General features: G+C 41.5%; 1 protein-coding gene and 2 long non-coding RNA genes across 6 annotated transcripts; 1 reads left to right on the top strand and 2 right to left on the bottom strand.

Moving 5' to 3' along the window:
• Nucleotides 1–28742: 28742 nt before the first annotated feature.
• LOC127074224 (uncharacterized) lies at nt 28743–31002 on the bottom strand. The gene is made up of 4 exons (XR_007785955.1): nt 30856–31002; nt 29764–30668; nt 29327–29660; nt 28743–28959 (listed from the first exon to the last, which is right to left on the bottom strand). It is a non-coding gene; the product is annotated as an uncharacterized LOC127074224 (long non-coding RNA).
• A 249-nt stretch (nt 31003–31251) lies between these two features.
• Nucleotides 31252–60598, top strand: LOC127074223 (uncharacterized). Of its 4 annotated transcripts, XM_051015528.1 has the most exons (4): nt 31252–31398; nt 32624–32689; nt 37192–40546; nt 40791–48327. In XM_051015528.1, the coding sequence occupies exons 3-4, from the start codon at nt 37251–37253 to the stop codon at nt 43909–43911; spliced, it is 6417 nt and encodes a 2138-aa protein (XP_050871485.1). In that variant the 5' UTR covers nt 31252–31398; nt 32624–32689; nt 37192–37250; the 3' UTR covers nt 43912–48327. The 4 variants fall into 4 exon arrangements, 1 of the variants encoding a protein (XP_050871485.1); XR_007785953.1 differs by lacking the exons at nt 37192–40546; nt 40791–48327 and adding an exon at nt 60122–60598; XR_007785954.1 differs by lacking the exons at nt 32624–32689; nt 37192–40546; nt 40791–48327 and adding exons at nt 52066–52131; nt 60122–60598.
• LOC127074225 (uncharacterized) lies at nt 48667–50444 on the bottom strand. The gene is made up of 3 exons (XR_007785956.1): nt 50298–50444; nt 49206–50110; nt 48667–49102 (listed from the first exon to the last, which is right to left on the bottom strand). It is a non-coding gene; the product is annotated as an uncharacterized LOC127074225 (long non-coding RNA).
• Nucleotides 60599–60948: the final 350 nt, after the last annotated feature.

Below are 60948 nucleotides of genomic sequence, written 5' to 3' on the forward strand. Positions count from 1 at the left end.
ATCCCCTAGGTTTGCTAGACTCCGCGTAGTCTCGTTTGCATGACAATTAAGGTAGCACGGTTCCTTCGTATAGGACTTCCTTTCTTGCTTGAGCTTTCCTAAAACACAAACAAACATTATCCCCTCTTAAGGATACGTCAACTCCTTCTACTACAGGTGAGTAAGTCTCCAAAGGTCGAGCATCCGGTAGATTGCGTAGTGATGTTGTCCACTTAAAAAACACAAACCAACAGGAATAGTTTAGCCGAACTACGGCAACTCTGATTCTCACGTTCAGGTGAGATACGTAGGCACGAGATGCGATGTCTTGTCGAGTTTGACTAACAACTAACACTAATTCTTTTCTCTCGCCCTCGTTGCGATTGAGACCTTCCCCTTCTCTTGCCCTGGTTGCAATCGAGACCCTTCTTCTTCCTGTTTTGGTTCGGATGCTGATGTAAGCCCAGTGATTGGCATTCAGGCTCCACGTTTGCCTCCTTGTGTGTGTTTTGGTTCGGATGCTGATGTAAGCCCAGTGATTGGCATTCAGGCTCCACGTTTGCCGTTGCCTGTGTTCGTTTGTGTGCGTGTTTGCCGAGCTACGAATGCTCTGATTCTCCTTCGTCCAAAGGAGATACGTATGCATAGGATGCAATATCCTAGCGAGCATGTGTCGTTTCCCCCCGTCCGAACTACTTAGACTCTGATGTCTATACCTGATAGACTAAGTAGGCCCAGGATGCGACATCCTGCCGAGTCAGTTTCAGTCTTGTTTGTTTTCTTGTGTCTCTTTCAGCCAGTGTGTGTGTGTTTGAGCAGTGTTTTAGCAACCATTTCCCTTCCTATTGTGCGTGGATCCCGTCGAGTACGACGGATGCGTAGGGGTGCTAATACCTTCCCTTCGCATAACCGACTCCCGATCCCATTCTCTTTGGTCGCGAGACCATGCTTTTTCCAGGTTTACTCTGAGCGTTTCCTTTCCCTCTTTTGGGATAAATAACGCACGGTGGCGGCTCTGTTGTTTCGTTTTCCCGCCGGTTTTTCGCGTAATGCGACAGCTGGCGACTCTGCTGGGGACCTAAGAAGTTGACCTGTGCTGGTCCATCTTCCCTAAGCGAGTCTCTCCTTGCGCTCTCTAGGTTAGGGCCTTGGTTGCTTTGTGCTGTTATTTATTGCATTCATTGTATATATGTGCATTTATTGTTTGCATTTATTGTTTGCATGTACGTTTGCATGCATCATACTGGCATTGAACTGTCTCCTGTGCAGGTGGTTCTTCTGTCTGGGGTGGGTGTTCTGAGTGGGGCTAGAACCCAGGCCCGAGTATACACCTAGGATTAGTGTGGGTCTCACGTTCCTCATTTGCTAAATCAGCATGATGTTGTAACGTGACATACCACAAGCCGGACGAGGTTCATCTGATAGTGCTTTCCATTGTGGAATATTCCACTTTGGTTGAGTTACTTCATTTGAGCTGTTGACTCTGGTGACCGATCATTTCCCGGATCTTTGGTTTAGACGATCTCAGGAGAGCTACAATGGCACACCCGAAAGGGCAAACCCATTGAGTATCTCTGCCCGATTGTCGAGACTATTATCCGCCTTAGGATGACCTTGTTAGAATTCACCTGTGAGGGGAGGGTTTGATCTCTACAGATACGGTTTCTGTCAGCGGTGCTGTGATGGTGACTTTGGTTCAGCCGAATTTATGGACATTTATTTCTGGGACGCCAGAGTTCTGTCCGTGGTTTATCAGCAGGTTCCGTTTATTTCGGATCCCCGGGTTGAATTTGAAAGTACTTGTTCATAGAATCTGGCTGTCATCCGTTCAGTGGATGTTCCTGTGATAGTGATATAGTCTTCGGTTCCGTTTATTTCGGAACTCCCCAAGTCGGATTTATGGTGACTTAGTTGACTGTGACTGGTCCAGAGATTCGATGGGTCTTCAGATGACTTGGTGGCACAGTGACCTGCATTCATGCATTCGCATTGGTCTCATTTCGCATTCATCTGCATTCAACTCATGTCTGTCCGTACTCAGGGTCCATTATTTTTAACAGAGACTCAGGTTGAGAGACACCAGATGTCAGAATATTGTTCATAAAATTTTATCTGTCTCGATGAAACCGGAATCCAAGGACAGAATATTCCTAGTACGGACAGACATAGCATGTGTGAGTCATACTAACCCATTTGCTGTTTTGTAGGTGTCAACCGGTGCGCGTAGCTCGTCTGCTCAAACATCCTGCTAGGGGGCAACAAATCCGAACTAATGGATCCACTCAACACCGGTAAAGGCAGACATGTTTGGGATCGGTTATCGGCCAGATCAAGAGTCGTCTAGACCAAACAGAGGACATCATCCACCGTACATCTTCGTCGGTGCAGGAATGCTGAATTCTGATCATGCTTGTTCAGTGAGTGAAGGGATCGACCGTGACCGCGAGCTAGAGCTGTGGATAAAATCGTGCGTACCAGGCAATTGGAAGGCCTCCAAAAGCATCACTGTCGCTCATCCGGAAGAGTAGTTTTTCTGTGTTAATTTTGTTTGCATGAAAGCCATACGTTTTGCCCGAAACGTACTGGTCCATTGTAAGGGCCACCTCATGTGTTTCACTTTGCAACATTTTGCATCAGTAATAAACGGATGTTTTTGTGATCAAAAGCGGTGTTCCCTGTTTTTCATTTTTTGCAGTTTTAAAAAATAAAAATGGCAATGTTTTTCGTTTTTCTTTTGAACTTGTCTCGTTCCAACCACAAAAGTGATTACCCTCCTGATCTCATTGATAACAATTTGGTTACACCTCTATATGACTTCGACAATCCGATCTATCATGCCGAAGAAAAAAGGCGAAGAAGATTGTGATCTGCTGGAATCAGCTAGGTTGTTGAAACAAGAGGAGAAGGTGATTCAACCACACGAGGAGCGAGTCAAGATGGTAATCCCAAGTACCACCGAGGTCAGAAGGGAAATGAAAGTTGAGGCCGCTTCAGAGGCAAGTCAAGAACAGAATGGTAGCCCTGTTGAAAGAGCAGGTTGATATCTTCACCTGGTTGCATCAAGGTACACCAGGGTGGAATACCCATGTTGTGGGGCACGAGCTACCATCGAGAGAAGACTATCCTTTAGTGAAGAAGAAGGCCGGTGCCACGAATCAAAGGGCTACGGTGACTTTGTTTCATGATATGACTCATCGTGAAAGCGAATACCATGTTGATGACATGATGACAAAGTCCCAAGTAGAAGATGGGCATCCGGTGGACTTGATCCAGTGGTTTGACAGGTAGAGATAACTCATACCGTTGAGTTCGAATCAGTGCACTTATGGAGTGTTGTCCGGTAAGCTGTCGAGGCTCATTATGAGCGAAAGAGGAGTCGAGGTCGATCCTGCTAAAAAAAAAAAAAAAAAAAAAACAATACCAGAAACGCCTGAAACAAAAAAAAAAGAAGAAATCAAATGGTCAGGTGGAATGATGACTGCCAAGGGGCAGAGAAAAATGAAAAAAGAATGAGCAGCAGGAACCTCTGATTCTGATACCTTTCTTGGAAGAAACGATTGTTAATCTGGTACTTGACAGCCCTCAAGGGGTCTAGGAGGTGTGTGGTGGGTCAGCATGACTAGTCTTGTCGAAAAGAGCATGCAATTTACCTAAGCAAAAAGTTTATCGACTGTGAAACAATACACTCACTGCTCGAGAAAACTTGAGGTACTTTGGCATAGGCTGTTCGCCGACTGAGACAGTGTGCTGGTTCATACCACCTTGTGGATGTCCAAAATGGATCTGACCAAGTATGTGCTTGAGGAGATAGCGTTGAACGGACGGGTTGCGAGAGGGCAAATGGTGTCGACTGAATACGATATTCGGTATACCTCCCAGAAAGCAAACAAGAAGAGGGTATTGTATGGTTATCTCGCCCAACGACCCATCGATGATTCTCAACCAAGGAAGTTTGAAGTCCCTGATGAGGACATCTCGAGGTACTCAAATCGAAAGATTGAGAGTGACCGATCCCGGAGGAGGGGCCTGACCCTGAATCCGAACGGGTTCTGATGTCTGATGGGGAGAGTTTAAAGTGAATGAGCTAGTGCTTCCCCGATGACAGTTGAAAGCACCAACGATGGTGGCTGAGTACGAAGTTGGTATCCTGAGTGTCGTACTTCGATACATGCATCTACTGGGGCAACACCTTCCTCATTCAGTATGAGATGGAAGTGATATTGCCTGCTGGAGGCTAGATCTCATTGTGGAGAGTCCAGGTGGACATAGAATTGAAAAAGGCTGAGCGGATAAGGACTCGGTATGACACGTTGAGCCTGACCGAGAAGAAAAGGGCTGACAGTTACTTGTCAAGGGGCAGTTGTACCCAGTAAATGAAACGTGTTGTTAACTAGGAAGTGCGACCTCGTGCATGCCACGTGAGAGAGTTGGTTTTGAAAAGGATCCTTCCTCTCAAGACGATCATGGGGCAGATGGACAAACAGTTATGAATGTCCATTCGTGGTCAAGAAGGTTTCCTATGACAGAGCCTTGTTGTTGACAACCACGAATGATGAAGATTTTCCATTCCCTGTGAATGCGGACGCAATTAGAAAATACTTCGCGAAAGAGACCCGCTGGACAAAAAGAATAAGAGAGTCCAGGCAAAAAAGGGCATCCCGGCGAACCAAGAAAAAGAGAGAAAAGGTTCGGGCAAAAGTTAGGGATAATAAAAGGAAAAAACTGTACACCCGGCAAGTCGAAAACCCCACAAGGGCGACTTGGGCAAAAAAGGGTCTCCTGGTGGACTGAAACCCGAAAGGGCGGTCCAGGCAAAAGAGGGATTGAAACGAACAACTGCGTCTAGCATGATCGTTTGGGCTTTGAATGACTTGGATAATCTCCGACAGAGACCGATTGGAAGCGTCTTGTTCAGAAGGCCGAAAGTGCGGAAAGTCTTGAGGACATATGAGGTTTAACCGAGTTGGAACCCGATGAGATCACGGTTTCACATTGCCATTAGGATAGATTTTTTCCTTTTGTGCGCAATCACCTCTTTCCAGGGTTTGCCTCCTGTGTATTGCTCAATTCCGAGCCCCTTTTTGTTTCAGTCAATAAAGTGTGTGTTCAGTCAAATAAATTTTGTTTTTGTGTCATTACTGCTTTGATTACGAAAACATCCGTTTATTTTGATAAGAATATTTGCATTTTGAAACATAGAGGTCCCTTCCAATGCATGCTTATAAGATTGAAATCTGGAAATCTTATTCGGAAGTTTGAGTGACCAAGATGTTGAAGTGTTGGCACGCCTGGGGCACGCTTTTATCTAACAATCTCTTGTGCAGGTGCTGTTAGATATCTTCATTCGCTGACAGGTGGTGATATGAAGCCTTTTGACAAAAGATCCCCACAGAGTCCAACCAGGGGCAAGGGATAGACGAACAATGAAAGGACGGTGAAGGATTACGACGACGATCCTGGAGGGTTAATCAAGAAGACTCTTCAAAGTCTAAGGGTTGGAAAGTTTGTATGAATCCCAGGAATTCGATCCTCGTGGGATGAATCAGACAAGTCCAGATGAGCCTGGGAGTTCTCAAAAGTGGAAAGTCAACACTGTGGTAGGACGATGAATGACGTTGTTCGACGACTCGACAGGCGTTCCGTACCCAATAGGTTGTCCCCCCAGCGGGTGTGAGAGGGTCATCTCCCTAACAGATTTGAGATCAGTGTCTCCTCAGCAAGTCTAAAAGTTACTGCTCTCCCTCAGCGAGGTCCCCAAGCGGATCGGGTTCAGCGAAAATTATCCCTGGTAGAGATAAGCATGGGTTGCCTCCTCTAGCAGGGTAATCGCCAAGCAGTTCGGGTTCGATGGAGGTTATCCCCAGCAAGGTTCGTCTTTCCCCAGCAGGGTGGAAATTGACGTGGTGATGAGATCCTCAGCACAGTTCCTGGAGTTCCCCGGTGTTTGTCTCTGGAAGAGACGTGTGTTTATGCATTCATCATGTAGATAAGCATAGCATATCGCATCATTAGTGTGTAGCATTTCCATGATCATGGGGCATTACGCTAAAAAAAAAAACTCATGCATCAACATTGCAAACATGTCCATTAGCCCTAGGCCATGGTGATCATCCGAGAATGGGTCGTTGGAAAGAGTTTAGCATCGCTTGGATCGATTTCAGAACTGGGTTCCCCAACAGGGTAGAAAGGTGTTTTCCCAACAAGTGACTCCTTAGTTGAGGGGGTATCCCCAGCAGTGCTATTCCCCAGAATTGGTAGCATCTTGCAAGCCTGGATCAATTCCCCTAGCAGACGTGGGTGTGTCTGATCTCTCCATGTAGAGTTGACCCCTTAAGCAGAAAGTGTCTGTCATTTCCTTTTGCATTTCCCCAAGAGTTATATCCTCGTGGATGACGGTTGTTTCCGTTCCCTCCCACACATAATGGGACGGGTTTTCCCTAGTGAGTTCTTTCCTCATTAGGATGTCTTGGTTCAGTATGCCTTTTGGGATCGATCCTGAATTGGCCTCTTTGGGCTGTTTCTTGTCCTTCCCTGGGGCATAAATGAATAGTTGCTCACTAACCGGCACTCATTCATCTTATCCTCAGCGGAATTTGTGGGCCTCTACCTACAAACCGGTAGTTGTAAGTCCTATCGTCGTGGTTTTCTACCTACTCCTGGTAGTTGTAAAATTCCACCTTCATCCCCTAGCAGAGGTAACCTTTGTGGTTCATTCTGTTTGTTGGCCTCTACCTGCAAACCGGTAGTTGTAAGTCCTATCTTTGTGGTTTTCTACCTACAAGCTGGTAGTTGTAAAATCCCACGTTCTCCCCTTGGTGGAGTTAACCCTGTGTGCTCATCTTATCGATGACTGGTTACTTTCCCGTGGTTTTCTACCTACAAACCGGTAGATGTAATCCCCTCTTTGCAGTTATCAGTACCCAGTTGGCGGTATTGATATTCTTTTCCCCTCTGGATACTTGCCTTGATCAAGCAGTATTGTCCCCAGTGGGTCTTCCCCTTTCTTTTGGGTATTTGCTCCGAGTCAGCAATTTTATCCTCTTTTGATTGGTCAGCTCTTTGCATACCTATTCCGGGTACCCCGATGCCTTTCTTTTCGGTCGCTTATCCATTCAACCTCAACCCGGTTATGGATAATCTTCCATGCGAGTATGTTATCTACGTTTCGACGGCTATAGATAATATATCTCATGCACTCTCTGGTCAGTCTTTTGATTGTTTTCTCCAGCAGAGTAAGATTCGTATTCCTTGTGGAATCGAATTTCCATCCTTTAACAAGTTTGCTTTCGCTCTCTTCAGGATGATGTCGGTCGTTTATCCATCTAACAACCTCAACCCGGTTATGGATAATCTTCCATGCGAGTATGTTATCTACGTTCTGACGGCTATAGATAATATGTCTCATGCACTCTTGGGTCGAAGTCGTCCTCCCCAGTCGAGTAAGATTCGTATTCCTTGTGGAATCGAATGTCCATCCTTTAACAAGATTGCTTTTTAGCCTTCTTCAGGATGTTGAGTGTTTTGGGACAACAAACCAATTCACGTTTTGGTCGGTCACCGTTTCATACCTACAACCCGGTATCCTTGGTGTTCCTTCCTGTCTACTCTCTGTCGTGACCTTGATCCCCAGTGAGTCCTCCTCTCCGTTGGTGTCGATAAACGTCGAGTTTTTCCTATGCGTCCGTTGGCGTATAGTTGATATCCTTCCCCCACAGGGTTATCCCCAGAAATTCCTCCTCTCCGTTGGTGTCGATAAACGTCGAGTTTTTCCTAGTCGTCCGATGATGTCTAGTTGCTTATTCCCCGCAGATCATTCATTAATGACTGTTGATTCCCCTCAGAGTTTTCTCCTCTCCGTTGGTGTCGATAAACGTCGAGTTTTTCCTATTCGTCCTATGGCGTATAGTTGTACCCTTCCCCAAGTGGATCTACCTCCCCGTTGGTTTCGATAAACGTTGTGTTTTTCTCATTCGTCCGAGAACATTTGATTGTGTACCCTATTCCCATTCATTCATTAATGTCTGGTTGATTTCCCAACCAGAATTCCCAGTAGACGTCCTATTCGGTTTCCGGTTGTGGTGCCTTTCCCTCGTGAAGTGGCTTTCTCCTTCTCCCTTTCGTCCTATGACGTCTGGCTGAGTTTTCTCCTTCTCCCTTTCGTCCGATGACGTCTGATTGAGTCTCCCTTTCGTCCTATGACGTCTGGCTGAGTTTTCTCCTTCTCCCTTTCGTCCTATGACGTCTGGCTGAGTTTTCTCCTTCTCCCTTTCGTCCTATGACGTCTGGCTGAGTTTTCTCCTTCTCCCTTTCGTCCGATGACGTCTGTTTGAGTCTCCCTTTCGTCCTATGGCGTCTGGCTGAGTTTTCTCCTTCTCCCTTTCGTCCTATGACGTCTGGCTGAGTTTTCTCCTTCTCCCTTTCGTCCTATGGCGTCTGGCTGAGTTTTCTCCTTCTCCCTTTCGTCCTATGACGTCTGGCTGAGTTTTCTCCTTCTCCCTTTCGTCCTATGACGTCTGGCTGAGTTTTCTCCTTCTCCCTTTCGTCCGATGACGTCTGTTTGAGTCTCCCTTTCGTCCTATGACGTCTGGCTGAGTTTTCTCCTTCTCCCTTTCGTCCTATGACGTCTGGCTGAGTTTTCTCCTTCTCCCTTTCGTCCTATGACGTCTGGCTGAGTTTTTTACCTCTCCGTTGGTTTTGGTAAACGTTGAGTTTTTCCCCATTACGTCCGCTGACGTATGGTTGTATCTCTCTTTCCATTCATCCTATGATGTCTGGTTACCTCTCTGTTGGTCTTGGTAAACGTTGAGTTTTTCCCCATTACGTCCGCTGACGTATGGTTGTATCTCTCTTTCCATTCATCCTATGATGCTTGGTTACCTCTCCGTTGGTCTTGGTAAACGTTGAGTTTTTCCCCATTACGTCCGCTGACGTATGGTTGTATCTTTTCCCGGTTATCCCCAGTAGAGTTGAGTTACCTCTCCGTTGGTTTTGGTAAACGTTGAGTGTTTCCTAGTTGTCCGTTGGCATCTAGTTGAGATGATTTCTGTTCCCATTCATCGTGTGTCGATGTCTGGATGTGCTGTACCCCTGAAAAGAAAGAAGAAAACAAAAAAGATTATTCCCAGCAGTGTGCAAATTTCTACGGTACTTGGTATTCAATCCCTGTTTACCCTGAAAGTCTGACAGCCGTTGCTCTCATCCATTCGGGTTCCTAGTTGATTGAATAGGGGCAGCTGTAGCACCTCAAATTTTCACCCTACCTTTTGTACATTCATTTCATATTAGGTCATTAACATAACTCATTGCATAACATTGCATGGCCATTTGCCCAAGTGCAAGTTCCTCAGACAAATTAGGTCAAACTGGTTAGGAGGATCAGTCAATCAGTCAAGCAAGTCATCGAGCAATGGAGGGTGGTCATTCTTGAAGAATTTGGGCACCATGATCATTAATCAAGAGTTCACTTGAGTTGTGACATCATTTTGAATCAAAATCTCAAGGGGTAGAGGCTTGAATCTCATCAAGGCATTCATCAGTCAACTGAAGCCCTAGCCAGTCAACTGCAAAGTCAATTGTGGATTTGGAGGTGGGAAGTGATTAGGAATACTCCATTCATGTTCAAACAAGTCTCATTTGACATTTCAAATACTCACATTGAAGGATTTGAGATCATACCAAAAGTTTCCAAAAGGGAAAAATGACTTATGGTTTCAAGTTTCCAAAAAATGGCAAGTTTTTGGAACGACTTCAACTCAACTTTCCATTGTCAAAAAGTCTTCAAATGGAATTTTGTTCAACATGAAAGTTGTAGATCTTTCTCTCCCATTTCCAAAAAGTCCAAGATCGTGAGAATCGGATGAACGGTTGAGGAGATATGATCAAATTACCACCGAGCGTGCATGGCAAAATTTTCCATGTATCGATACATACGAGTTTCGCATCGATGCATGCAAGGCAAAAAGGGCTATGTATCGATGCATACGAGTTATGTGTCGATGCATACTGTTAAAAAGTGCTATGTATCGATACATACAAGTTACGCATCGATGCATACTGTTATAAAATGCTATGCATTGATGCAGAAGCTTTGGTATCAACACACAACTCTGTTTTGATCTTGCATTTGCCTCTAAACATCAAATGTGACTTGCTTGAGCTGTCATGAGCTGTCATATGGCAATAGTTGGCAAGGGCGTTTTGGAGCTTTCACAATTAAATCACATTATGCTAATTACATTTGGTTTGGTTAATTAAGGTGATTAAGTGTGGATTAAGCTGAAGTATATATTCCTAATCCTAACAAACTCATGACGAGAAAATCACTTCCCAAAAAATCAGATCTGAAAACTCTTCATTCTCTGAATTTCCTCAAGAACACTCCAAAACCAAAATTCATCAAACTTCATCAATTGTGGATCAATCTTCGAAATTCTTGTGGCATTGATCTTGCATCACCATATGCTCCATCTGTTTTTGCCTTTCAACATCCAAAACCGTGTGAAGCTCAACTGTACAAGATGGCATCATCAATGGTGAATCGTGAATTCAAGCATTAGGAGCGAAATCGAGTGAATCTTAGCTTTGCATCTCACTTCCACCAGCATATACTACATCTGTTTGAAGTTGAAGCACGCAAAGAACAGCTAGAACACCACTGCCATTCCAGGTATGTGATTTTTCGAGTGTCACGATTTTTCAAGTGCTTAGGTGCGTTTTGTAGAGCTTAGAACGTAGGTTATGGTGATGTGCTTGGTTTGTGAAATGATGCACTGTAGGCTAAGAAATCTTAGTTTGAAGTTTCGATCCAAAACCCTAGGTTGATCGATCTGAGAGATAGAGGAACAGTTAGGTTAAAATAAGTTGATATTTGTGATCCTTGTGCTTAGACGAGTCCAACGGTTATACGCTTGCTCATTTTGGTGTTAGTTCATGGATCTTGATGTTCTTGAGTTTCTGGTAATTTTTGAGATGAAAACGATGATGGAAGTGAGTTTGATCCACAAATCCGTTTGAAAATTCAAATAACTTGTTTCCCTCCCCCGCGCTCATAATTACCACTTTGCCACTGCTAATTTTAATTAATTAAATTAATTCATAAAAATTGTAAAAAATTCATAATGACCTTAGAAAATTCGCCAAAAATCATAGAAAATTCAGAAAAATATGAGAATTGTTTCTTTGACTTCCTTGTTGACTGTAGATGTTCTTGACCTATTGGTCAAAGTTGTGCATGGTAGAAATTATGTTTGACTTAGGGTTCTTTCACATGTATGTAAATTTGATACACTTTGCCATTTTGTTCATGAAATTATCATAGTTGCAAATGAATTCTTGAAAATTTTTGTGATGATTGTTGACTGGCTGATGTTTATTTCCATGTAAATTTCATGAATTTTTGATACCTGGTCATTGAGATACAAATTTTTGAACTTAGGTGTGACAATGTGTGTCACACCTCATTATGTCAACTTGCTGGATTTTTTTTGAGTGACCTATACTTGTTAGAATAATATGAAATTTTGCATGATGTTTCATTAACATGTTAAGATGCTATGTGAATTTTTGTGGAATTTTATGTGGCATTTTCAAATTGATTGCTATTTTTCATCTCTGTTGGTCAAATGTGCAAGCTTGTGTGACATAGGTTGGTAGATTTAATGTGAAATGCTCATATGGTATTGAATGATCATGAAATTTGGTATGATAGTTGTAGACACATGATGTGACATCCCTGTTTTGGTCTCACTCATTTCTTTACTGTTTTCATTGAGTTATGAATTTTTGAAGTGGAAGCATGTGTTGATGTTGTGATTTGGAGCATGTAATTGTGTCTGTTTTTGTTGGTTTTCATTGACATAGCTCCACTAGTCCAAATGGCATAAAAATTGACATGTAGCTTGTTAAATGTACTCTGTTTAGGATATAATTTTTATGGAATTTTCCATGCTGTTTTGATATTTTTTTGGATGTGATCTTGCTGGTTGCTCATATGTGGTTTACATTTGCTTCCTTTGCCTTACATGTTGCATAAATTGAAATAGGTGTATAGTTTGGATATGGGACCAATTGGAGTCCCTTTGTAATTGAAATATCTTGGTTTTGATCATGATTGGCTTGCTGTTTTAATATTTTTCCCTCCTTTGGACCCTAGGCTTGGCCTAGTGGTCTAGTTACTTATGTTTGAGCTTGACTTTGACTTTTCAGGTTAAAAAGCTAATGCCTTATGGAGGTTGATACATGATTGAGTTGAATTCATTTGACTAATTGTTTGTTTTGTAGGGCTTGGTTCACTTGACCTTTGTGCTATGCACATGATGTACATCATTGTTTGATTGTTGATTGATTCTTAATGTTGTTGTTTTGTTTATGTCGGGATGCTGATTCTGTTTGACTGTTTCCAGGTACCCCTAGTTGCTCAGTTCTCTTGAGAACTTGCATTGCTTTGCTTATAAGCAATTGGCATTGAGGTATAGAACCTTCTTCTTCATGTAGTCTGGAGACCCGGCTGTTATTTGGCCGGGCAAACTGTCTGAAGTCCTCCTTAAGAGGCAATGCTTGTGTATGTTTATATTTGTCCCAAGCAGGAAAAGTCCTCATTTGAGGCAATTGGTGGAAGGTAGGGATAAGCAATCTATCCCCCACTATTCTGTGAGTCTTCTCCTTGCTCCCATTACATGGTTGTAGCATTGAGATCCAAACCCAAGATCTATCGAGTCTAATTGGGGAAAGAGTTCCATCTTTCTGAACTCCCCCACATTCTTATATTTACATGCTCTCTCGGACCTGAGATAGAAGCAATGAGGCACACCCCTCATCACCTTTCATCTGGCTTCACCTTAGCCCCTCAATGGCAAGGTTAAGAGCTAACCTGACCCCGATACAGAGGCTTGTTTGTTGAGGTTGATATGACCCCTCGACTAAAGCCTAACCCTGATGTTTGAGCCCCTTGTTGGTGTGTTTATTTCATGCTGTATATGTTTGTGTGATGTGATTGTATCCCCTAGGTTTGCTAGACTCCGCGTAGTCTCGTTTGCATGACAATTAAGGTAGCACGGTTCCTTCGTATAGGACTTCCTTTCTTGCTTGAGCTTTCCTAAAACACAAACAAACATTATCCCCTCTTAAGGATACGTCAACTCCTTCTACTACAGGTGAGTAAGTCTCCAAAGGTCGAGCATCCGGTAGATTGCGTAGTGACGTTGTCCACTTAAAAAACACAAACCAACAGGAATAGTTTAGCCGAACTACGGCAACTCTGATTCTCACGTTCAGGTGAGATACGTAGGCACGAGATGCGATGTCTTGTCGAGTTTGACTAACAACTAACACTAATTCTTTTCTCTCGCCCTCGTTGCGATTGAGACCTTCCCCTTCTCTTGCCCTGGTTGCAATCGAGACCCTTCTTCTTCCTGTTTTGGTTCGGATGCTGATGTAAGCCCAGTGATTGGCATTCAGGCTCCACGTTTGCCTCCTTGTGTGTGTTTTGGTTCGGATGCTGATGTAAGCCCAGTGATTGGCATTCAGGCTCCACGTTTGCCGTTGCCTGTGTTCGTTTGTGTGCGTGTTTGCCGAGCTACGAATGCTCTGATTCTCCTTCGTCCAAAGGAGATACGTATGCATAGGATGCAATATCCTAGCGAGCATGTGTCGTTTCCCCCCGTCCGAACTACTTAGACTCTGATGTCTATACCTGATAGACTAAGTAGGCCCAGGATGCGACATCCTGCCGAGTCAGTTTCAGTCTTGTTTGTTTTCTTGTGTCTCTTTCAGCCAGTGTGTGTGTGTTTGAGCAGTGTTTTAGCAACCATTTCCCTTCCTATTGTGCGTGGATCCCGTCGAGTACGACGGATGCGTAGGGGTGCTAATACCTTCCCTTCGCATAACCGACTCCCGATCCCATTCTCTTTGGTCGCGAGACCATGCTTTTTCCAGGTTTACTCTGAGCGTTTCCTTTCCCTCTTTTGGGATAAATAACGCACGGTGGCGGCTCTGTTGTTTCGTTTTCCCGCCGGTTTTTCGCGTAATGCGACAGAACCATTCTGCTCGCCTAGCGAGCATGACAAATCAGATACCAGTACTATAAGTAGCAGGGGCTACGTTTTGGAAAGGATCTTCATTTTTTCTTGGGATAATCTTTTTACTTGTTTTTGGCTTAAAGGTGATTTTTGTGCCCTAGAAACCCCATTTTTCTCATTCTTCTTCTTCTCTTGACAATATTTTACAAAAAGAAGGTGGATTCCCATCCAATCTCGATTCTTCGACTCGGATGTTGATCAACCTTCTTCCGAAACTTGTTGTTCAAGCTACCATGAAAATGAGTAGCTAAGTCCTTCATTTTGTCAAGGGTAGATGTAGATGATCATAAGCTTTGTATGTATATGGGTTGATCTTCATTTGTAAACTCTTTGATGATGAATGTATGGTGAAAACCTTGTTTTATTGATAACTCTTTGTGTTGGTTTATGATTGAAAGGTTTTTTCCAACTCTTGACCTAGGTTTTCATCCATCCTTGTTCTTTAGCTAGAGATAGTAATGAATGAGTTTGTTCACTAAAAAAGTTAAACCTAAAAGTTGTCATTTTGATAGATTGTGTGAGAGATCAACAATGGATCAAAATGGGAAAAACCACAATGTGTGTTAGAAATAAACACATTGGGAGGACTTTGTGAATGTGTTTATCATCTAATGGAGTTTATGAGTTTTGTTTGATCGAACATATGCATGCAAAGTGATCGTCGAACCCTAACTTTGACAATCTTTCTCAAATCGTAAAACCAAAACTTTTACCGCAATTTCTTACTTTTTATGCAAGCTACCGTAACCAAAAACTAAAACCCCCTTGTTACTATAAGTTAAGAACTTAACAACTGATTGAACGGCGACAATATCACATAATCCCTGTGGAGACGATAATAAATCCCGATACTCTATCCTTACACCAACACGTATAACCCATGTTTTACAAACCAATTATTATATCCTTGCATACCAAATTATTTGGATGATCCATGTGAATATGAGCTACTCTCATATTACATAGACATGATTCATCCTCTTTAATCAAAAGACATGCATCATTTGAAAGAATTTTTTTACGGTTTACCATGAAAATATTCCCACCTCTTGAACTAGTAAAAAAAGTTTGTTTCGATTTCGATTTTATAACTTGCATCCAAAAGAATCAAAAGTTACATTATTAACTTTATCACATAAATAGATAATAATTAAAGGATTATGCTTTAATCCATTAACTAGAAGAACTTCCTCAATTGTTGAATTGGGGAACTTCCCATTAATACATGTACCAATGAAACTCTCTTACTTGTTATCACCATTAGAGACAAATCCCCCATTTTTAGGAGTAAAGGAAGATAAAAGTGTTTTATCTCCACTCATATGCTTTAAATACCCTCTAACAAGGCACCACTTAGCGTTTAACACTGTAAATCATTTCTTCATTATTAACTCATATCTTAATTTTAGTTAACCAAATCATTTTGGATCCTCCAATGTTAGTGTAATAAACATTTTCTATAAAAATTTCATTAGGATCGTAATTGCAGAAGTAAGATGAAGCATCTATGTTTCTCATTTTACATTCACGGTATTATTTATAAAAGTGAGTAGGAGGATAACCATTTTTACTTTCATGATTTTTCTTAACAAAGAAAAATAAAGCAACATGGCCATTTTATTACAATAATTGCATTTTGAGCTCTTACTAGAATGACATGTTACTAAAATATTTAATATTTTTGGTAGATTCATAACCTAGACCGACTTTATTATGCAAGGATCTTTAATTTACTAAAAGAAGATTCAAGTTGTCTCTTTCTCTGATAAATTATTCAAGTGTAATATGCCGGTAATCAATTTTATGTTTCAAAATATGACATTTTTCACACTTGGTATGTTAAACTGGGTATTCAAGAGAAGAGTAAAAATTTATGAAAATACTATGTTTCTCTTTAAGACTGTATATTGTTCCAACAAGTTTTTATTTTCTATTTCAAGGTAAGAAATAGTATTCCTGACGCAGAGACAATGTATTTTAATTGACTTGATTCTTTATTTAATTTTTTACATATGTGAAATAATTGATCGTATGTAAAATATGAAGTTACTTTATCATCTTCATGATTCTCCCTGAGATAAATGTTTGCTTCTTGTTTATCATTTTCATCCCAAGATTTGTATGCTTTTTCACTTATTTTTCTGGTTTTCTAAATTTTTTCTTATTCTGATTTTGATTTTGTTTTTTAATTTAGTTTTGAGGGAAATTTGTTTATATGCCCTTTCTTTCCATATTGATAACATGTTGGAAGAAATGAAGACCTTCCTTCATTCTCGTGTTAAAAGTTTTGTTGCTTGTCATGTTTAATGAATCTTAAGAACTTTCAAACAAGCTATGTCATATCTTCATCAGAGTCTCAATATTTTGCTTCCTCAACTTTAAGATATACTGTGTTTTTTTCTTCTTTTCTCCTTCTTCAACTTCAACTAACATTTTAAGCTCCATCTCGTATTCCTGCAATTTTATAAACAAAGTAGCCAAATTTATGGAAGAGAAGTCCCTAGATTCAGAAAACTTTGTGACTTTCGATTTCTAACTGCGGTTTAGGCGTCTTTGGACTTCGATAAATAAATCCTCATTTTAAGTACTTTACCTAGAGTTATCACATGGTTCATAATGAGAATGAGTCTTGTTAACCAAGTGGCTCCAAACAAAATAGGGGATATGATGAATTGTGATATTCGAAATTTGAGATTAATTTATAAAAAGTTTTATTTTAGAAAATATTTATATTAGAAGATATAAATAAACATAGATATAACAACATAAAGGTAGAAATAAAATGGAGAAGAAGAGAGATATGCAACAAAAAGAATATAAATAATAAAAAATAAAGTGAGAATGGATAGCGAGATTGCAATAGAGATTTATTTAGCTTTGGCCTAACTACCTTCCCTTTTCCTATTCCTAAGAAGTTCCTCATGAGCATTTCACTTAAAATAGACTTGAGCTTACATAGGATCAACCCAAACAACCTTTACAAATACTAGGAGCTTTTACCAAGAATCATCACACGAATCTTCAACAAAAAAAACATAGCTTTTACACATGCTTAGCTCAAAAATCTCCACCTAAGTTTTTTTTCAGGTTTCTCTTGCGACCATTAAGTCCTTTAGAAAAGATATTACACAAGCGAATCAAACTATTGAATAAAATAAATTAAGCACAACACTAGTTACTACACAACTCTTAAAAGGGATTTTCCGTCTTTCAACACTACGATAATTCTAGTGAAAACAAAATTTCAAAATAAGAGAGAGTAGAAAAGTTGTAGAGTTTTCGATACATAAAATTGGTGTAAAATGAAACAAGGAGAACCCTCCTTTAAATAGAAAAAAAAACTCAACTCAAAAATGAAAATGATCCAAGGGCCGAATAAATGATTTAGTCCATTAAATAATCTTTTAATCGATTAAAACACTTCAAGAAATAGAAACTCTAATTTAGAAAAGGAAACCCTTAAAAAATATGTGATTTATTTGATTAATAGATTTTCTAATAGATTAGAAGGTGTTTCTCATTGATTTAATCAGTTGGAACAAGTCGTAAATCAATTAGGCAGTCTTTTTTAAATAATTAGAAACACTTCTTAATCGATTTTATACATGCCTTGATAAGTTTTAAGTAGTTTAATGAAATCTGAGAAGGTTTGAAAAGATTTTGTGTGTGTGCGTCTTAATACTTCCCTATTTACTTTTGTCCTTTAACTATTTAAACTAATCAAACTTATACGCTAAGCGCAGGACCAAGCGAACTTTCACACTATCTGCTTTTTCAGACTCCATGTTTCCTTATTTGATTCAAAGATTGTGTAGGTGTTTAATTGGCTGCATTGTATGGTAAAACACTAGCTGGATTCTAATGTCTTGACTGATGTGATGACATGCTGTGGAGATGTTTGTTTGACTGCATTATATGTTAGAATATCTAGCTGTACTCTGATGTCTTGGCTGATGTCATGACATTCTGAGTAGTGTACTGCAGGATTAGCTAATACAGGATTTATTGAATGTCAAACTGGATGTTATGACATTCATCCCTGTCAGCAGATACTGAGGAATAGAACAGGTGATGTTCTACTATAACTCAGTATTTATTGTCAGTCTGCTTATCAAGAGGATAACAGACCTGATGTAAGTCTCTATGTGTGAATGTCAAAATTGGATGTTTTGACATTTATTAATGTACGCTGATACTGAAGCATGGACAGATTGATTCTGTACAGTACAACAAATTGTACAGTCTGTTTTCAGGAAAAACAGACTTAGCATATGGTCCTTGATTTGGATGTCAAACTGAATGTTGTGACATTCATTCCTGACAGCAAATGCTATATTGTAGGTTGTTTAGTTTTTCTGTTTCAGCATTTTTCTCAGGCTATTCTTCAGAGATTCAACAGCTGAGAGAAAATCCAGGAAACCAACAACCAAGCTACATTTAATGAACCTAACAAATAGCCTATTTGTTAGTAACCTAGATATGGAATTTAGGGGAACTCGCGTGACCTAAAATTCAGGAGAATACAAGTACAAGGCCCAAGTGCTGCAATATAAAAGGATGGCAATCCTTCATTCAGGACTGGGGATTTTGATGCGTGAAGATTTAGTGTGTTCATCATACTTCACTGCTGTATTTTTGTGAGTCTTGTATTAGACATATCTTGTAAGCCAAGCTATTATCACATAGATGATTGCATTGGTATAGGGTGTTCATTGAGTTGTAAGTGTTGTGTCACTCTAAGCTTTTAAGCGTGCGTGTTGTGTATCTTGATTAAAGCTGTTAAGCACAATCAAGAGTTGTTTGAATTGTGTCTTCATAATTGTCTTTAATATTGATTAAATGTAGTAATCACTGAGGTGATTGAGGGGGAGTGAGTAGGAACTCTGATCTTAGTGTAAGATTGAAATTGCATTGGGTAGGGATTAAGTGAAGAGTTGTAAACGGGGGAGTTTAGCTTTGAATTAATACTACTAATAGTGGATTTCCTTCCTGGCTTGGTAGCCCCCAGACGTAGGTCATGTTGGACTGAACTGGGTAAACAATTACTTGTGTTATTTACTGCACTTACTTTTAAGTTCTGCATAATTCTTGTCTGTGCAGAATTGGATGTCATAACAACCCGTGTGACATTGAAAGTCTGATAACTAGAATTTCAATTGGCATCAGAGCAGGCACCCTGCCTGTTAGTTTTGGGTGAGATCTAGGGAAGTTACTTTCTAGTACCATGGACAAGGATATAGGACACTCAAATAGACCACCCATGCTGGATGGTTCTAACTATGATGACTGGAAGCCTCGTATGATAGCCTTCTTAAGGTCTCTAGATAGCAAAGTCTGGAGAGCTGTCAACAAAGGATAGGAACATCCAACGAAGACAGGTGAAGATGGAGGCAGTGTGCAGATTCCTGAAGAAGAGCGGGACAAGGAGCAAGAGGCATTAGCCCTTGGAAATTCTAAGGCCTTGAATGCATTGTTCAATGGAATCAGTAAGAACATCTTCAGGCTGGTGCACCACTGTGAGCTAGCTAAGGAAGTTTGGGATACCCTTAAGATAACTCATGAAGGTACCTCCAAGGTGAAGATGTCCAAACTTCAGATGCTGACCACCAAGTTTGAAAATCTGAGGATGAAAGAGGATGAGACCATTCATGACTTTCACATGAATATTCTTGAAATTGCAAACACCTCTGGTGGACTAGGTGAGAAAATGGCTGAAGAGAAACTTGTAAGAAAGATTCTCAGGTCCTTGCCTAAGAGATTTTCTATGAAGGTCACAGCCATAGAGGAGGCTCAAGACATCTGCAATATGAAGGTGGATGAGCTCATTGGTTCTCTCCAAACCTTTGAAATGGGCTTGTGTGAGAATGCTGAAAAGAAGAACAAAAGCGTAGCCTTTGTATCAAATACTGAAGAGGAGTCAGAAGCAGGATATACTGGAGGTGATGAAAGCATATCAGAAGCCATAGCCATGCTTGGGAGACAGTTCAACAAGTTCGTGAAGAAGATTGATCAAAGAGGTAGACCTAATGTCAAGAACATCTCGTCTGACATCAGGAAAAGATCAACTTCTGAAGAAAAGTTCAACCAAGGCAAGGGAATCTAGTGTCATGGTTGTGAAGGTTATGGACACATTAGAGCTGAATGCCCTACTTACCTCAAGATGCAAAAGAAGGGGCTAGCTATCACATGGTCTGAGGGAGATTCTGAAAGTGAATCTGAAGGAGAATCTGCTAAACATGTCACTGCACTGACGAGTGTTTGTGCCACTGATGATGACTCAACTGCAGATGAACTGACCTTTGATGAACTTGTTGCAGCTTATAAGAAGCTATGTGTCACCAGTGCAGAAGTGCGTGTACAAGGAGAAAAGCAGAAGAAGCTCATCAAGGAGCTGGAAGATGAGAGACAGAAGCATCTGACAATCATAGAGGGTCTAAATGGTGAGATAACCCTGCTGACCTCCAAGCTGGATCAAATGACTAAATCCATCATAATGTTGAATAAAGGAACTGACACCTTGGAAGAGATCCTAAAGGTGGGACAAAAGTCTGGAACCATATCTGGTTTAGGCTTTGTGAAAAAATCCTCAGCTGAACTCAAACGCCCAAAGGCTAAAGTTTAGAAATTCAAGCGGAGGTCACATCCAATGTCTAAACATCAGGGAACCAGGATGAATAATCATCAGAAGAGGAAATTCCAGAAATGGAGATGTCACCACTGTGGTAGGCTCGGCCATATAAAAGCCTTCTGCTACAGGCTTCATGGTTACCCTAACCAAGCCCCTCATGTCAGGCCTAATCATAAGACATATAGGCACTATGTCCCCATCAAGAAGCGACAATGGTATGCTAGGTTAGCTCACACAGCTCTAAGGGCATCTACCAGAAAAGACTGGTACTTTGACAGTGGTTGTTCAAGACATATGACTGGTATGGAGAATATATTGGTGGATATACAACCTCACACTACCAGTTATGTGACCTTTGGTGATGGTGCTAAAGGAAAACTAAAAGGTATGGGTAAGTTGGACTGCTCTGGAGTCCCAGAACTGAATAATGTACTGTTAGTAAAAGGACTGACGGCCAACCTCATCAGCATAAGCCAGCTGTGTGATCAAGGATAATATGTTCAGTTCACTAAGGAGCTATGTGTTGTGACAAACGGAGATAATCAAGAAGTTATGAGAGGATCCAGATCCAAAGATAACTGTTATCTATGGGAACCTAAGCTCTCAAACTTCTCCACAATGTGCTCCTCTGCCAAGGAAGAACAAGAGGTGAAGTTGTGGCATAGACGCCTTGGTCATCTACACTTAAGGGGAGTGAAAAAGATCATATCCAAGGAAGCAGTTAGAGGAATCCCAAAGCTTCTTATTGATGAAGGAAGAGTCTGTGGAGAATGCTAGGTGGGCAAGCAAACCAAGATGTCACATCCGAAGCTGGGACATCCTACAACTTCCAGAGTTCTGGAACTGTTGCACATGGACTTAATGGGACCTATGCAGGTTGAAAGTCTGGGTGGAAAGAGATATGCATATGTGGTGGTTGATGACCATTCCAGATACACGTGGATAAGCTTCATCAGAGAGAAGTCAGATACATTTGATGTCTTCAAAGACCCGTGCATCAGACTTCAAAGGGAAAAGGACAGTTGTGTTGTCCGAATTAGGAGTGATCATGGTACGGAGTTCAAAAATTCCAAGTTTGATGAGTTTTGCTCGTCTGAAGGAATAAGTCATGAGTTCTCCTCTCCTATAACTCCTCAGCAGAATGGGATAGTTGAAAGGAAAAATAGAACTATTCAAGAATCTGCCAAAGCTATGATTCATGCAAAGAATCTCCCTGCGCACTTTTGGGCTGAAGCTATGAATACCGCTTGCTATGTTCACAATAGAGTCACCTTGAGAAAAGGAACCTCCTCCACTCTGTATGAAATATGGAAAGGCAGAAAACCCACTGTGAAGTACTTTCATATCTTTGGAAGTAAATGCTACATTCTCACAGATCGTGAACAGAGAAGGAAAATGGATCCCAAAAGTGATGAGGGTATATTCCTAGGATACTCAACTAACAACAGAGCTTACAGAGTGTTCAACTACAGGACCAATGTCCTGATAGAATCCATAAATGTTATTGTGGATGATAAAGAGGAAGGAATCGATGTCATAGATGATGTTGGAACATTCCTTGATACTTCAACAAACATACCAGTCAAGTCTGAAGAAGTATAGGAGACTCCTACTGAATGTGAGGTAGATGCACCCACCAAAATGCCATCTATCAGAATTCAGAAAGACCACCCTAAGGATCTTATCATAGGAGATCCCAATAGTGGTATGACTACCCGATAAAGGGAAATTAGCTCAAATTCCTGCTTTGTATCCAAGGTTGAACCAAAAAATGTGAAAGAAGCCCTGATTGATGAATATTGGATCAATGCCATGCAAGATGAACTGGAGCAGTTTAAAAGGAATGAAGTATGGGAGCTAGTTCCTCGACCTGAAGGGACTAACATCATTGGTACCAAGTGGATCTACAAAAACAAGTCTGATGAGAAAGGAGTAATTACTAGGAATAAAGCAAGACTAGTAGCTCAAGGATATACTCAAGTTGAAGGGGTTGATTTTGATGAGACGTTTGCACCCGTTGCTAGGCTTGAGTCAATCAGATTGTTGTTAGGTGTAGCATGCATTCTGAAATTCAAATTATTCCAAATGGATGTGAAGAGTGCATTCTTAAACGGCTACTTAAATGAAGAAGTCTATGTGGAACAACCGAAAGGGTTCTGTGATCCTAACCAACCTAAACATGTGTACAAGTTGAGGAAAGCCTTGTATGGGTTGAAGCAAGCACCTAGAGCTTGGTATGAAAGGTTGACTAAATTTCTGACCTCAAATGGATACAGAAAAGGTGGGATAGATAAGACCTTGTTTGTGAAGGATGAAGATGGAAAAATCATGATTGCTCAAATCTATGTGGATGATATAGTGTTTGGTGGAATGTCAGAGCAAATGGTAAAACATTTTGTTCACCAGATGCAATCTGAGTTTGAAATGAGTCTGGTTGGGGAACTGACTTATTTTCTTGGAATGCAAGTCAACCAAATGGAGGATTCTATGTTTCTCTCCCAAAGCAAGTATGCCAAAAACATAGTTAAGAAGTTTGGTATGGATAATGCTAGGCACAAGAGAACTCCTGCACCTACTCATCTAAAGTTAACCAAAGATGATGGAGGGCCCAGTGTCGATAAATGTTTGTATAGAAGCATGATAGGTAGTCTTCTATACCTAACTGCAAGTAGACCTGACATTTCCTATGTAGTTGGAATGTGTGCTAGATACCAAGCAGAGCCCAAAGTGAGCCACTTGAATCAAGTCAAGAGGATTCTCAAGTACATCAATGGGACTTGTGATTATGGGATGATGTACTCACATGGTTCTGAGCCTGTCCTATCTGGGTACTGTGATGCTGACTGGGCTGGGAGTGCTGATGACAGAAAAAGCACACCAGGAGGATGTTTCTTCTTGGGAAACAATCTCATATCATGGTTCAGCAAGAAGCAGAATTGTGTATCCCTGTCCACTGTAGAGGCTGAATACATAGCAACTGGAAGCAGTTGTTCCCAACTGGTTTGGATGAAACAGATGCTCACTGAGTACAATGTCTCTCAAAATGTCATGACATTGTTCTGTGATAATCTCAGTGCCATCAATATTTCCAAGAATCCCGTCCAACACAGCAGGACCAAACATATTGACATTAGACATCACTTCATCAGAGATCTGGTGGAAGACAAAGTGATTACCTTGGAACATGTAGCCACTGAACTCCAACTGGCTGACATATTTACAAAGGCTCTGGATGCTACTCATTTTGAAAACTTAAGGGGCAAACTGGGAATATGTCTCTTTGAGAACTTATAGCAACCAATGATGTTTGGGATGTATTGTTTAATATCTCTGCCTATTAAACAATTGGAAGTGTGCTCTGATTGGTCAACAGATCATAACTATGTCACCTGCAACAAGTATGACAACAAGAGGTTAAGGAGATATCCTACCTTGAGGCAGCCTATGCTCCTGCAGGAGTTCAAGGACAATGTTCATGCAGGAGTGGTTCTGGATGTCAGACACAAAGTCATGGCATCTGATATGGTGGTACCTACTGTAAAGCAAGAGTGTGTGACTACTTGATCAAAGTTGTGAAGCAAGATCAAGTGGGTGTTGACTTGGTTGAAACTGTGAAGTAAAACCAAGACTGTAATTCTGTCATGTTTGTGTAATTCTAGTTATGTGGATCTGTAATTTAAAGTGTTGCTTTGGCAACATTTTTGACAAAAAGGGGGAGTAACACCTGTGATAACCCCAGGACAACAGATTGTTTTGCTTATTGCTAAACAGCTAAATAGATATTCAGGACAGATCTTCAGTATGTGTGTGCTGCAATTAGAAGTTTTTATTTAACTTCTGTATGTGTGCTGATATGTGAAGTTTTTATTTAACTTCCATGTGTGTGAGTGTGCTGCCACTCTGAGTGTATTAGCTAGGTTAATTTCCTGCTAGATGTGAGATTTCCGCTCCTATGGACTCTGTTGTGAGACCAAAGTGTTTTAGCCAAAAATTTGCCAAAGGGGGAGTTTGTAGGTGTTTAATTGGCTGCATTGTATGGTAAAACACTAGCTGGATTCTAATGTCTTGACCGATGTCATGACATGCTGTGGAGATGTTTGTTTGACTGCATTGTATGTTAGAATATCTAGCTGTACTCTGATGTCTTGGCTGATGTCATGACATTCTGAGTAGTGTACTGCAGGATTGGCTAATACAAGATTTATTGAATGTCAAACTAGATGTTATGACATTCATCCCTGTCAGCAGATACTGAGGAATAGAACAGGTGATGTTCTACTATAACTCAGTATTTATTGTCAGTCTGCTTATCAAGAGGATAACAGACCTGATGTAAGTCTCTATGTGTGAATGTCAAAATTGGATATTTTGACATTTATTAATGTACGCTGATACTGAAGCATGGACAGATTGATTCTGTACAGTACAGCAAATTGTACAGTCTGTTTTCAGGAAAAACAGACTTAGCATATGGTCCTTGATTTGGATGTCAAACTGAATGTTGTGACATTCATTCCTGACAGCATATGCTATATTGTAGGTTGTTTAGTTTTTCTGTTTCAACATTTTTCTCAGGCTATTCTTCAGAGATTCAACAGCTGAGAGAAAATCCAGGAAACCAACAACCAAGCTACATTTAATGAACCTAACAAATAGCCTATTTGTTAGTAACCTAGATATGGAATTTAGGGGAACTCGCGTGACATAAAATTCAGGAGAATACAAGTACAAGGCCCAAGTGCTGCAATATAAAAGGATGGCAATCCTTCATTCAGGACTGGGGATTTTGAGGCGTGAAGATTTAGTGTGTTTATCATACTTCACTGCTGTATTTTTGTGAGTCTTGTATTAGACATATCTTGTAAGCCAAGCTATTATCACATAGATGATTGCATTGGTATAGGGTGTTCATTGAGTTGTAAGTGTTGTGTCACTCTAAGCTTTTAAGCGTGCGTGCTGTGTATCTTGATTAAAGCTGTTAAGCACAATCAAGAGTTGTTTGAAGTGTGACTTCATAATTGTCTTTAATATTGATTAAAGGTAGTAATCACTGAGGTGATTGAGGGGGAGTGAGTAGGAACTCTGATCTTAGTGTAAGATTGAAATTGCATTGGGTAAGGATTAAGTGAAGAGTTGTAAACGGGGGAGTTTAGCTTTGAATTAATACTACTAATAGTGGATTTCCTCCCTGGCTTGGTAGCCCCCAGACGTAGGTCATGTTGGACTGAACTGGGTAAACAATTACTTGTGTTATTTATTGCACTTACTTTTAAGTTCTGCATAATTCTTGTCTGTGCAGAATTGGATGTCATAACAACCCGTGTGACATCGAAAGTCTGATAACTAGAATTTCAGATTGATTTACATTTCAGCTGAAACTTTGAATAATTTATCAAATAAGGCTTCAGATATCTTCTTTTTGATCAAATATCATCTTAAAAAATTACTAGACAATTATCAATTACCCCATTGAAAAATGTCACAAAGAATTATTGAAAAGCGCTGTCAACATCCAAAAACCACTTGACTTTTAGAGTTGTCATATTTTAAAGCTGCTTGAAAATTTTTAGTAGTTGTCATTATTAGAAGTAATTCATATTTATTAGTTGTACTATTTTCTTAGCCCCTAAGTTTGTTAGAGGGTATTTTAGTATTTTCTCCTATTCTAGTAACCCTAGTTTTAGCTTATAAATAGGGTGGCAATCATTGTAACTTTTATCATGTTTTTAGCCGTCATTCTCTTAATAGAATATTTCCGTTCATCATTTATTCTACCTTTGCACCAACAATTGGTATCTAGAGCCCCGGTTCGGATTCATTGGGAAACACGGGAAACACGAGGGAACGTGAGGTCTTGTGTGTTTGATTTTGATTCTTAGATACGTGTTGAATCTTGAACAAAATCTAATCAGAATTTTTAATTCTGTGGGTTGGGAAACACTGTGAGAAATTCGAGTGTACTGTGCAAGGTAGAAAGATGAACGGAAACGGCAACATGAACACCAAACTTCCAGTATTTGACGGTAAAAACTGGAATCGTTGGATGATCCAAATGCGCATATTGTTCGGTGCTCAAGATGTTTTAGATCTTGTCACTGATGGTTATGTTCCGGTAGCAGCAGATGCGACGGATGAACAGAAAAACGCGCAGAAGGAAGTAAGGAAGAAGGATCAGAAAGCATTGTTCTTCATTCATCAATGTGTTGATGTAAATGTGTTTGAAAAGATTGCAGATTCAACGACAGCAAAGGTTGCGTGGGACACACTGGTTAGATGTTATGGTGGTGACGCATCAGTGAAGAAGGTGAAGCTTCAGTCCTTGAGAAAGCAATATGAGAATCTCAACATGAAGAATAATGAGAAAGTTTCTGAATATATCTCCAGAGTGTTTCTGATCACTAATGAGATGAAAGCGTGTGGAGAAACTCTTTCTGAAGAAACAATCATGGAGAAGGTATTGAGATCCCTTACCTCTCAATTTGATTACATTGTAGTAGCAATAGAACATTCCAAAGATTTGAGCACCATGAGAATTGAAGAGCTGCAGAGCAGTCTAGAAGCGCAAGAGTTGCGTTTGACTGAGAGAACTTCTGAAAGGGAAGTAGAGCAGCAGGCTCTGAAAGCAACTTCTGATAGGAGGTATCAGAAGCCAGAAGAAGATCTGATGGTGGTCAGAAGTCAGAAAGCTCAACCTCTGATAGACAAAAGAATGCTCAAAAGGGAAAAGAGAAGTATGACAAGAAGAAGATCCAATGTTACTGTTGTAAGAAGTTTGGTCACGTTGCTAGAGACTGTTGGTCAAACAAGGAGAGAAAATCAGAAGAAGTAAATATATCCAAAAGTTCTGATGACGAATCTGTGCTATTGATGGCCTCTGAATCTGATGATCTGGATCGGATAGACTGGTGGTATATGGACACTGGCTGTTCAAATCATCTTACTGAAAACAAGAAATGGCTGGTTGACTTTGACTCTGAAAAGAGGACAAAGATCAGATATGTTGATGACAAATATCTTAATGCAGAAGGTATGGGAAATGTCAGAGTGATTCTGAACAATGGGAAAACAACATTGATTCAGAATGCGTGGTATGTACCTAGCATCAGAAGCAATCTGATGAGTGTGGAACAATTAATTGAGAAAGGTTTTTCAGTTACCATGAAGGACAATCTTCTGAAGCTGTATGACTGCAATCAGAAGTTGATTATGGAGTCAGAACAGGGAAGGAATAGAACATTCAAGGTGAATGTCAGAATTGTAGACTCAGAATGTCTTAGTGCAACAAGTGCTGAGAAGGAGAGTGAGTTGTGGCACAGAAGATTTGGTCATTTGAATTTCAGAAGCTTAAAACATCTGAATTCAAAGAAGTTGGTACATGGAATTCCTGCAATTAAGAAGCCTGAAAAGTCATGCAAAGTTTGCATGGAAGGAAAACAACCACGATTGCCATTTGCGTCAGAAACTGCTCCAAGAGCAAAACATGCCTTGGGAGTTGTACATTCTGATGTGTGTGGTCCATTTCCAGTAGCATCGATTGGAGGGAATAAATACTTTGTGTTATTTGTTGATGAATTCACAAGAATGACATGGGTATTGTAGCACCTCAAATTTGCACCTCCCATTTGTACATTCATTTCATTTTTTTAGGTCGTTAACATCACATTAACATTGCCTTAGCATTGCATAGCATATTGCATTTTATCATGCGAGACTGATCAGAAGAAGTCATCTGTGCAAGAGAGCAAGGGATTTTCACGTTGGAAAAGGTCCTATGGTCGTTCTAGAAAGCTCATGTGAATTAAGGCTCATGTTGTAGCAAGTTGGCCAAAGTTGGGGGTTCAGGAGTCCACAATGCATAACCAAGTCGGCTGAGGCCCATAAAAGTCAACTGTCTGACCAAATGTCCATATACAACCCGTATCCATTTTTAAACCAAATCCAATTAATCCATAACCAATTGTCCATAAACCAGTTTTGTTATCCAATTAAATCCAATTTAACAGTTTAACAATGATCCAGTTCCAAACTAACTACCATCTAATTTTAAGCCCATTATCCAATTTCATATCCATTTTAACCCTTCCATTTATCCAATTCAATTTTAATGAGTACAATGTTACATGTCCAATAAGACAAAATGAAAATGGAAAAAAATAAAACAATGGAATTGGCAAATGAAGCTGCTAACGGAAGAGCACGAACGGAAGCGCTTTGTTATACTAGTTGCCAACACCGAGCCAGCTGCGGCAAACTCATAGTAGCATTGCATAGTAGTAGCTGCATAATTCATAAAAAAATTCTGCATTTGCATCATAAAAATTCTGCATAATTCATAAAAAAAATTCTGCATTTGCATCATAAAAATTCTGCATAATTCACATAAAAAATTTCTGCATAATTCATAAAAAAAATTCTGCATTTGCATCATAAAAATTCTGCATAATTCATCATAAAAATTCTGCATAATTCACATAAAAAATTCTGCATAATTCATCATAAAAATTCTGCATAATTCACATAAAAAATTCTGCATAATTCATCATAAAAATTCTGCATTGCATCATAAAAAATTCTGCATTGCATCATAAAAATTCTACATAATTCACAAACAAAATTTTGCATTTACTGCATAAAAAAAATTCACCATTTGCATTCACGGCCTACAAGGGAGACCAGATCCATTTGACAGCTTCACATAAGGCTTGGCATCCACAGTTCTTAAGCAATGTAGAAGGTTGAGGTGAATCCAACAGTGAGGCTAGGCTACAGTCAGTTGCAGAATGGCAAGAAGTGTTACCTGCTGCAGACCTGCTACACCATTTGTCTCAATCACCGTTTGACCCTTCAAACACCATCGTGATCCTTGAATCAATTGTGTGAGCGCCAAGCTGCCTGCAAGCCGGCAGTACAGGGTATCAATAGTTGGCAAGGTGCAACAATGTGATGGGAATGCATGTGCGAAGCGCGAAACATGAGACCTGGACAATCAAAATGCAGATGGCAAATTACGAGCTCGCAAACAATTAAGCACATTCCAAATAACGGTGGATCACTTAAAATAACCTGCAAATGCTAACTTACTGGTTCAGCTCTTTCTCTTGATGCAATCAAGAATGATTCAACAACCAAAAGGGAATTATTAGCATTGTTGCTCAGTCACCCTCTATCCCCGTTACAAACTGGAAGGCTACTTCTCCGAAAGTTGCAAGCGATGGATTTGCTCGTGCTAACTCATCTAGTGGTGTGTCTGAATAGTTAGTTTATGCAAAAGCCAGGCAGATAGCTCCATCCGGCCATTTGGGCTCACCCGGCAATGCTGGTGTGGCTGGAAACTCCAGTGACATGACAGTGCAGCAGTTCAGTCTTCATAGTAGAGGTGCTCGAGGATTTTCGAAGCAATCTGTTGTAGCTGGTGATGGAACGCCTTATATGCGTCCATATCAGTCTTCTGCAAACATGAGCTTAGGTGCTGTTAGCCTTTGAATGCGAAAGCTTCATCATGTGGTTCTGGTTCGGAACATGAAAAAATACAGTACAACCAACAATTAACCCAACCTGCTTCCCAGGTTACCATAACTGACACTGCACAAATTGATAAACCTGCAATGTATCAGAATTTAGAGCAATATTTCAACACAAGCCAGCTGAGTGAAAAAGTGATGCTCTCTCTGAATTTTCTTTAGGCGAGTTTGCAACTGAAACTTGTCAAAGATCACATAAAGAACAAGGCAGTATACATGCTGAATGCGCCACGTAACCAAGTTGCGAGATAGCTTTGCCATGAACCTGTGAAACTATAAGGAATACCAACTCAAAGCATGTGTGCGCCACACCAGTTGTATCTTTAAGCCACCAATCAAAAATGCAGGGAATTTGAACTGAGACTATTTCATGAATCAATGTATCATGCTGCCAAGCTCTATTGAAACACAAGTCAGAGTAACCTAACTAAATGCTGCTGCAATACCAAGCATACCAACACAGGCCTACAATCCAAAAAAACAGTTCAATTCAAATCAATGAGCATCAAGATAATAAACAGTTCAGGGAGTTAAGGGATCCAAACCAGTTCGGTTCAAAACAAGTACCCACAGTTGGGTCTTCAGTGAATAAATCATGAGTGAAGCGTGCCATTCAGTTTCTAAAACACACGTGACTTAATTCAAGACTCACCTTCACTTAAGTGCCAGCTGGACGAATGAGATTGAGCCACCCAAATCTGTTTCTCCAACTTGCCCCTTGGATCAAGCCTATATAAGTGGCAATCATTGCCAATCATGGGGTTCGAACGATTTTTCCCTGATTCCCAGAAGCTTCTGCACTCAGTCCTCACCTTCAGTACACGCTCATTCTCCATTGTTGTGGGAGCTTCATCATTCGAAGCTCCACACGGCAGAGCTAGGCCACCACTTCAGCCTCCTCTTCCACCACATTCACCGTACCAACCTTCGATCATCCTCACAGAGTCTTCAACCACTGTAACGAATTCTCAAAACCTTTGCCACCAACGATCAACGTCTCACCAGAATCACTCCAAGAAAGGTAGAAGAAGAAGAGCATTGAATACAAGTGGAGGCGAAGCTCGCGGCAAGGAGAAATTCTAACCGAATTCAAGAAGATTGCAAGCACTGAAACAGAAGGAAGAAGAACGCGGCGACACATCAAAACCGATCCATTCGTAGCCGACGCCGATCCGTCCTCCCGTCGTCATTGCCGGTGAGTTATTGTTCTTCTTTTTCGTCGTGCTCGAGTAATTTGTTGATGCCGTTGCGATTCGGCTCCGTAGATTAGGATAGCTGATGTTGTTGATTTCGTAAGTTTGAGTAGTTGATTGTTGATGGTGGATGGACGCGAATCGCGTTAGACTGTTGAACGATCCGAGATGGTGAAGTGTCCGCGAACAACGATGTTTGCTGGTGAAGGTCAGGGTGATGACGAATGTGATGTTCGCACGGAGTTTTCTTTAAGCACTTTGTCAACGGCAAGCGCTTCATTTGCTTGTGTAGCTTTTGCGAAAAGCGCGTTTGGTGAATTCTTCTTGGACTTCACCTATACGCTTCCTCACATGTGTATTTCTATGTTCCAGATGGTTAGATGCTGATTAGAAGAATTAGGATTATGTAGAAGCATTAGATCTCAGATTAATAGGCTAGTTAATTAGTTCTTAGGACTTTAATTAGGTATTAAAATTTGGTCTTAGAGCTAATTAGTCACTAGAACTAAACAGAGTTTTAGGAATTATCAAACTTAGATTTTCCATAAAGAAAAACATTTGAAGGAGTATTAAAGATTAATTTTAGGATTAATTGTGGACCATTAGAAATACTGTTGATTTAGAATTAATTCTAGGATTAGTTTAAATAGATTTTAGAAGCTACTTAGAATTTTAGTGGTTGATAGAAGTCATTTGAAACATTAATTTTAGGATTAGAATTAGATAATCTCTTGGAATTTTTAGAATGTTAAATCTAGTGTAGATTTTAATTGATTTTAGTTAGGAGTTTCATTCGATTAATCCCTAATTGTGAAATGACTATTCTACCCCTAGGCTTAGAAATAATTCAATCTTGCATGCTCCCTTAATTTTAGGACATGTTGTCACTTGAGTAAATGAATTTTATGTGGAGTATCAGCTTCTGTTCTGGATTTTTTCCCTCTTTTGACCCTAGGCTTTGACCTAGTGGTTTGGACTCACTGTTTGGATTATGGATTTCAGGTTCAAAGGCACATTGCCATGATTGGAGTGCCTCATTCATTTAAGCCTGATTATTGGTTGATGTCGGCTAACATTGTGTTGTTTTGTAGGCTTTGAGAACAAATTCACTTGTGCTTGTGCCTGGCTCATTGTCTGATGATGCTTTGTCTGTCTGTTTAATGTTGACTGTTGGTTGTTTGTCTATACAGTATACAGTTTAACTGATTGTTTTAGATTTTTTCACAGGTACCTAAGTGGCTTTGAGTTCATTTTGAACTTTGCTTTGCTAGCTTGTGGTTGCTTACCACTGAGGTATAATCTTCTGACTTCATGTAGTCTGGAGACCCGGCTGTTATCGGGCCGGGCACATTGTCTGAAGTCCTCCTTAAGAGGCAATGCTTGTGTATGTTTATATTTGTCCTAAGCAGGGAAAGTCCTCATTTGAGGCAATTGGTGGAAGGTAGGGATAAGCAATCTATCCCCCACTATTCTGTGAGTCTTCTCCTTGCTCCCATTACATGGTTGTAGCATTGAGATCCAAGCCCAAGATCTTGTACATTGTACAGTCGAGTCTATGTCCTGAGCGTAGAAGGGTCCCCCCATTCTGGACCCACGCTCCCTTGTCTGATGCTCTCTCTGACTTGAGATAGAAGCAATGAGGCACACCCCTCATCACCTTTCATCTAGCTTCACCTTAGCCCCTCAATGGCAAGGTTAAGAGCTAACCTGACCCCGATACAGAGGCTTGTTTGTTGAGGTTGATATGACCCCTCGACTAAAGCCTAACCCTGATGTTTGAGCCCCCTTGTTGGTGTGTTTATTTCATGCTGTATATGTTTGTGTGGTGTGATTGTATCCCCTAGGTTTGCTAGACTCCGCGTAGTCTCGTTGGCATGACAATTAAGGTAGCACGGTTCCTTCGTATAGGACTTCCTTTCTTGCTTGAGCTTTCCTAAAACACAAACAAACATTATCCCCTCTTAAGGATACGTCCACACCTTCTACTACAGGTGAGTAAGTCTCCAAAGGTCGAGCATCCGGTAGATTGCGTAGTGACGTTGTCCACCTAAAAAACACAAACCAACAGGAATAGTTTAGCCGAACTACGGCAACTCTGATTCTCACGTTCAGGTGAGATACGTAGGCACGAGATGCGATGTCTTGTCGAGTTTGACTAACAACTAACACTAATTCTTTTCTCTCGCCCTCGTTGCGATTGAGACCTTCCCCTTCTCTTGCCCTAGTTGCAATCGAGACCCTTCTTCTTGTTGCATGCTGTTGTGTGTTTTGGGTTCGGATGCTGACATAATTCCATCAATTGGTTGTCGGGCTCCATGTTTGCCCTTTTGAGTGTGTTTTGGTTCGGATGCCGACATAATCCCATCAATTGGTTGTCGGGCTCCATGTTTGCCCTTGTGTGTGTTTTGGTTCGGATGCTGATGTAAGTCCAGTGATTGGCATTCAGGCTCCACGTTTGCCTTTGCCTGTGTTTGTTTGTGTGCGTGTTAGCCGAGCTACGAATGCTCTGATTCTCCTTCGTCCAAAGGAGATACGTATGCATAGGATGCGACATCCTAGCGAGCATGTGTCGTTTCCCCAGTCCGAACTACTTTGACTCTGATGTCTATGCTTGATAGACTAAGTAGGCCCAGGATGCGATATCCTGCCGAGTCAGTCTCAGTCTTGTTTGTTTCCTCGTGTCTCTTTCAGCCTGTATAGATGTTTATTTGAGCAGTGTTTTAGCAACCATTTTCCTTCCTATTGTGCGTGGATCCCGTCGAGTACGACGGATGCGTAGGGGTGCTAATACCTTCCCTTCGCATAACCGACTCCCGATCCCATTCTCTCTGGTCGCGAGACCATGTTCTTTCCAGGTTTACTCTGAGCGTTTCCTTTCCCTCTTTTGGGATAAATAACGCACGGTGGCGGCTCTGTTGTTCTTGTTTTCCCGCCGGTTTTTCGCGTAATGCGACAGCTGGCGACTCTGCTGGGGACTCAGAGAAGTTGACCTGTGCTGGTCCTTCTTCCCTAAGCGAGTCTCTCCTAGCGTTCTCTAGGTTAGGGCTTTGGTTGCTATTTACTGTTATTTATTGCATTCATTTGTATATATGTGCATTTATTATTTGCATTTATTGTGTGCATTAATGTTTGCATTCATTCATATTCATCTGCTGTGTTGGCTGTGTGTTCTCTGTTTGGGATGGGTGATACTCGAGGTAAAAGGCCCAATACCCAGGCTATGAGTGCAATCTAGGAAACCTAGGAATAGAGTGATTCATGGGAAGCGGGTGGTGTACGCCACTTAGCGGAACATTGATATCACGAGCAGTTCAGACTCTGATGGGGTATTATCGGTGCATACATCTGGTGTGCACAGGATGATATTCTTGAAAGGGTTGTTTATCCTGCGTTTCTCTCGACCTTACCCTGGCCTAGATGACACCCGTGAGTGGGGAGGGAATGATCATTTTAACAGGTACAGATGGTGACTGTTGGTGACTGATGGTGACCGTTGGTGACTCAGTATGTTCCTGTTGGTGACTCAGTTCCTCAGATTGGGTTCAGACGACAGTTGACCAGTTGACTTTGGGTTTTAGATGATTGTTATCAGAATTCAAGCCGAAGTTTTGATCCTGTGTTCAGAGATGCACAGCTTGCCAGTCGTGTCTGCATCATGTGCATCATAGCATGTTTATTTTTCAAAAGAAATGCAATGAAAAAAATTATTAAAAAAAAAAAAAAAAAAAAAAAAAAAAAAAAAAAGAAGAAACTAATCCTTGCATGCATATCATTTCTCAGGTACATTCCAGAGCTTGATTCATTGATAGAGATGGCAACAGTTCCCGAGCCGAAGCGGAAGACTTGTTCCTACATTTTCCACCGTGAGCCTTTGACATCTCTGATTGAGTTGAGTAGTCTTGTGACCAGTGATCGTCTGAGGGGGTTCGTGGATCAGTATGGGGATATTATGACTCTGTTGAAGATGGTAGTCGACCCGGTGCCGTTACAGACACTTCTTCAGTTCTATGACCCAGAGCTTAGATGTTTCACTTTCCAGGACTATCAGTTGGCGCCTACTCTCGAGGAGTACTCCATTCTGTTGGGTGTCCCTGTTCGGCATCAGGTTCCTTTCCTGGACGTACCGAAGGAGGTTGACTTCAGGGTTATTGCTAGGGCTTTGCATCTAAGTATCCGAGATATCAGTGATAGTTGGAAGACCAATGGGGACGTTGTGGGTCTACCCTTGAAGTTTCTGCTGAGAGTTGCTAGAGGAGAAGCAGAGAAGGGGAATTGGGGAGCTTTTCATGCCCAGCTTGCTGTGATGATCTATGGGATCGTCCTGTTTCCTAGTATGCCCAACTTTATTGACTATGCTGCAGTCTGCATCTTCATTGGAAGGAATCCAGTTCCTACTCTGTTAGCTGACACTTACTATGCTATCCACAGTAGGCATGGTAAGGGTGGGGCCATCAGGTGTTGTCTCCCACTGTTGCTCAGATGGTTCATGTCTCTCCTACCAGTCAGTGGGCCGTTTGTCGATGCTCAGAGCACTTATAGGTGGACTCAGAGGGTGATGTCTCTCACTTCATATGATATCAGATGGCAGTCATACCGGATGGATGTGCGAGATGTTATTATGAGTTGTGGAGAATTCCGGAACGTGCCACTTGTGGGGACCAAGGGTTGCATCAATTACAACCCAGTTCTTTCCCTTCGCCAGTTGGGATTCATTATGAGTAGAAGGCCACTTGAAGCTGAGATAGCTGAGAGTGTGTATTTTGAGAAGAAAAATGACCCTGTTAGATTGGAGCAGATTGGAAGAGCCTGGAAGTCCATTGGTGTCAGAGATGGATCCATTTTGGGGAAGAAGTTTGCCATTGCTATGCCTGATTACACAGATTGGGTGAAGAAAAGAGTGGAAACTTTATTGCTACCCTATGATAGGATGAGTCCGTTGCAAGTGCAACCACCCTTGATTCTTGCTAGTACTGTGCCTGCTGAACAGTATAAGCAAGCTCTGATGGAGAATCGTCGCCTGAAGGAGAAAGAGCAGGATGCCCAGATGGAGTTGTACCAAGCCAAAGCTGAAAAGCTGAACATGTCTCATCAACTCAGAGACGTCCAGAGTGCAGATGTTGGGGGAGTCGGGAGTAAGAAGAGATCTTATTCAGAGATGGAGACCTTGTTAAATGCAGAGCACAGAGAGTGTTTGAGATTGCAGAGAGCTGAAGCCGGTTATCTGAAGAAGATCAGAGACTTGGAGAAGCAACTCAAAGCCAAAGATATCCAGATGAAGAAAGAAGTCGACCAGAGACTTGCATCAGAAACCCAGCTAGGGGCCGAAGTTATTGAGCTTAGAAGACAGTTGAAGGAGAAGATCACTCCCTTGCCAGAATGTTCAGAGTGTGAACTGTTGATAGACCAGTGTCACTACTTGAAGACGCTCATTCCTGGAAGTAACTTGTCGTAGCTTGTATTTCCCGATGTTTATGTTGTGAATCACCCCCAGGCTTGTTGGATGGGATTCATTTGTTGTACTTTTTGGATATTTGGATCTTTGTTGTATGATCCAGCTGCTCAATTATAGATGAGATTTTGGTTTCACTCTGTATTCATTGCTCAGTTGTATGATGTCTCTATATCTCCCTGTTGCTTTTGCGTTGTTGCAGGTTGTCATTTCTTGAGATGAATCAGGCTCTTTGAATGCCTGAGAAATGATCATTTCATGTGCATCATATGCATTGGCATCATACACATAACATTTGCATAACAGGTGTTCTTAAGCCGACTTCTCACTCTGGTTCCTGTGTCAGGCAGGATAGCTGATCAACGACCTCACCGGTATTCTACGAGACTCAATCAGCGAAGAAGCATGGATCAGGTTCAGGCTGAGATGGCTGAGATGAGGGCGAACATGGCCCAATTTTTGACGATGATGCAAGGGGTTGCTCAGGGTCAGGAGGAGCTCCGTGCTTTGGTTCAGAGACAGGAAACGGTTATTCAGGCGTCTAACCACGGTTCACCTATTGCTCCACCTGGTTTCGAAAATGCCAACGTTGCTGCTGCTCCTGTTTATGGTTATGCCACGGGAGAAGAACTCAGGGGTATAAGGGTTGATGGTCAGCCTCTTGCTGCAGAGGTTAATGCCAGAGCTACCAGGGCTCCGGCGCGTCATCCAGCTCCTTTTGTTGATAGACAAGAGGACATGTTCACAATGATGGGAGAAGACGATGGTGATGTTGCTAGAAATGAAGATAGGGATCGTAAAGTCGATGCCCTGGCTGAAAAAATTAGGGCGATGGAATGCCAGAATTCTCTTGGGTTCGATGTCACGAACATGGGGTTGGTCGAAGGTCTGAGGATTCCCCACAAATTCAAAGCGCCCACCTTTGACAAGTACAACGGTACTTCTTGCCCTCGCACCCACGTGCAGGCTTACTATCGGAAGATCTCGGCATATACAGATGACGAGAAAATGTGGATGTACTTCTTTCAAGATAGCCTATCTGGGGCATCTTTAGATTGGTACATGGAACTCAAACGAGACTCTATCCGATGCTGGAGAGATCTGGGAGAAGCTTTTCTCAGACAATATAAACACAATATGGATATGGCACCGAGCAGGACTCAGCTGCAGAGTCTGTGCCAGAAAAGTAATGAGAGCTTCAAAGAATACGCCCAGAGGTGGCGTGAGCTTGCTGCCAGGGTCCAACCCCCTATGCTGGAGAGGGAGTTGACTGATATGTTCATTGGCACACTGCAGGGAGTGTTCATGGACCGAATGGGGAGTTGCCCATTCGGAAGCTTCTCTGATGTGGTAATCTGCGGTGAGAGAACCGAGAGTTTGATCAAAGCTGGAAGGATCAACGATGCGGGTTCCTCTTCATCAAAGAAACCTTTCTCTGGGGCACCTCGCCGTAGAGAAGGTGAAACCAGTGCTGTTCAGCATCGCCGGGGGCCGAACAGAAATCAGCATCAATATAGACAGGTTGCTGCAGTGACCATCCCTGCACCGCAACAACGTCCACCTCCTCAACAACCAAGACAACAACAACAACAGCAACAACGTCCTTATCAGCCGAGGCAGAGGCTGCAACCGGATAGAAGGTTTGACCCGTTACCTATGTCATATGCTGAGCTTCTGCCCGAATTGCTCAGATTGGGTTTTGTGGAACTAAGAACCATGGCTCCACCAACCGTTTTGCCACCTGGGTACGATGCAAATGTCCGGTGCGATTTCCATTCTGGGGCACCAGGACATCATATAGAGAAATGTCGGGCTTTCCAGCACAAAGTCCAAGATTTGATCGATTCTAAGACGATCAATTTCTCCCCTGTGCCGAATGTTGTGAACAACCCTATGCCTGCGCATGGTGCTCATAGGGTAAATTATATTGAAGGGGATGAATCTGAAGATATGGTGATCAGTGTGGATGAGATTCAGACTTCTCTATTGGTTATTAAAGACCGTCTACTGAATAGCGGTGTTCATCCGGGCTGTGATGGAGATTGCCTGGGCTGTGCAGAGGCTGAGAACGGTTGTGAACTACTGCGGGCTGGTATCCAGGGTTTGATGGATCAGGGCCATGTTCAATTTGGTAGGGCTGATAACAGAGGTCATGGGGCAGTGTCTACTGTCACTATCTTCTTCAAGCCAGCTGAAAGGCGTGCGCCTACAACCAGTGGTAATCCAGTTACCATCTCCACACCAGTTTCCACCAATATTCCGACAACAATCGTCGCTCCGGTTAGAAGGGCCGAGAATAATAATGCTGTGCCTTGGAGGTATGACAATGCCTACCGAAGCAACAGGAGGGCTGAGAACAGGGTCAAGCCTTCAAATCAAGCGCCCGTGACGATTTTTGCACCTGCTAGTAAAGCTCCGGTCGTTGTGGGTCCTGCTGTGGACAATGTGGGTGGACCCGGAGGCTTTACCCGTAGTGGTCGGCTGTTTGCGCCTCAACAGTTGAGGGATGCCAATGCTGAGGCATCTGCTAAAGCTAAGGGCAAACAGGCCGTTGTTGATGAAGTTCCTGCTCAAACAAATGTGCCTGGTGGCTCGTTTGAGAAGGACGTGGAGGAATTCATGAGGATAATAAAGAAGAGTGACTACAAGATTGTAGATCAGCTCAATCAAACTCCCTCTAAAATCTCTATCCTTTCTCTGCTGTTGTGCTCTGAGGCACATAGAGACGCCTTGCTGAAGATGTTAAACATGGCGTATGTACCTCAGGAGATTTCGGTCAATCAACTGGAAGGTGTAATTGCTAATGTGACTACCCGACACGGTGTAGGGTTCACAGATCTTGATTTGACACCTGAGGGGCGGAATCACAACAAGGCCTTGCACATCACCATGGAGTGTAAGGGGGCTGTGCTGTCACATGTCTTGGTGGACACCGGGTCTTCGTTGAACGTGCTGCCTAAGCAAATATTGAAGAAGATACCGATTGAAGGGGTTGTGCTGACGCCGAGTGACCTGGTTGTGCGTGCATTCGATGGATCCAAGCGTTCTGTCTTTGGTGAAATCACTTTGCCTATAAGGATAGGTCCGGAGGAGTTTGACATTGTCTTCTATGTCATGGACATCCAGCCTGCTTACAGTTGTCTTCTGGGACGTCCATGGATCCATGCAGCAGGAGCAGTCTCATCGACTCTCCACCAGAAGCTCAAATATGTCTGGAACGGTCAGATTGTGACCGTGTGCGGTGAAGAGGATATCTTGGTGAGTCATCTGTCCTCGTTTAAATATGTCGAGGTGGACGGCGAGATCCACGAGACTTTGTGCCAGGCGTTCGAGACCGTGGCTCTGGAGAAGGTAGCCTACGCTGAGCAGAGGAAACCAGGTGCTTCGATCACTTCTTACAAGCAAGCTAAGGAGGTGGTTAACTCTGGTAGAGCTGAGGGCTGGGGCAAGATGGTGGACTTGCCTGTCAAAGAAGATAAGTTTGGCATCGGTTATGAGCCTCTCCGAGCAGAGCAGGGGGCAGCAGGTCCAAGTACCTTCACCAGCGCTGGGCTGATGAATCATGGTGATGTCTTTGCTACTGAGGGTGAAGATGTCGACAGCGACTGTGATCTCGACTGCTGGGTCCGCCCAAGTGCGCCAGGGGAAGTGATCAACAACTGGACTGCCGAGGATATAGTCCAAGTTACTCTCCAGACAGAGTAATTTTCTTTTGTTTTTCTCATTCTGCACAAAACCCTACGTTCTGCCCAAGACGTAGTGGTTCATTGTAGGGCCACATGTTTTCATTGTTTATCATTAATAAAGGACGTTTTGCAAACAATTTTGTGATCCCTGTCTTTCTATTTTGTTTTTCATTTTTCAAAAATAAAAATAAAAATGGCAATGTTTTTGTTTTTGTGACTTTCTTGAACTCTTTTTCTAAAATCAAGCATCAACATGCAGAAATGATATTATGGCATCCACTATGAACAAATCTGTTATGGCTCAATGTGATTTCGACAATCCCATCTACCAAGCTGAAGAGGAGAGTGATGAAGACCGTGAACTCCCGAAAGAATTGGCTAGATTGTTGAAGCAGGAGGAAAGGGTCATCCAACCTCATCAGGAGGAATTGGAGATTGTGAATCTTGGTACTGAGGACGCCAGAAGAGAGATCAAAATTGGGGCTGCTTTGAAACCTGAGGTCAAGAGCAGGTTGATTGAGATGCTGAGAGAGTATATGGAGATATTCGCCTGGTCTTATCAAGATATGCCTGGGCTGAATACTGATATTGTGGTTCACAGACTACCTCTCAGAGATGATTGTCCTTCAGTCAAACAGAAGCTTCGTAGAACGAGTCCTGATATGGCAGTGAAAATCAAGGAAGAGGTTCAGAAGCAGTTCGATGCCGGGTTCTTGTCAGTAACAACTTACCCGCCGTGGGTAGCCAACATCGTTCCGGTGCCGAAGAAGGATGGCAAAGTCAGGATGTGTGTCGATTACCGGGATTTGAATAGGGCGAGTCCGAAAGATGATTTCCCATTACCTCACATCGATGTATTGGTGGATAACACGGCTCAATCCTCGGTATTCTCTTTCATGGATGGTTTCTCGGGCTATAATCAGATCAAGATGGCGCCAGAGGATATGGAAAAGACGACATTCATTACACCTTGGGGCACGTTCTGCTATAAGGTGATGCCATTTGGGCTGAAGAATGCCGGTGCTACCTATCAGAGGGCCATGACGACTCTCTTTCATGACATGATGCACAAAGAGATTGAAGTGTACGTGGATGATATGATTGCGAAGTCGCAGACAGAAGAGGAGCACCTGGTAAATTTGCAGAAGTTGTTTGACAGGTTGGTCAAGTTCAAACTGAGGCTGAATCCAAACAAGTGTACGTTTGGTGTGAGATCAGGGAAGCTGTTAGGCTTCATTGTCAGTGAGAAAGGGATTGAGGTTGATCCAGCAAAAGTCAAAGCTATTCAGGAGATGCCTGAACCGAGAACAGAGAAGCAGGTTCGTGGATTTTTAGGAAGACTGAACTACATTGCAAGGTTCGTATCTCACCTAACTGCCACGTGTGAACCGATATTCAAATTGCTTAGAAAGAATCAGGCAATCAAGTGGAATGATGATTGTCAGAAAGCTTTTGACAAGATAAAAGAGTATCTACAGAAACCTCCAATCCTGATCCCTCCAGTTCCAGGGAGACCGCTGATAATGTACCTGTCAGTTACCGAGAATTCAATGGGGTGTGTATTGGGACAGCATGACGAGTCTGGTCGAAAAGAGCATGCCATATACTACCTTAGCAAAAAGTTTACCGACTGTGAAACAAGATATTCACTGCTCGAGAAAACTTGCTGTGCTTTGGCCTGGGCTGCTCGCCGACTGAGGCAGTATATGTTGAACCATACTACCTTGTTGATTTCTAAGATGGATCCAGTCAAATACATCTTTGAGAAGCCGGCTCTCACCGGACGTGTCGCCCGTTGGCAGATGATCTTAACTGAGTATGATATCCAGTACACGTCTCAAAAGGCTATCAAAGGTAGTGTTTTGTCAGACTATCTCGCCGAACAACCGATCGACGACTATCAGCCTATGATATTTGAATTCCCTGATGAAGACATCATGTATCTAAAGATGAAAGATTGTGACGAGCCTCTTGTCGAGGAAGGACCGGATCCTGATGACAAGTGGACCTTGATGTTTGATGGGGCTGTAAATGTGAATGGTAATGGTGTTGGTGCGGTGCTGATCAATCCTAAAGGTGCTCATATACCTTTTTCTGCCAGATTGACGTTTGATGTCACCAACAACGAAGCTGAGTATGAGGCTTGTATCATGGGGATAGAAGAAGCCATTGATCTGAGGATCAAAACACTTGACATATTTGGAGATTCAGCTCTAGTGATCAATCAGGTCAATGGAGATTGGAATACGAACCAGCCGCATCTGATTCCGTATAGAGATTATACCAGAAGAATACTGACGTTCTTCAAGAAGGTGAAATTGTACCATGTCCCCCGGGACGAGAATCAGATGGCTGATGCTTTGGCTACTTTATCGTCCATGATAAAAGTTCATTGGTGGAATCATGTGCCACATATTGAGGTGAGTCGACTCGAGAGGCCTGCGTATGTGTTTGCAGCCGAGTCTGTTAATGCTATTGATGATAAGCCATGGTATTATGACATCAAGAACTTCCTCAAGACTCAGGAGTATCCTGAAGGTGCATCAAAGAATGATAAGAAAACCCTGAGAAGGCTAGCTGGAAGCTTTTATCTGAATCAGGATGACGTGTTGTACAAGAGGAACTTTGACATGGTCTTGCTCAGATGCGTGGATAGACACGAAGCAGACATGTTGACGCAAGAAGTGCACGAGGGTTCGTTTGGTACCCATGCTGGTGGTCATGCAATGTCAAAGAAATTATTGAGAGCCGGCTATTACTGGATGACTATGGAATCCGATTGCTTCAAGTACGCTCGGAAATGCCATAAGTGCCAGATATATGCTGATAAGGTGCATGTACCACCAAGCCTGTTGAATGTCATGAACTCGCCTTGGCCGTTTGCCATGTGGGGCATTGACATGATTGGGAAGATTGAGCCTACTGCTTCGAATGGACATCGCTTCATTTTGGTTGCGATTGATTACTTCACCAAATGGGTGGAAGCAGCTTCCTACGCTAATGTTACCAAACAAGTGGTTGCCCGGTTCATCAAGAAGGAAATCATCTGTCGTTATGGAGTCCCTGAGATTATCATCACTGACAATGGTTCAAATCTCAATAACAAGATGATGAAAGACCTGTGCAGAGATTTCAAGATTGAACATCACAACTCTTCTCCTTACAGACCAAAGATGAATGGTGCTGTAGAGGCGGCAAACAAGAATATCAAGAAGATTGTGCAAAAGATGGTTGTAACGTACAAGGATTGGCATGAGATGTTGCCTTTCGCTTTGCATGGGTACCGTACCTCAGTGCGTACGTCGACCGGGGCAACCCCTACTCCCTTGTGTATGGTATGGAAGCAGTCCTGCCTGTTGAAGTGGAGATCCCTTCTCTGAGGGTATTATTGGATGTCAAGCTGGACGAAGCCGAGTGGATTCGTACAAGGTTTAATGAGTTAAGCCTTATCGAAGAGAGACGGCTAGCAGCTGTGTGCCATGGGCAGTTGTATCAGAGAAGGATGAAGCGGGCCTTTGATCAGAAAGTGCGTCCTCGGACAGTTCAAACTGGTGATCTAGTTTTGAAGAGGATCCTTCCTCCCGGTACAGATAACAGGGGCAAGTGGACTCCTAATTATGAAGGTCCATATGTTGTGAAGAAGGTTTTCTCCGGTGGAGCCTTGATGCTTACAACAATGGATGGTGAAGATTTTCCGTCCCCTGTTAACTCAGATGTAGTCAAAAAATACTTCGCGTAAATTGACCCGCTGGACAAAAAGAACAAAAGAGTCCAGGCAAAAAAGGGCATCCCGGCGAACCAAAAACAGAAAGAAAAGGTTCGGGCAAAAATTAGGGATATAAATGAAAAGAATTTGTACACCCGGTAAGTCGAAAACCCGCAATGGGCGGCTTAGGCAAAAATGGGTATCCCGGTGGATTGAAAACCCGAAAGGGCGGTCCAGCCAAAAGAGGGATTAAAGCGAAGACTACAGTCTGAGTTATCTGTATTTCATTGCGCTTCGTCAGCTGCCATCTTGAAAGATGTGATCGGTCCAGTCATTCTTCTCAGAAAGCAAGGAGTTGGGAGGAAAACTGATGATCTGTGGGTTATAACAGAATTGGGAAATAGTGGATGCCGTATTCACATTGCCATTAGGATAGTTTATTTTCCTTTTGTGTGCAATTACCTCTTTCTAGGAATTGCTTCCCAATGTATTCGCCTTTTCAGGCACATTTTCAATCAATAAAAGTTGTTATTCAGATAAATAGCTCTCTTGTTTTTATTTTTACTGTTTTGTTTGCAAAAACGTCCGAATTTTTGATAAACATTGCATATAATAAAACATGGAGGCTTAACAATAACTTGCAGAAGGATAAAACAGTTGAAAATCATTTTGAATGTTGAGGACACTTGAGCATATCTTGTCCATGTACCCCTGGGGCATTGTGTTGTGCTGTTTTACAGGTCGTCTTCTGTGATCATCTCCCCAGCAGGTTTTTCTCCGAGCAAGTTTGAGATCTGTAAGAGCTGTGTTCCCTTGCTGAGGTGCCTGTGGATAGTATCTTCTTTCCCCAGCAGACCTAAGGATTGTCTACCTCCAGCAGGCTTGTGTTGGCAGGTTCCCCAGCTAAGATCCCCGCTGAGTGCCTGGCGGACGTTTCCCCAGGAATTCCCCCGGCGGAGTTTGTCATGAGAATGTTGTTCCCCAGCAGTTGGGTTTGTGATACGTTATCCCCAGCACGGTCGTGAGTGCTTCTCCCCAGCAGGGTTGTGAAGGTCTATCTCCAGTATGATATGATGTGCTATCATCCCCACCAGAGTTGTTCTCCTCAGCAGAGTGGTGTGGGTTTGTTCTTCAGCAAGTTCCCCGAGTGGAGCGGGTTTCACGAAATATTCTCCAGCAGAGTTCATCCTACTTGTGGATTGGACGGGTTCCCGTGGCAGATCAGTATTGGCATCCCCAGCGGAGTTTAGTCTACCTGTGGATTGGGTGGGTCGTCCCCAGTGGAGTAGTGGTTATTCCCCGAAGCAGAGCTGTTCTACCTAAGGTTTGGTGGAATCTTCCCCAGTGAAGTCGCTTTATCAATCTCTGGTAAAGATGTCTTGTTATTCCCTGGCGAGTACCATCCCCGAAGAGTTGCTTGGTCTACTTCCCCAGCGGAGTATTGTTTATTTGCTTCCCAAGTGGAGTCCCCGAGTGGATTGGATCCTGTGAAGGACATCCCCAGCGAAGTCTATCTTATTCCCGGCAACAGTTTTGTTTCTCCAGCATGAGTGAGAAGTCGGTGCTTTCTCCGCAAAGCATTCCCAGATGAAGGCTCTCCCTGCAGAGTATTCCTCAGTCAGAGTCTCCCCGCCAAGTTGGAGTACCTGATCTTTTGGCTCCGTAGCCAGGGTGCATTTGCATTTTGCATGTAGTAACCATTGCATCCTCAAAAAGCGTAGCATTTCCATTCAAGGTGGAGCATTACGCCATAGAAAAATTCAAACATATGCATTCATGTGTTCGAAACCAATCAGACAGTATCCCCGGCAGAGGCGGATGTTTGTTCAACCTGTACAGCACATTTGCTACAGTTGCTCCTGATGGCGTTCAGGGTTAACCCCCACCGAGGTTTATTTCCTCATCCGTTGGTGAAAGGAAAAATTGTTTCTCCCCAGTGAGACCCCCCCTGCAAGTGTCAAGCCTTGCCCTGTCATCTTGTAGATGTCAGTATCTCGTCAGCACCCGCGAGGGTTGTTTCTTTGGTGTCGGTAAACACCATCTTTCGGTGATTTCCAGTCATGCGTAAGTGTCTGGTCTTCTTTGGTGTCGGTAAACACCATCTTTCGGTGATTTCCAGTCATGCGTAAGTGTCTGGTCTTCTTTTGATGTCTGTAAACATCATCTTTCGATGTTCGTAACGTCGTCCCCCTTCCCTAATGAAGTTTACTCCTCTCCGTTGGTGTCGATAAACGTCGAGTTTTTCCTATGCGTCCGATGATGTATAGTTGATATCTTTCCCCACAGGGTCGTCCCCAGAAAATTACTCCTCTCCGTTGGTGTCGATAAACGTCGAGTTTTTCCTATGTGTCCTATGACGTATAGTTGCTTATTCCCCGCAGATCATTTGGTAGTACCAGATGATTCCCCTCAGAATATCCTCCTCTCCGTTGGTGTCGATAAACGTCGAGTTTTTCCTATTCGTCCTATGACGTCTAGTTGTACCCTTCCCCAAGTGGATTTACCTCTCCGTTGGTTTCGATAAACGTCGAGTTTTTCTCATTCGTCCATGAACGTCTGATTGTATACCCTATTCCCAGTTCATTCATTAATGTCTGGTTGATTTCCCAGCCAGAATCCCCAGTAGATGTCCTATTTGGTGTCCGGTTGAGTCTCCCTTTCGTCCTATGACGTCTGGTTGAGTTTTCTCCTTCTCCGTTGGTGTCGATAAACGTTGAGTCTCCCTTTCGTCCTATGACGTCTGGTTGAGTTTTCTCCTTCTCCGTTGGTGTCGATAAACGTCGAGCTTCTCCCTTTCGTCCTATGACGTCTGGTCGAGTCTTCCCATTCATCCTATGATGTTTGGTCTCCTTCTCCGTTGGTGTCGATAAACGTCGAGCTTCTCCCTTTCGTCCTATGACGTCTGGTCGAGTCTTCCCATTCATCCTATGATGGTTGGTTACCTCTCCGTTGGTCTTGGTAAACGTCGAGTTTTTCTTGGTCGTCCCAGCTGATTCACCTCTCCGTTGGTTTTGGTAAACGTCGAGTTTTTCCCATTACGTCCGCTGACGTATGGTTGTATCCTTTCCTGGTTATCCCCAGTAGAGTTTACCTCTCCGTTGGTCTTGGTAAACGCTGAGTTTTTCCCTATTCGTCCTATGACGTCTAGTTGTACCTATCCCCATGTGGATTTACCTCTCCGTTGGTCTTGGTAAACGTTGAGTGTTTCCTAGTTGTCCGTTGACATCTAGCTGAAGATTTCTGATCTCATTCATCGTGTGTCGATGTCTGGATGTGGTTGTGCTTTGAAAAGAAGAAAAACAACAAGAAAAAAGACAAATCCCAGCAGGGTGCAAATTTCTACGGTTCTTGGTATTCAATCCCTGTTTACCCTGAAAGTCTGACAGCCGTTGCTCTCATCCGTTCGGGTTCCCAGTTGATTGAATAGGGGCAGCTGTAGCACCTCAAATTTGCACCTCCCATTTGTACATTCATTTCATTTTTTTAGGTCGTTAACATCACATTAACATTGCCTTAGCATTGCATAGCATATTGCATTTTATCATGCGAGACTGATCAGAAGAAGTCATCTGTGCAAGAGAGCAAGGGATTTTCACGTTGGAAAAGGTCCTATGGTCGTTCTAGAAAGCTCATGTGAATTAAGGCTCATGTTGTAGCAAGTTGGCCAAAGTTGGGGGTTCAGGAGTCCACAATGCATAACCAAGTCGGCTGAGGCCCATAAAAGTCAACTGTCTGACCAAATGTCCATATACAACCCGTATCCATTTTTAAACCAAATCCAATTAATCCATAACCAATTGTCCATAAACCAGTTTTGTTATCCAATTAAATCCAATTTAACAGTTTAACAATGATCCAGTTCCAAACTAACTACCATCTAATTTTAAGCCCATTATCCAATTTCATATCCATTTTAACCCTTCCATTTATCCAATTCAATTTTAATGAGTACAATGTTACATGTCCAATAAGACAAAATGAAAATGGAAAAAAATAAAACAATGGAATTGGCAAATGAAGCTGCTAACGGAAGAGCACGAACGGAAGCGCTTTGTTATACTAGTTGCCAACACCGAGCCAGCTGCGGCAAACTCATAGTAGCATTGCATAGTAGTAGCTGCATAATTCATAAAAAAAATTCTGCATTTGCATCATAAAAATTCTGCATAATTCATAAAAAAAATTCTGCATTTGCATCATAAAAATTCTGCATAATTCACATAAAAAATTTCTGCATAATTCATAAAAAAAATTCTGCATTTGCATCATAAAAATTCTGCATAATTCATCATAAAAATTCTGCATAATTCACATAAAAAATTCTGCATAATTCATCATAAAAATTCTGCATAATTCACATAAAAAATTCTGCATAATTCATCATAAAAATTCTGCATAATTCACATAAAAAATTCTGCATAATTCATCATAAAAATTCTGCATTGCATCATAAAAAATTCTGCATTGCATCATAAAAATTCTACATAATTCACAAACAAAATTTTGCATTTACTGCATAAAAAAAATTCGCCATTTGCATTCACGGCCTACAAGGGAGACCAGATCCATTTGACAGCTTCACATAAGGCTTGGCATCCACAGTTCTTAAGCAATGTAGAAGGTTGAGGTGAATCCAACAGTGAGGCTAGGCTACAGTCAGTTGCAGAATGGCAAGAAGTGTTACCTGCTGCAGACCTGCTACACCATTTGTCTCAATCACCGTTTGACCCTTCAAACACCATCGTGATCCTTGAATCAATTGTGTGAGCGCCAAGCTGCCTGCAAGCCGGCAGTACAGGGTATCAATAGTTGGCAAGGTGCAACAATGTGATGGGAATGCATGTGCGAAGCGCGAAACATGAGACCTGGACAATCAAAATGCAGATGGCAAATTACGAGCTCGCAAACAATTAAGCACATTCCAAATAACGGTGGATCACTTAAAATAACCTGCAAATGCTAACTTACTGGTTCAGCTCTTTCTCTTGATGCAATCAAGAATGATTCAACAACCAAAAGGGAATTATTAGCATTGTTGCTCAGTCACCCTCTATCCCCGTTACAAACTGGAAGGCTACTTCTCCGAAAGTTGCAAGCGATGGATTTGCTCGTGCTAACTCATCTAGTGGTGTGTCTGAATAGTTAGTTTATGCAAAAGCCAGGCAGATAGCTCCATCCGGCCATTTGGGCTCACCCGGCAATGCTGGTGTGGCTGGAAACTCCAGTGACATGACAGTGCAGCAGTTCAGTCTTCATAGTAGAGGTGCTCGAGGATTTTCGAAGCAATCTGTTGTAGCTGGTGATGGAACGCCTTATATGCGTCCATATCAGCCTTCTGCAAACATGAGCTTAGGTGCTGTTAGCCTTTGAATGCGAAAGCTTCATCATGTGGTTCTGGTTCGGAACATGAAAAAATACAGTACAACCAACAATTAACCCAACCTGCTTCCCAGGTTACCATAACTGACACTGCACAAATTGATAAACCTGCAATGTATCAGAATTTAGAGCAATATTTCAACACAAGCCAGCTGAGTGAAAAAGTGATGCTCTCTCTGAATTTTCTTTAGGCGAGTTTGCAACTGAAACTTGTCAAAGATCACATAAAGAACAAGGCAGTATACATGCTGAATGCGCCACGTAACCAAGTTGCGAGATAGCTTTGCCATGAACCTGTGAAACTATAAGGAATACCAACTCAAAGCATGTGTGCGCCACACCAGTTGTATCTTTAAGCCACCAATCAAAAATGCAGGGAATTTGAACTGAGACTATTTCATGAATCAATGTATCATGCTGCCAAGCTCTATTGAAACACAAGTCAGAGTAACCTAACTAAATGCTGCTGCAATACCAAGCATACCAACACAGGCCTACAATCCAAAAAAACAGTTCAATTCAAATCAATGAGCATCAAGATAATAAACAGTTCAGGGAGTTAAGGGATCCAAACCAGTTCGGTTCAAAACAAGTACCCACAGTTGGGTCTTCAGTGAATAAATCATGAGTGAAGCGTGCCATTCAGTTTCTAAAACACACGTGACTTAATTCAAGACTCACCTTCACTTAAGTGCCAGCTGGACGAATGAGATTGAGCCACCCAAATCTGATTCTCCAACTTGCCCCTTGGATCAAGCCTATATAAGTGGCAATCATTGCCAATCATGGGGTTCGAACGATTTTTCCCTGATTCCCAGAAGCTTCTGCACTCAGTCCTCACCTTCAGTACACGCTCATTCTCCATTGTTGTGGGAGCTTCATCATTCGAAGCTCCACACGGCAGAGCTAGGCCACCACTTCAGCCTCCTCTTCCACCACATTCACCGTACCAACCTTCGATCATCCTCACAGAGTCTTCAACCACTGTAACGAATTCTCAAAACCTTTGCCACCAACGATCAACGTCTCACCAGAATCACTCCAAGAAAGGTAGAAGAAGAAGAGCATTGAATACAAGTGGAGGCGAAGCTCGCGGCAAGGAGAAATTCTAACCGAATTCAAGAAGATTGCAAGCACTGAAACAGAAGGAAGAAGAACGCGGCGACACATCAAAACCGATCCATTCGTAGCCGACGCCGATCCGTCCTCCCGTCGTCATTGCCGGTGAGTTATTGTTCTTCTTTTTCGTCGTGCTCGAGTAATTTGTTGATGCCGTTGCGATTCGGCTCCGTAGATTAGGATAGCTGATGTTGTTGATTTCGTAAGTTTGAGTAGTTGATTGTTGATGGTGGATGGACGCGAATCGCGTTAGACTGTTGAACGATCCGAGATGGTGAAGTGTCCGCGAACAACGATGTTTGCTGGTGAAGGTCAGGGTGATGACGAATGTGATGTTCGCACGGAGTTTTCTTTAAGCACTTTGTCAACGGCAAGCGCTTCATTTGCCTGTGTAGCTTTTGCGAAAAGCGCGTTTGGTGAATTCTTCTTGGACTTCACCTATACGCTTCCTCACATGTGTATTTCTATGTTCCAGATGGTTAGATGCTGATTAGAAGAATTAGGATTATGTAGAAGCATTAGATCTCAGATTAATAGGCTAGTTAATTAGTTCTTAGGACTTTAATTAGGTATTAAAATTTGGTCTTAGAGCTAATTAGTCACTAGAACTAAACAGAGTTTTAGGAATTATCAAACTTAGATTTTCCATAAAGAAAAACATTTGAAGGAGTATTAAAGATTAATTTTAGGATTAATTGTGGACCATTAGAAATACTGTTGATTTAGAATTAATTCTAGGATTAGTTTAAATAGATTTTAGAAGCTACTTAGAATTTTAGTGGTTGATAGAAGTCATTTGAAACATTAATTTTAGGATTAGAATTAGATAATCTCTTGGAATTTTTAGAATGTTAAATCTAGTGTAGATTTTAATTGATTTTAGTTAGGAGTTTCATTCGATTAATCCCTAATTGTGAAATGACTATTCTACCCCTAGGCTTAGAAATAATTCAATCTTGCATGCTCCCTTAATTTTAGGACATGTTGTCACTTGAGTAAATGAATTTTATGTGGAGTATCAGCTTCTGTTCTGGATTTTTTCCCTCTTTTGACCCTAGGCTTTGACCTAGTGGTTTGGACTCACTGTTTGGATTATGGATTTCAGGTTCAAAGGCACATTGCCATGATTGGAGTGCCTCATTCATTTAAGCCTGATTATTGGTTGATGTCGGCTAACATTGTGTTGTTTTGTAGGCTTTGAGAACAAATTCACTTGTGCTTGTGCCTGGCTCATTGTCTGATGATGCTTTGTCTGTCTGTTTAATGTTGACTGTTGGTTGTTTGTCTATACAGTATACAGTTTAACTGATTGTTTTAGATTTTTTCACAGGTACCTAAGTGGCTTTGAGTTCATTTTGAACTTTGCTTTGCTAGCTTGTGGTTGCTTACCACTGAGGTATAATCTTCTGACTTCATGTAGTCTGGAGACCCGGCTGTTATCGGGCCGGGCACATTGTCTGAAGTCCTCCTTAAGAGGCAATGCTTGTGTATGTTTATATTTGTCCTAAGCAGGGAAAGTCCTCATTTGAGGCAATTGGTGGAAGGTAGGGATAAGCAATCTATCCCCCACTATTCTGTGAGTCTTCTCCTTGCTCCCATTACATGGTTGTAGCATTGAGATCCAAGCCCAAGATCTTGTACATTGTACAGTCGAGTCTATGTCCTGAGCGTAGAAGGGTCCCCCCATTCTGGACCCACGCTCCCTTGTCTGATGCTCTCTCTGACTTGAGATAGAAGCAATGAGGCACACCCCTCATCACCTTTCATCTAGCTTCACCTTAGCCCCTCAATGGCAAGGTTAAGAGCTAACCTGACCCCGATACAGAGGCTTGTTTGTTGAGGTTGATATGACCCCTCGACTAAAGCCTAACCCTGATGTTTGAGCCCCCTTGTTGGTGTGTTTATTTCATGCTGTATATGTTTGTGTGGTGTGATTGTATCCCCTAGGTTTGCTAGACTCCGCGTAGTCTCGTTGGCATGACAATTAAGGTAGCACGGTTCCTTCGTATAGGACTTCCTTTCTTGCTTGAGCTTTCCTAAAACACAAACAAACATTATCCCCTCTTAAGGATACGTCCACACCTTCTACTACAGGTGAGTAAGTCTCCAAAGGTCGAGCATCCGGTAGATTGCGTAGTGACGTTGTCCACCTAAAAAACACAAACCAACAGGAATAGTTTAGCCGAACTACGGCAACTCTGATTCTCACGTTCAGGTGAGATACGTAGGCACGAGATGCGATGTCTTGTCGAGTTTGACTAACAACTAACACTAATTCTTTTCTCTCGCCCTCGTTGCGATTGAGACCTTCCCCTTCTCTTGCCCTAGTTGCAATCGAGACCCTTCTTCTTGTTGCATGCTGTTGTGTGTTTTGGGTTCGGATGCTGACATAATTCCATCAATTGGTTGTCGGGCTCCATGTTTGCCCTTTTGAGTGTGTTTTGGTTCGGATGCCGACATAATCCCATCAATTGGTTGTCGGGCTCCATGTTTGCCCTTGTGTGTGTTTTGGTTCGGATGCTGATGTAAGTCCAGTGATTGGCATTCAGGCTCCACGTTTGCCTTTGCCTGTGTTTGTTTGTGTGCGTGTTAGCCGAGCTACGAATGCTCTGATTCTCCTTCGTCCAAAGGAGATACGTATGCATAGGATGCGACATCCTAGCGAGCATGTGTCGTTTCCCCAGTCCGAACTACTTTGACTCTGATGTCTATGCTTGATAGACTAAGTAGGCCCAGGATGCGATATCCTGCCGAGTCAGTCTCAGTCTTGTTTGTTTCCTCGTGTCTCTTTCAGCCTGTATAGATGTTTATTTGAGCAGTGTTTTAGCAACCATTTTCCTTCCTATTGTGCGTGGATCCCGTCGAGTACGACGGATGCGTAGGGGTGCTAATACCTTCCCTTCGCATAACCGACTCCCGATCCCATTCTCTCTGGTCGCGAGACCATGTTCTTTCCAGGTTTACTCTGAGCGTTTCCTTTCCCTCTTTTGGGATAAATAACGCACGGTGGCGGCTCTGTTGTTCTTGTTTTCCCGCCGGTTTTTCGCGTAATGCGACAGGTATCCCTTATTAAGTTTAAACACGAGGTGTTTGATGAATTCAAGAAGTTCAGAATGAAGGCTGAGAATCAGAGTGGTCAGAAGTTGAAGATTCTTAGAACTGACGGTGGAGGTGAGTATAACTCCAAAGAGTTCCAGAAGTTCTGTGATGAGAATGGAATTGAGCATGAGGTTACTGCTCCTTATACCCCTCAACACAATGGTCTTACTAAAAGAAGAAACCGCACTTTGCTTGATATGGTGAGAAGCATGCTAAAGGAGAAGAAACTTCCTTAGAAGCTTTGGGGAGAAGCTGTTGCCACTGCAACGTATGTACTCAACCGATGTCCTATGAAGAAGTTGAAGGAAATAGTTCCAATACAGAAGTGGACTGGAGATAAGCAAAGTGTTAGTCATCTGAAGGTGTTTGGTTCTGTTTCCTATAAACATGTTCCAGAAGCCAGAAGACAAAAGCTGGATGATAGAAGCAAAGTGATGATTCTGATAGGGTACCACAGTACAGGTGCATACAAGCTCTATTGTCCAGAAACCAACAAAATTGAATTCAGTAGAGATGTGATTGTGAAGGAATCATAATTTTGGAATTGGGATAAGTCTCAATCTGATTCTGATGTTAGAACTTCTGAAGAAAGGTCAGAGTTAAGAATTTCTGAAGTTAGAGTAAACTCTGACATTGATTCTGATTCTGATAGTGATTCTGACTCTGGAGAAGACTCAGAAGATGAAGGTGACTCTGATGATCCAGACTCTGATGACCCAGACTCTGATGGTAATCCAGATTCTGGTGGCAATTCAGACTCTAGAAATATGCCAGCCCCTGAAGATGGTCAAAGCTCTGGAGGAAGTCAACCATCTGAAGCTAGAAACTCTGAAGCTCAAGACTCTGAACAAGTTCAGAGACCACAAAGAATCAGAAACATCCCCAGAAGATATACAGAATTTGACATGCTGCAAGACACTGAAGTAGACTCTGAAGGAGAAGTTATTCAGTGTGCCATGTTAGTAGACTTTGAACCCATAAGTACAGAAGAGGCTCTTAAGTAGAAGCTCTGGCTGAAGGCCATGAAAGAAGAACTTGATGCTTTAGAGAGAAATAATACTTGGAAGCTGACAAAACTTCCAAAAGACAAGAAAGCCATCAGCGTCAGATGGGTTTTCAAGCAGAAGTTAAAGCCAGATGGTTCAATTGGCAAACATAAAGCAAGGTTGGTAGCCAGAGGATTTCTACAGAAACCTGGGCTGGATTACTCTGATGTGTTTGCACCTGTAGCAAGACATGAAACAATCAGAATGGTGATTGCAATAACTGCTAACAGGAATTGGCCTCTGATGCATTAGGATGTAAAATTTTCATTTCTGAACGGTCCATTAGAAGAAGAAGTTTACGTGTCACAACCTCCTGGATTTGTGAAAAAGAATCAGGAAGGAATGGTGTACAGATTATACAAAGCTCTATATGAATTGAAACAAGCGCCCAGAGCTTGGTATTCATTTTTCAAGAAGCAAGGCTTTCAGAAATGTGAGATGGAGTACGGTGTCTATGTTCAGCATACTTCTGAAGGAAATATGACTCTGGTATGTTTATATGTTGATGATATACTGCTGACTGGAAGTTCTGAACAGGAGATAGCCCAGTTCAAGAAAGTTCTGATGAATGAATTCGAAATGACTGATCTAGGCAAAATGACATACTTTATAGGGATGGAGTTCAGATACTCTGAGAAAGGTATTATTTTGCATCAGCTCAAGTATGAATTAGAACTTCTGAAGAGATTTAATCTGAAGAATTGTAAGATTGCTGTCACACCTTCTGATACAAATCAGAAACTGGATTCTGACTCTGATGGAAAGGATGTGGACGCTACAACCTTCAAACAGTTGGTTGGTTCTCTGAGGTATACCAGACCTGATATTTGCTATTCAGTTGGGATGGTTAGTAGGTTCATGAGTAAACCTAAGTGGTCCCATTACCAAGCTGCTGTCAGGATTCTGAGGTATATCAAGGGAACTCTGAAGTATGGAGTATTATTTCCTTCTGGAAGAAAGGACGGGTCAGAACTTCTGAGTTATTCAGATTCTGATTGGTGTGGAGACAGAGTTGACAGAAGTAGTACGTCTGGGTACTTATTCAGATTTCTGGGAGGTCCCATTTCTTGGTGTTCCAAGAAGCAACCTGTTGTGGCGTTGTCAACTTGTGAAGCTGAATACATTGCAGGTGCTGTTACTGCATGCCAAGCTGTGTGGATTTTGAATCTACTGCAGGATCTGAAGATTAAAGTAAACAAACCTTTGAAGCTGATGATTGACAACAAGTCTGCAATCAATCTTGCCAGAAACCCAGTGTTGCATGGGAGAAGCAAGCACATTGAGACCAAGTATCATTTTTTGAGACATCAAGTTCAGAGGGGAGTGTTAGAAGTTGTACACTGCAACACTCAGAAACAGTTGGCAGATGTTCTGACGAAAGCTATCAAGATTGATCAATTTCTCAAATTAAGGGATGGAATTGGTGTTGCAAGTTTTGATGGAATATGAATTAAGGGATGGTATTAGAAGTAATTCATATTTATTAGTTATACTATTTTCTTAGCCCCTAAGTTTGTTAGAGGGTATTTTAGTATTTTATCCTATTCTAGTAACCCTAGTTTTAGCTTATAAATAGGGTGGCAATCATTGTAACTTTTATCATGTTTTTAGCCGTCATTCTCTTAATAGAATATTTCCGTTCATCATGTATTCTACCTTTGCACCAACAGTCATAATCAAAATCACAAAGATGATTATTCCCAAATGTGGCCTAAAATGAGTAGGAAAAAATTGGTTTTACGTCCACGCTCACTAAATTCTAACCTAACATGAATTAACATCGATTTCGTAAAAGGGTGACGGTATAATGTAGAAATATGTCAAAACACTAAAACTATTTCCTATTACTATTTTAGGATACAATTTTGCAACCATTTCCAAAGCTAGCATTGCTTGAAACAAAAAAAAGAAACACAAAAAAGAATGACACTCTCGGTAAGACAAATGCAAAGTGTTAAGATCTACGACGAAGTAATGGAAACCAAAGATTACCTTAATAAAGGAGTGAAGAAATATGAAGATTATATGCATTAAAACTCTCTTTTGCACAATTTCAAGAGCTTGAGAAAGAGTTCACTAGGCTTAAAACACATAAATATTAGTGGTATTCTAGAGGTTGTATATGATAAATTATATTGTTGCAAAATTTAGAGTAATAAAATTGCAGGGACTGTTTTCTCCTTCATTTTGTCTTCTTCCCAATTCCAAGAAGCCTTCTCACCAAATACAACATCCCGGTTAATGATCACCTTGTTTGTCTTCAAATTGTAAAGTCTATAGCCCTTTGACATGAAACTATAGCCAATAAAGACACATATTTCACTTGTTTCTTCCAGTTTTGTCCTCTTTTATTTAGGAATTTGAGCATAGCAAACACACCCAAAAACTTTAAGGTGGTTAACTGAAGGTATTCTTCCACTCCAAGCTTTAAATGGAGTCTTATTCCATACAACCTTTGTTGGACATCTATTCAGCAAATACACAATAGTATTAGTAGCCTCGGGCCAAAAGGTTTTAGGAAAACCTTTCTCAAGTAGCATAGACTTCGCCATCTCCATCACGGTTTGGTTCTTTCTTTCAGATACACCGTTTTACTGAGGTGTATAGCCAACAGTGAGTTGTCTTTCAACACCTTCATCTTCACAAAATTTGTGAAATTCATTCGAGGTGTACTCCTTCCCCCTATCACTTCTCAACATTTTTATAAACCTACCACTTTGTTTCTCAACAAAAGCTTTAAACTTCTTAAATATTACAAAAACATCAGACTTTTGTCTCATAAAATATACCCATGTCATGCGGGTAAAATCATCAATAAACAAGATAAAATACCGGTTTTTTCCATGAGAAAAAGTATTCATAGGACCACACACATTTGTGTGTACAACTTTCCAACCCTTGTTTAGCTCTCCATATTCCTTCCTTTGGAAATGGTTGGCGGTGGCGTTTGCCAAGAATACATCCTTCACACACACTAGATTTTTCTTCAATTATTGGCAGCCCATACACCATCTTCTTTTGATAAAGCAACTTGAGACTATTGTAGTTCAAGTGCCCAAGTCTCTTGTGCCATAAACAAGAGTCATTTTCTTCTCTATCCATCATGCTGATTTTTTTTTTCATAATTAAGAGAAAGTGGAAAGCTTCTATTACTGGTCATTTTTACAACAACAACATTTCTTCTCTTTGAATCAAAAATTCTGCACTCACGATTCTCAAAATTTAGAGAATAGCCATGCTCCAAAAGTTGTCCAGTACCTAGCAAGTTCTCATCCAACTCTAGCACATAAAGAGTGTCATGAATGACTTTGCTTCCTTGCTTTGTTGTAACTCCAATGCTGCCTTTTCCTTTTACTTCAACATGTTCTCCATTTCCCAATTTAACTTTTGAGTCAAATGAAGAATCAATGTTTATAAAAGCCTCTTTCTTTCCGGTCATATGGTTGCTATAACCGCTATCCAAATACCACACATTTTTATCTTCTTGAAATGCTTTTTGACAAGTAAAGAACACATTACCTTCATCATTTTCTCCTTCTGCAAATGAAGCATGTTATTGATTGACAAAACGATAATCCTTTTGAATATGCCTGAATCTCTTGCAATTGTGACATTGTGGTTTGCCCTTGTTCCAACAATCATTCTCGTTGTGAGTGTTACTCTTACAGATTTTGCACCATTTATTTGATGCTCCTTCATGCCATCTTCCGTCATTCGCGCATCTTCCTCTTTCTCGTGAGTTTCTTCCTCTGTCCATGCCTCTTCCAAATCTGCCACCTCTAGAAGACTCACCTCTATTTTGTATTGGGGGCTTATTTTTACCATTGTTGGGCTGAATGTTGAGTTTAGATTGAAAGACACTCTCAACTGATTTTTCAGAGTGTCGTAACAACCTTTGTTCGTAGGACCTCAAAGACCCCATCAACCCTTGAACATACATAGTTGATAGGTCCTTGGTTTCTTCTATAACAGCCACCATAGGATCAAATTTCTCTATCAAACTAATCAGAATTTTATCAATAATTCTGCGATCATCTATTGTATCTCCATGTGACTTCATTTGATTCACCAATTCAGAGAATCTATTAAAATATTCATTCAAACTCTCATTCTCTTTCATTCTTAAGAGATTGAAGTTTCACAGTTCTCACCTTTGAGTCTCCTTCAAACTCTTGTTGTAGAATATTTCATGCTTTCTTTGATGTTTTTGCTCTCATAATACTTGGGAAAATGGATGTAGAGACTACTCTTTGAATCATCCCGAGAACTCCATCATCTGTGATCTTCTTTTTCTTCTTCAATTCTTCAAGTCGTTGGCTTGATTCTTCAGCCTCTGTTGGTGCTGGTTCTTCATACCCGTTTTGGACGAACTCCAAGACATCTAAAGAGGTGAATAGAGTCTCAATTTTAACAGCCAAAAAATCATAATTTTATCCTTCAAACAAAGGAACTTTAACATTGCTATAAACTGTAGAAGAGTTGCTTCTGGAAGCCATTTTTTTGTTTCTGTTGCAGCTGCAAGGATCTGTAACTTTGATACCACACGGTTGGTGGTATTCTAGAGGTGGTATATGATAAATTATATTGTTGCAGAATTTAGAGTAAGAAAATATATATTTTTTGAATACTCTTATATATTATTGAATCCACCACACACTCACGTTTATATAAATTTAAAGGAAACTGACATAGAAGACAATAAGTTGATAATCAAGATAAAGACTTTTTGATTCTCACAATCTTAATGATACAACTCTACTATAAATCTAAATAAAGACAATTATTATAATATGATGATTACAATTCTCTCATAATACATACTAAAGATAGTGGTGGTTACAACACATTAATTTTAACAATAAAGATGTCAAGAAGGAAATGAGTAAATACAAGGACTAAGAAAGGAAGATAATTTCTCTAAAAGCTTCAATATCCAATTCTAAAGTGGAAGAGCAAGAGGATTGTAGTACAAGTGATGATTATAACATGATTAACTTATACGACATCTACCCAATAAGGGTTCTCCATTATAAAATATGTTATTATTTATTTCTAGTCTTTAACTAAGCTTATTCATCAACCATAAGTGACAACCTATTATTGTTAACACCTATGTTATACATATGCCCTCTTCTTCCTTTCTACGGTATTCATATTCACTATGTATATATATTTATTCATCACTAGTTAATTATAGTAGATAAAGCTGTATTTATGAAACTTATTTTTGATTATATATAGGTCACGTTGGAAGCAGAACAACAAAAATGCTACATGAAGCAACCGAGTATATTCAGAAATGTTTGGGAGGTGGAGAAGACGAAGCGCTCATGTTATGCGGTTCCAGCACAACCGCGGCGATCAAGAGGCTACAAGAAGTAATGGGAATTGTGGTGCCTTCTATTTTGAGGGGGAAAATGTTGATGTATCTTGATGAAGAAGAAAGATGGCTGATTTTTCTAGGACGTTATGAGCATCATTCAAATTTACTTTTTTTGAAGCTTTAAAGTTACAACTAGAAGCTTATAAAGATAGTAATAGGATCGTAAGTGCAATGCTTAACCATCCTGTTCTTGCAAAGTAGATGTTGCTGCATTGCAGAAAATTTTACTATCAGTCTCATCATTTACGTACAGATCATTTATGTTAGAAGATAAGTCGAAAGAATACTTATTTTTGAATATAGAATAGCGTAGAAAGACAATATTTTTCTAGTAATTCCTTCCACCTCTGATATGTTTCCTCTATTAACTAAACATGAAAAAAATGATATACCAAACCTAACAGACATTAATCATTAGGTTCACATCAGGTTTAAAGATGCATCAAACATAACTAGCAGTTTCTATTCCCGGATTACGATGAGGGTCAGCTTTAGAAACGAAATTATACACTTGATATACAAAATGTGCTAATTTTGTTGTTGTACCAATATGGATTCTTGCTCAAATTTGAAATGGATCTGCATACTGTGCTTCACAAAGTTATGTTTTCTATGTTTTGCAAATTATTACAATTGCGAGCAAAGAGCAGTAAATAATGCATGAAGATTATTTTTATAATAGCAG

This window comes from Lathyrus oleraceus, chromosome 4 (genome assembly GCF_024323335.1).
Source record: "Lathyrus oleraceus cultivar Zhongwan6 chromosome 4, CAAS_Psat_ZW6_1.0, whole genome shotgun sequence".
Taxonomy (NCBI): Eukaryota; Viridiplantae; Streptophyta; class Magnoliopsida; order Fabales; family Fabaceae; genus Lathyrus; species Lathyrus oleraceus.

Bases quoted from the DNA above. Each gene is read 5' to 3' on its own strand.
- LOC127074223 (XM_051015528.1), top strand. From the start codon at position 37,251: ATGGATCAGGTTCAGGCTGAGATGGCTGAGATGAGGGCGAACATGGCC. The intron at 40,547-40,790 runs GTAATTTTCTTT...ATCAACATGCAG, and splicing joins CAAGTTACTCTCCAGACAGA to AAATGATATTATGGCATCCA.